General features: G+C 37.8%; 3 protein-coding genes across 3 annotated transcripts in view; all 3 read left to right on the top strand.

Moving 5' to 3' along the window:
- The window catches only part of DPH6 (diphthamine biosynthesis 6), a gene marked incomplete in the record, with an annotated part of 53,771 nt that extends 52,979 nt beyond the window's left edge, over positions 1–792 (top strand). The window contains 1 exon segment of the mRNA XM_072427879.1: positions 1–792. This exon segment is cut by the window's left edge and continues 1,158 nt beyond it.
- Positions 793–5,723: 4,931 nt separating this feature from the next.
- On the top strand, positions 5,724–8,405 carry ZNF770 (zinc finger protein 770). Its single transcript, XM_072428330.1, has one exon. The coding sequence runs from the start codon at positions 5,994–5,996 to the stop codon at positions 7,917–7,919; it is 1,926 nt and encodes a 641-aa protein (XP_072284431.1). The 5' UTR covers positions 5,724–5,993; the 3' UTR covers positions 7,920–8,405.
- A 4,194-nt stretch (positions 8,406–12,599) lies between these two features.
- On the top strand, positions 12,600–68,941 carry AQR (aquarius intron-binding spliceosomal factor). The gene is made up of 35 exons (XM_072427824.1): positions 12,600–12,758; positions 14,494–14,550; positions 16,643–16,683; positions 16,849–16,884; positions 18,162–18,282; positions 19,885–20,028; positions 20,757–20,825; positions 20,990–21,090; positions 21,259–21,335; positions 22,728–22,792; positions 23,990–24,106; positions 24,205–24,318; positions 25,506–25,609; positions 26,160–26,262; positions 28,300–28,420; positions 31,820–31,961; positions 35,904–36,082; positions 38,986–39,153; positions 40,036–40,205; positions 49,478–49,719; positions 49,860–50,003; positions 50,404–50,473; positions 52,858–52,968; positions 54,926–55,035; positions 58,695–58,830; positions 59,417–59,626; positions 60,316–60,453; positions 60,721–60,792; positions 61,112–61,299; positions 61,398–61,569; positions 61,771–61,941; positions 62,090–62,175; positions 64,331–64,505; positions 65,955–66,074; positions 68,028–68,941. The coding sequence occupies exons 1-35, from the start codon at positions 12,672–12,674 to the stop codon at positions 68,529–68,531; spliced, it is 4,665 nt and encodes a 1,554-aa protein (XP_072283925.1). The 5' UTR covers positions 12,600–12,671; the 3' UTR covers positions 68,532–68,941.
- Positions 68,942–72,089: the final 3,148 nt, after the last annotated feature.

The raw sequence follows: 72,089 nt of genomic DNA, 5'->3' as shown, positions 1-72,089 counted from the left end.
TAGCTAAAAGTGGCCAGGGAGAACACTGACAATGCAGGGTACTAGAAAAATTGTATTTTTCAATGTTCAACATATATTAGCAATACAAAAATAACAACTTTACCACTGGTATTTAGATGCTAAAATTGTTTATTGTTCTTTATCTAATTTAAATAAAAATTCACTAATAGTTACTTCTAATTTACTGTTAGGATAAGAATGTCAGTGCCACCTTTTTGTGTGCCACCCTATTCTTTGGTTTACTTTTGCCAGAAGAATGCAGGGTCCAACTTCACCATGTGCTTATGTGTTCAGTGACTTATTGGGTAGTAAAAGCAGAATGAGGAACTTGAAAATTAACTTGAATGAAAAACACATGGCCCTCTTATTTCTGTCCTGAAAAATTCAAGTGTATTACAGTTATAGTTTGTTTTAACGTGACTGCATGTCACCAATTGGCCACAAGAAGGCAGTGGAAAACACTATGTCTTGAAATTGTACCGGAAATACAGCTGGTGAATGCAACTATTATATTTAATGCAGGTTAAAAAAAACCCTGCAGACTTGTAAACTGAGTATCTTGCAAGATAAGGGAGATTAGGTATTTGTTAGTCTGTGTAAATAGAAAGACAGGAGCTGCTACTGTTGGATTGGTTATTTTTTAGGATTGCACTAAAAGGTTGCTATTTTTTATCACTTACTGTCTTATTGATCTAAAATATGTATAGCAGATGTTTTGTTTTTTGTTTGTTCTGGGTTGTTACCATTCTGAAACCTAAAACATGCACCTTTTAAAACAAATCAGCAATGGCAACTCACCACAGTTTGTCCTGACAGCTTTTCTTTTGAAAATGTAGGGGTAATAATAATATAATAGCTGCAATAAAACGATACATGTGGGCAAGTAAAAGGAACACTAACCTCACTTTTCTAATCTATATATATATATATATATATATATATATATATATATATATATATATATATATATATAAAATTGGATGTACAGTGAGGGAAAGAAGTATTTGATCCCTTGCTGATTTTGTAAATTTGCCCTCTGACAAAGAAATAACCACTCTGTAATTGTAATGGTAGGTTTATTGTAGGTGTGAGAGATAGAATAACAACAAAAGAACCCTCAAAAACCCAGTGCTCAAAAGTCAGAGCTTGATGTGCATTGTAATGCGTGAAATAAGTATTTATAAGACCTTCATGTGCTTCTTTTTGAGCCACTCCTTTGTTGCCTTGGCTGTGTGTTTTGGGTCATTGTCATGCTGGAATACCCATCCAGGACCAATTTTCAATGCCCTGGCTGAGGGAAGGAGGTGCTCACCCAAGATTTGACGGTACATGGCCCAGCCCATTGGCCCCTTTGATGCGGTGAAGGTGTTCTGTCCCCTTAGCAGAAAAACACCCCCAAAGCATAATGTGTCCATCTCCATTTGAAGGTGGGATGGTGTTCTTGGGGTCATAGTTGATGCCAAAGAGCTTAATTTTAGTCTCATCTGACCACAACACTTTCAGCCAGTTCTCCTCTGGATCATTCAGATGTTCATTGGCAAACCGCAGATGGGCCTGTACATGTGCGGTCTTGAGCAGGGGGACCTTGCGGGCTCTGCAAGATTTGTGTTACCAATTGTTTTCTTAGTGACTATGGTCCCAGCTGCCCTGAGATCATTGACAAGTTTCCCCCGTGTAGTTCTGGGCTGCTTCATCACCGTTCCCATGATCTTGCATGGAGCCCCAGACCGAGGGAGATTAAAAGTTATTTTGTGTTTCTATTTGCAAAATATCGCGCCAACTGTTCTCATCTTCTCACCAAGCTGCTTGTCTTGTAGCCCAGTCCAGCCTTGTGTAGGTCTACAATCTTGTCCCTGACATCCTTAGACAGCTGTTTGGTCTTGGCCATGGTGGCTAGTTTGGAATCTGATTGATTGATTGCTTCTGTGAACAGGTGTCTTTTATACAGGTACTGTAACAAGCTTGGATTAGGAGAACTCCCTTACAGAGGGTGCTCCTAATCTCAGCTTGTTACCTGCATACAGGGAAGACACCCTTGAAGCCTGAAATCTTGCTGGTTGATGGGGGATCAAATTCTTATTTCACGCATTACAATGCACATCAAGCTCTGACTTTTGAGCACTGGGTTTTTGAGGGTTCTTTTGTTGGTATTCTGTCTCTCACAGCTACAATAAACCTACCATTACAATTAGAGACTGGTAATCTCTTTGTCAGAGGGCAAACGTACAAAATCAGCAGGGATCAAGTACTTCTTTCCCTCACTGTATGTATGTATGTTCCACCATCACTCAAAAACGCATGGAGACATTTCAACTAAACTTGCCATACATATAACAGACTCATGTGATTGCACCATCTTTGTACAGCATTGTGCTATATGTCAGAGCTACAGTATATTTGGATGTATGTGTGTATGTCATCACTAGGAAACGCATGGGGACATTTCAACCAAACTTGCTAGACATTTCACTCATTTGAGTGCACCACTTATTTTTGTACAGCCCTGTGGTATATGTTAGAGGTATATTTGCATGTATGTGTGTATGTATTGCTCAGTAACAGTGTGCATTTTGCTTATATTTTTACTTACTTTTTTTTGGAGTCCTTTACAAATTTCTGGCCTGTAATAATGCCATTAAGAAAATGTAAGGCAGTGGCTGAGGGCAATCAAAGGCAAAAAAAATTAAACAACACCGTAGAGAAAAAAATCACTAGCTTTATTTGATTCCTTTTCCTATATAATATAAGATTGCAATAAATAAATATCTGAGCCGGGTAATCAGCTAGTAATAATAATAAAACACCACTTCCCCTATAGGTTAACCTCCTTGCAGTTAAGCCCGACCTTCGCTCGGGCAAAAAAAATTTGCAAGGATGGTTAACCCCGAGATTTTTCACATCCTTACTTACCTGGTCCCCCTGTGCTCATCCAGCGTCCTTCTCGTTCCAGCGCCGGATGATCTCTGCAGGGAGAAGCCGTCCGGCGGAGAAAAAAAAAAACGGACGGCTTCTCCCTGCGTGCGTGATGACGTTGGCGCGTGTGCGGGAAATTCAAACTGAAACTCATTCAAACATTTTGTATTGGATTCAATACAAACTCCTGTATCCAATCCAATACAAAATAATTCAAATAATTACAAAGTATATGCCTGGTAAATTCAAACTGTCATTTTGTATTGGATTGGATACAAACTTGCGTATCCAATCCAATACAAAAAATAAAAAAAAAATAAAATAAAAGTAAATAACTTGGAAATTCAAATTTATATTTTGTATGTGATTGGATACAAACTTGCATATCCAATCCAATACAAAATAATTCAAATAATTACAAAGTATATACCTGGTAAATTCAAACGCTCATTTTGTATTGGATTGGATACAAACTCCCGTATCCAATCAAATACAAAATAATTCAAAACAAACTCCAATAAATACACAATCAAAGTTTTAAAAATTGCCACACTAGGGAGGTGTTTTAGAATAATATAGTACTTTAAAATATACAGAGTTATTGCTTTTTCAGTATTTTCAGTATTTTTGATTTGTTTACATTGCTGATTTTTGTGTTTTTCCTTTAATTTTATTAAAAGTAATTTTTTTTTTTACATGATTGTGTGTTTCAAACATTTTTTATATTCATATTATCTACTAGAACCCCTGTTCGGACATATTTCTGTAAGTTACAGGTCTACAATTTAAAAAAAAATTTCATGAAAAACAGTGGATCACTTTTGGTACAGAAATCTAGACCTCAGTGTAACGCTCAGGTGGTTAATATATGTAGTTAGTGGGTGACCTCCAGTGGCAGAAAAATATACAACAGCTTGTGTTGTATATTCATAAGCTTTGTATAAAGATGTTTATTTACACATAGGTCTCTATTTTTAAAACAGGGAATCTGACATTCCCTTGTGAGTTGCACATAGGAATGAATGGAAGATAGGGCTCTGTCTTAGACAAATGGTAATTTGATGGCCTCCCTTTCTCCTACTATATTTTATATTTCCTCTTCTCAATCTTTTGTTCACCTCCACTTCTTTTTTTATTTGTTTTTATCATTTCTTTCTTCTACTCCTCTATCGTCTTATTTCTACTTGTCTTTCCTACATCACAAGTTGGTGTTTTTTTATACTCTCTATCCATTATATCTTTATCTTTTTTTCCTCTCTCCTTTTTGAAAAGTTAAAAAAAAGCTTGGAGCAAACGAGTGGATTGTTTGGAATTGTACATGGAGCTAATGACAACCTTTATAGGTCCAGACATTTATTCAGATGTTCATCTTAACTGTGGCTATGGGTGGTGGGGTATGAGCTAAAGTTGCCAGACCTCCCAAGTTACCCCATCTCTGTGTGGCTTGGTCCCCCCACATGCTTTTTTCCCTTATACTTTTTTTTTTTTTTTTTAAGATGTAGTGCATTAGGTATTTTTATTTTTCAACTTAGCTGGCATAGGGCATGTGGTTTCTAGAGGCCGACTGGGCCTTTTTCTTTTCTTTTTTACCTGCTTATGGGGGTTCAGTGTTTTCTGGGGGAGGGAAGACCTGTTTTCCTGAAGTACATTTTTGATTGAGCTATTTTGAGAATCTGCCATTGTTATAGAAATTGTTTTTAATATTTGATATAGGGGGTGTGTGTTATGCCACTATTGTAATACCTTGGTTGTTCTAATGTTAGTGGAAGATGTCCCTGTGCTTCTCTTCTCTTTCATTCTGTACCTCTTGTGCTTTTGTTGACTGTATTTTATCATGGTCCCTATCTTGCCCACTTTTCATATAAATCAAGTAAATAAAAAAAAGGATTTGGCATACCCAGATTGTAGGACAACCAGTCCATTTTTTCAGTACATTCCTGCGTCTTTTAACAAAATTATATTCAATATTAAGACATAAAACAATAATAAAAATAGCCAGAAAACACAAAAGTGAAGAGCTTCCTCATATCGGTGGGCAGTCGAAGTGGCAGATCTAACAACCTCTAGATCAGGGGTCCTCAACTGCAGCCTTTGAGGACAAAATAGAGGCTGGATTTTTAAAAGAAACCATCTAACTCTTTGCAATCCATATTGTATATTACTGATTTACTGCTGTCTGATGGAGAAATACTACAAATGGGTGTGGATCTTGTTCCTTGAGGACTGAAGGGAGCTGTCAAATGACCAAGATGCATAGCTAATATATTGGTTTTACTTATGTGTCATTCCGAGGGCTGCCACTAGATGGTGCTAATAGTTCATACAGTGTTTTCAATACAAGACCCATAGAGACCTCTGCACTCCCCACTTGCTCGTGTATAAGGAGCCCACCATGGATCATCCATCCAAGGATCACTTCACTCTGGAGATAGCATTGATGTTGGGGGATAAACAGATAGATCAACCATGGTGGGTGCATAAACACATTGCTGAGTCCTGAAAAGGTAGCATTAGTTAAAAATAGAATAAATATTTTTATTACATGGTGTGGTGTCCCTATTTGCAGGGGTGTCTTATTCTTTACAGAAATGAGTAAAGGGTACATAGTACTTCTGAACTGATTTCCCAGGGTGGACGATAGACGGAACACATTTCCCCGATGACAGAACAGATTGTCTTCCATCCCTCATGCAGTAACTCTCCGACAGGGGGCGCGTACTAAGAATGGGAATTGCGGCAAATCAAAGATGGTTGCTGGTGCTTCGGGCGCACTTCAATGACGTCAGCTGATTGACATTCTGACTCCTGACATTTCATACAGGCAGAAGGCTTCCGGGTACAGATTGTTGTTGCTGTCCTTACCTTAGCACAAAGCACACGAATACCTGGAATGGTTTCTGGACAGCCTGCAGGGTCCCTCAATAGAGCGGTGTAGCCGGAAGGCAGCAGCTTTGTGACAGAGCCTACAGCTGAGGAGAATTCCAGATTACAAGGAGAGCCGTACAACAAGCCAAGCTTACCCCTCTAGTGTCATGTAAAGCCAAGCAAGCTGCCCTTGTATTACAATTTGTTCCAAGAAAATGCTGAAATCCCAGCAGAGCAGGGCTGTGAAGAAAGCACCAAGGAGGAGACCATACAGCTGTGATGCTTGTCCCAAGCAGTTTGAAACCCCTTCTAAGCTGGCAAGGCATTACCTAACCCACACTGGCCAAAAGCCCTTCCAGTGCCAGGACTGCAGGAAGACATTCCGCCAGTTGGTGCACCTAGAAAGACATATGATGACCCACACTCTACAATTTCAATGTAGTATCTGTCATCGACACTTTAAAAATGCAGATACTTTTTCCAAGCACCAACTGCTTCATATTGAGGGGGCCAGGCTGAAAGTAAAAGTGCCCAAAAAGCCCGTGGGTCCCCGTAGGAGGAGATGCCTATCTTTGCCATTGTATTGTTTTGGGTGCCAGAGAACATTTGAAAGCGAAGAAAAAAGACTACTTCACCAGTGCGACTTTGTCAATGTCACTGCTAATAGGAGAGCAGAGACTCAACAATGCAGCTTGTGCAATAAAGTGTTTCCTTCCCGCTCCAAACTGGAGAGACATATAATGATCCATACTGGGCAGAAACCCTTTGCCTGTGTACTTTGTGGAAAAGCCTTCAGGCAGAAAGCCCACCTCAAAATCCACGAGCTGACCCATACTCAGGAGAAACCCTTTCAATGCACTTGGTGCTTCAAGGCCTTCAAGACGGCAGAACAACTTCTTAAGCATGAAGAAGCTCATAAATCCGTTCCTGCTGTTCATATTGATCAGCCTTCCCAAGTGAAGGAGGAGACTGATGAGGTCTTCTCTGTCTATGTTATTCCTTTCCAATGTTCTGCATGTGACCAGTGCTTTGATAGCCAAGAAATCCTGGACAGTCATGTGTGTGGGGAAATGAACACACAGGTAACAGTCAGTCTCCCCATAAAGAGTTGTGGCAGGGTAGCCGGGAAACAAATTAAAAGACAAGGTATTTATTCGGACCCTACGGTAATTGTCCCTCAGGTAAGATATTTTGATGACTCGGAATCATCTGAGAGACCACTAAAAGCTGAATATCTGGAGGAAACAGAACACAGTGACCCAAATGCACTAGAATACCAGCTATTTCCTCTCCCCAGAGATATTTTGCAACCTCTTCCACAACAAAAAGTGAAACCTAGAAAATACTTTGGACAGTCTCCTTTGCTTTTTGGAAGACACTTAAGGAACCAGTATTTAAATATTAAAGATATTAGAATGGTGGGTAACAGAGATACTAGGAACACCTTTCATCAGTTTTTTCAGCAGACACAAGGTATTATACTGCCAAGGCACAAAGTAAGGCGGTGTGACCAATGTGAGAAAACTTTCCCTTCTATGTCAAAGCTACGTAGACACTACCTCATCCATACTGGACAGAAGCCCTTTTCTTGCACTGAGTGTGGAAGGAATTTTCGTCAATCTGCCCACCTAAAGCGACACCAAGTGACTCACACAGAGAAAGACCACCCATACGGGTCACAAATTGCTTTGGGTGATTATCATTCTTCATTTAATCAGTGGCAAGAAAACTCAAGTTACCAGATACACCAGCACTCTTGTAAGCCCATAGAAAACAGCCAAGACTTTAGTGATATGACTTTTGTTGTCCCTGAAATAAAAGTAGAAATAGAAGCTCCTAATTTGCCTGAGGTGATTAAAAAGCCATTGGTTACTAAAAGGGCCAGGATATCTTTGCCAAGAGTACGTAATGCTAAATCCAGCCAAGAAAGGCAGCTACAGAAAATAAGGACACGAGCAGTTCAGAAGAGGTACAGATGCAGTGTGTGCTCCAAGAACTTTCTCTCACCTTCTAAGCTTGATCGCCACCACCTTACACATTCTGGCCAAAGGCCCTTTGTGTGCCAGGAGTGTGGAAAATCCTTTCGACAGGATCCTCACTTAAAACGACACATGGTTACTCACGTTAAGATGATGGAATAGGTGGTTGATCATGAAGAAAGACTTTGGGCTCCTGTAAATGTACATTTTCTAACCTGTAACAAAGTGAGCTTGTTTTCAGGTTCCCTGAGTCTATGATAATGGTTGACAGGGCAAATGACTGTGAGACTACACAAGGCATCTCAAAACTGCAAATCATCTGCTTCATTTCTTTGAAAAAATCAGTATAAAAGCCTTTTAGGCTGTGAAACACTACAAAGTGAACTTTTGTCCGTGCAAACAGGTCCTAAAACTAAAAAAAAATATCAGATTTGTTTGTTTTACAAATGTAAAAGTAGTAATTGCTTTTATTTTCAGGTCTGGATTATTTCATATTTGTTATAATATTTTATTGAATTGTGAATATTTTTGTGGATGTATTTTTCAGATAAAAATGATTTCTGATTTGAGAAGCGTGATACCAGTAAGCAGGTGTAAGATATATTGTGCAGAAAATCTTGAAAACATTAAATATGTTTTCTCTAGCTATACACTGTGAGGTTGTATTCTGTTTTGCAGGTAAAGCCTAGAATACCCTTGTGAGCAACATCAGATGAGAGCTGACCTGACTTTGTTTACATACTGTTTTGGATGCTGTGAGACAGATAACACCTAAAGAAATTCTCTTTAGTATAAATGGTTAAAAACCTTTTTTTGTTTGTGACCCATTAGAAAAATAACTTTCTGCCCTATGTACACAACAGAATGTGACATGAAAACATGCTGAAAGGTGAAGTTTTGTGTTGCTACTCAAATGGGTGTCTTAACCTGTCGTAAGAGGAATTTCAGACTTTTCTGAAAGTGCTACTTACCTGGCTTTGTGGACTCTGTGATTTCAGTACTTTGAGCCATTGACCTCCAGGTAACTACAAATATGCAGATAAGGCCCGCTCATGTTTCTGATCAAGCCTGTCACTACCAGGGGGAAAAAGAAAGTAAATGCATCTTGTGAAAGAAAAGCCAATAAGCTTCTCTGTCTGATGAACGGTAAACGTTCAGTTTTATGCAGCGTTTTATGCACCTCTGCTATTTGGGGGGCAATAGAGTCAAATTTAAAAGCATTTTCTTATAAAGAGCTAGTGGAAAATTGTGGGGATTCCCTTTAAATTACATGTTTGCTTTGATATGTCCATTTACACATGCTTATCAGCACAGCCTATTTCATTCCTGTGTACACAGGCTTTGATGGTGCCCTTTAACCCCCCTAGTGTTCTAATTCTGTCATTTTTTGATGCAAAAAGTGATCCTATTTTTTTTGCGTAGAAATTTTTGTTTATTTTGTGGGCCTGTAATTCTTAGGATTAACTCCCGGGTATAATTATTATATTTATTTATTATATTAGAATCATAAATTATAAAATAATACATAATTATAAATCATTATTATAAAAAATAATGAAATATTAGCCCAAAACAATGTAATTTATCAAAAAAAAAAAATTTTATCAAAAATTTCCTTCTGAAATTTTCCAAACAAGGGTGCAATATTATTGATAAATAATAATATAAATTATATGCAGATTTTAGAAAAAAAAATTTACTTCAATTCAGGAAGTGATCAAAAAGTCATTAAAAGGTCAGATCAAGGTCAGGGCTAATAGCGTGCAAAATGTAAATCAGGGCACTGGGCAATGATGCTTGGTGCACTACAATGTGTATTTATACCGGTACTTTTATTATATGTTTTGATGTGTTTTTACTTTAAAAAAAAAAATTTAAAAGCAGATTACTTAGTAATGTTATTTGTACACTGTTATTTGTACACTATTTCCCGCCCCCAGAATCCATCACTCCACCGCATCACCCGGAAGATGTCACACATCTTGCCGGGTGATGCGGTGGGGATGTCCCCGCCCTACTTCATTCCCCTGCTTGCATCTCCCGGAGGCTGATCTCCGGGTGATGCGAGCAGGAGAGTGAGCAGCGGGGTCATCATCCCCTACTCCCGGAGGGTGAGATCAGCCTCCGGGAGTAGGGGATGATGTCCCGGCTGCTCACTCTCCTGCTCGCATCACCCGGAGATCAGCCTCCGGGAGATGCGAGCAGGCAGTAGATCCAGGGGCTGCTGCCAGTGGGAAATCTCCGCTGGTATCACCCTCTGGATTTACTATTGGTGATCGCATCTGCAGTTAGATGCGATGCACCAAGCAGAAATCCTGCATGGTGCATCGCATCTAACTGCAGATGCGTGCATCGGGGTGGTGGGGATCTGGGCAGTATTTAAAAGCAGATTACTCCGTAATCTGCTTTTAAATTTCCCGCCCGGCCACGCCCCCCGATGTAGAAGCGCCCCGCCATCACAGCGGGATCGTGAGATCGCCGCTGGAGCGCAGGAATAAGGTAAGAGGGACCCTCAAAGGTACTCGGGATTACCGCTTTTTGCAATTTTTTCCACCCCGAGTCACACTCGGGAATACCGCTAGGGGGGTTAAGCTAATTTTTAATAGCAATTATATGTAAAAGATCATACAGTGTACAAATAACATTTGGTGAAAAGAACAGGGCAGATGTGACACAAAACTCTCAGGTGTCAAAGCACAGTCCAACATAAGTTCTTTACCTGCCTAGGAAAAACTTTATTAATTTAATTATTATTTGCTAATGGCAGTAATGCTTTGGGGGCTCTAAGAAGCATTCATTTCTGAATTCAATGACATCATTGTACTTTATACTGTGGGATCCCAGATAGTGAAATTTTAATTTCAAATTGTCTACAGCAGTTTTTGGCCTGAAGGACAATGACATTTCAGATGGCGGAGTGAGGAATGAAAGCCCTATATGTCCTAAAAAAACTATGCTGTAATTGATTGGGTAGACTAACAAATCAGTGAAATTTTTAAAATCCAACAAACACATCACACAACTGTAATAACAGGTCTTGCGGTATACTTGCCAAAAGAGGTTAAAGATATACAGTGTCATGATTACATACAAAACTGAGAAATATATCAGGTCTGAATAGCAAAAGACATAGTGCTGTACACTGTGCATGTGTAAATGTCAATATTTTAGAAATGACCGAAACAGAAAAATACATATTTCCTGAGTTTCAAACATATGAACATGAATATGAGGGGTGTTTTTCAAAATAGGGGTCATCTGGTAACTATGCACAGAGGGTTTTGTAACTCTACCACAATGATCCAGTGCTGGGTCTTTTCACTAGTGCAAGTCAGCCATGGCTTCCTTGTTTCATCCAGTCAGGGACAACTCTCTGGATTGGTACTGGCATCAATGGAATAGCAATGCATTATTATGTTAGTGTCAAACTGTTCTGCTGCATTTTCCCGAGAGCCTTCTGAGATCTTTGTGTTGGTGTGCAAAGATCTGATCCTGAGACCTCCAATGACCACCTGTGCTGCGGAGAGTTGTCATCCCAGTAGTAGCTTATCTGGGTGACCGATTTACTGCAAGGTTACGGCTTGATTCCTCTGAAGAAGAAAAAAGAATCCTGACCATGATCGTTTCTTATTTGTGTGTTTGTTCGCAATGACAAATCGTTCATCAATGAAAGATTTGTCACATAGGTGCCATTAGTTCCCCTGTGAGATCTGCAGAAACACAATCAGTTCCTATGACACTAACAGAAATGCATCCATTGAAATTCAACCAGATTCTCAATGTGGACAAACACGTCCACAGAAATACATTCTGTCCCTTTGTGACTTTAACAGAAACACAATCACCTCCTTTGTGGCATCAGCTGAAATACAATCCATTCTGCCAAAAACAGTGTCTGCAGAAACACAATCAGCTCTGCTGTGACATCAGAACCGTCCACAGATACAACAAAGTTTCTGCAATGTGACTGCCAGAGACAGGTCCGCAGAAGTCCAATTAGTTCTGTTCACACCCAGACTGGCACTCCAAACTACACAATTCCTAAAGGAATCCTGTTATTGCAGAAACATCTAGACTCATTATGGACCTATTCACATATATACAGGAACACGTGTGATCACATACATAGTATTGTGAGTTACCATCGTAATGGCAGCCCTAAACACCATGGGAGTGAATTGCACTGTGGTGTGGAAATTTGTGATCATTGTGAGGCAATGGCCCATTTAAATGAATGTTCTGCTCCAACACAGCACAGAGTAAAAAGAAAAGGAATCACATGGGCTTAATTGTGTGCTAAAGCATGTGTGAATGGGCCCTGATGAATGCTAGGCACTTGCCTTGGTTCAATACATTATTATTATTAATTTTATTATTAATAATAAACAGGATTTATATAGCGCCAACGTATTACGCAGCACATATTACATTGTCACTCACCCACACATCAGGGATCTGTTTTTAAAAGTTTTCACACAACTTTCACCCGGGCATCATAAAGACACATTTGGTGTGTTTTTCCCTGCACAGGACAAGTTTTCTTTAGAAAGGTGGTATTTATTTCAGTTTGTGGGACAGATATAACCCAGTAGTGGTGCTCCAGTTGTGGAACCGCAAGGCTAAGCATAAAAGCTGGCAGAGATATTGGCTTTTTCAGAATTATCATAATAAACAGCATCATTCCTAATGTACATTCAGAACCGAGCATGTCAATATATCCATACACATGACAGAGCGGCTCCACAAACATGGCGCCATTCCCGAGGACACTTAATACCAATAAAACGCTTCCTCAATGTTTTGTCCATTTGTTAAGACGTCACGTCCGCCTATCACTGAGAGCGGTTCCGGTGTGAGTGTAGCGGGTTCGTTTCATTCTGTAATACACGAGGTTTGGGTTTCTGAGGTGTCACCATGGAAACCAGACCGGGAGGACAGCCACCGGCCCGGAAAATGGCGACCCCTACCGTCACACAGATGAATGCGGAGTTTGTCACTCAGGTGAGAAGTTCTGGAAGTGTTAGCCTCATATCATTTATAGGGAGGCTTCCTGACATCTGTGTGGTGATTGGTACTCCCCTCTATGGGGTGGTCCTTACAGTACTCCAATATGTGATGATTCCTTTAGTGAAGGGCTCCTCATTGAATTAATATTATAAAAAGGGTTTATATAGCGCCAACATATTATACAGCGGTGTACATTAAATAGGGATTGCAACTGACAGATACAGATACAGACACAAGAGTAGAGGACCCTGCCCCGAAGAGCTTACAATCTAAGAGGTGGGGGAGGTATCACACAGTGTGTAGAGATAGGACACATGAACAAGGAAATTGACCAATCAGGATATTCATATGTGGGTATAGGTTCACTCTGCTATTGGTTGACTCCTCACTCAGTGTGTAGTAATTGGTCAGCTTCCCTGGTGATGCGTCCTATCAGGACATTCATGTGTAGGGATTGGTTCTCTCTTCTAGTGATGTTACTTCTCACACACACATCACATATTACATTGGGATTTAGCATTTTAAAACTGTAGTTGTCATGTCTTTATAGTCTTCAATAAATCTGCTTGGAGATTGCTAAGAGTTATGAATGCTTTTGTAATTGCTTGCTGTGTAAAGATCTTATACAATCTGAGCTCACCTGTGCAAAACCCAATATAAGTAACATAGAAATGGATTTGTGGAAAAGGTATGGGTAGTCAGGAGTGACAATTCTGATTGGAGTGGATTCCGGTTTGGATCAGAACTGGAGATTGGATATCCCATATGCACAATATACTGCGAGTGCATATAATTATTATTAATAAACAGGATTTATATGGCGCCAACATATTATGCAGCGCTGTACAATAAATAGGGGTTGCAAATGACAGACAAATACAGACAGTGACACAGGAGAGGACCCTGCCCCCCCTCACACACACACACAAAACAAAAGTGTGTGTGTGTATATATATATATATATATATATATATATATATATATATATATAGACATTTTTTCATTATATAGAAGGTTAGACACTCTTTGAAATATATGTCATCATTATACATGAAACCACTGTCCACTGTCCCTGATGATTTTTTTTACAGGGAATAATCTTTTTAATCCTTTCCTAATCCAACACAGAATATCCCCTCCAAGTTTTTTTTAGGGATTTTGAGTGTGACACTCAACACTTTAATCACATTTTTATATTCAGTGTTGATATTAGGTCTGTAATAATTGTGATTAGTCAGGTTGGTGTATTCAGTAATGCTCCATCCCTACTTTGTTAGCATTCGATCAGCTTAAAAGAAACTTCTAAAGCCAAAAGCATTCTATTGCTAACCTCTCCTCTCTGGAAATGCCCAGTTTCCTGGCATGTTGATCCACTGAGTTCAACACACTGAGTTAATGGCCTAAAACAAAGTAGGCAGGTCAGGAGTTTTGACTTATCTAGATAAATGCTTGTTCCATGTCTGTAACTTTTTGAAATCAAAGACAGCCAGACATCCACCATTTTCAGGAGGATGTGTGGAGAGGTAGATTGGGTATTTCTTTGAGAAAAAAAAATGCAGCCATGGGACTATTCATGTCAGCCCTTTCTGGGTTGCAAAACACTTTTTTTTCATCAGTTCCATCAAATAATGTTTTGTGCATTATGACTGTTGTCTAAAACTGTTGTTTATTATTATTAATATTTATTGTGATTGTTGTTTATTTTTATTTATTGTGTTTTGTTTTTCAGTTGGCAAAATCCCATTGGGCCCCACATTCCAAGAACAAACTTCCATTTGATCCTAAGGTAAAGCTGCATTTTTCATCTGTCTGTGTTTGTAGAAAGTCCAATTACTATTGGTACTAGTAGTAGTAAGATTCTCAGCTAGATTGGAATACAATCCTGTCTTTGTTTGGTTTCTGACATTCACATTCAGCAGGATTTGAGGATGTTAGGAGTAAAATGGGTCGGAGAAACTTGTCTGCCGCCTTGTGATTAGCGGATCCTGGGAATGTCTGCGCTCTGCCTCCATGCAGGGCTGTACACAGAGTACTTCAGTGTTTGTGAAGCTTCACTAATGTCCAAAAAGAGTGTAATACCTGTGGTATTAGTAGATAAAAAGTACACTCATTTACCTTTAGTTTTTTATTCACTATAATTTGATAGATAGCTAATATAAAGAGTACCAGTCAGAAATGGTCATTTTCAAAAAATCTAAATCTTAAAGCGTACAGCTATAACGAGGGATAATAAAAACTGTCATTGCTGAACTTATTCCAAAGAATGCAAATTACATAAATATGAAGCTGATCTGTTGGTTTTAGTAAAGTCAAAGTAACTGTGGATCAAGTTGTGTGGCAATTGTCTGAACACCAGAGCTGAATACAGTGATTCAGAAAGTATGAAAGGCAGGGGATCAGAACACCCACCAAAGAACCTGTATTTTTGGACTCCGTTCAGCAGTGACATCTTAAATAAACTATTGATAAAGAATTACTTAGTTATATGAATGCAGCCCTATCTCTGTGTGCTGTTATTCTCTTGGATTGTCTCCTTGTCAGAACCTCTAGAGATGCTTGTCAGTGTTCTGTCTGATCCACGAGCTGATAAATGAAATTTATTCTGGGTTGCTGGAGGGGGTAAAACATTGGTTTCATTTGTTTTATTTCTTATAAACCTGACAACACCTTTGTAATGATACAGTGTTTAAGTTTCTGTTATCAACGCTTCACAAAGGCAGAAAATAAGATTGCTTTATAACCTGTAATAAGAATGCTGTCTTGACAGACAGAATATAAGTAAATAGCAAAAAAAAGCAGGTAGGAATGGATTACTATACCAGTCTGGGAGTGTATATTCAGATTATCACTGAAAGCAATGGCAGCTCTCTATATTGGCTTCTTGTAATCAAATACAAATTACACTTTAGAGAGGGAGGGTCGGTAGTGTAAGCTAATCAGGCTCTACTGTGCTAGAGACCTGTCAGTCTTTTACAGAGAGCTTCCTGATGTGAGAGCAGATCAGTTGATGACCCCATCATTTGTTGCTGCTCTTTCATTGTTCAGTCAGAAGGTTGGAGACAGATGCTTGGCCAAGCTGTAATGCAGCGCCTGACAAAAGTGTAGCTAGCAAACTGACTATGCTGTTCGACTGGCATTCTAATATTCCAAGGCTGGTTTAACACATTTACAAATCATTTGTCTTGTAAGGCAGTTCACATTCTATCTGTTTTTATATAGGTCTTGCATGTTGGGTCTTAAAGTGTTTTGACATTTTTCTGTTTTGAAAGGATGAGTTGTAAAAACATGTATGCTTTTGTTATGTTGCTCCAAATGTTATTATTTATAAATATCCAGATCAGGTACTTTACCTTTCTTCTGAATTTACTAGCTGCATGCCTGTTCCAGGTCCATGACTAAAGCTATGTACACAGGTCAGATTTTTCTGGCGTGAGTACAGCCCGCATCGTTCATCGTCCGTGGATCCGTCCTGGTGGATCCACGGACGATGAACGACGAGCGATCCTAATGCAAGGGAAGGGAGAGAGCGCGCAGCAGGGTGCTCCTCCATCGCTCTCCCCCTCCCCTTTCCATAGCAGAACAGTACTGTATGTACAACAATCGTTCATGCATCGTGCAGTTCTTATCGTTGGAAAGAATCATAAAAGATCCTTTCCAATGACAAGAATTGCAGGTGTGTACGCAGCTTAAGAATGTATTGACTCCAGCAGAAGCCAGGCAACCAGTATATTCAGATGAATGTCAGTAATGGCAGCCTATGTATTTCTCTTGTTGCAAGCTTTCTTAAAACGCTCCTTAGTGATAATATTGGGTTATTTATTTTTCTTGTTAAATACAATATTCAATTTTCACATTTATATTTTCTGATTGTTTGACAGGTGATAGAAGATATTTACTCCAAGGAAATTGTCAAGTCAAAGTAAGATTTATCTTCCAGTCTTAAAACCGTTATCAATTAGTCATAAATTGATTGTTTAATATGATAATAATAATAATTGTTTAATATAATACATAAAAAAATACACCTGGTTGTATTTAGGTAATTTTTTGTACTTTGTATTTAAATCTGATTTTGTCTTTACAGGTTTGCTATAAGGAAGATAATGTTACTGGAGTTCAGGTAAGTGAACTAGGATTGTTGAGTCTATTACTAGGGTATTGGGCATTACCTGAAGCAATGCAACCTTTCCTGTTTTGCATTTTTCCAAAGCTCTGACATGTCTCTTTCTTTATCCCTGTTTTAAAGACAAAATGTTTTCTGTTGTACTTTTTTTTTTAGAAAACCCATAACACTCTGGACATTACACCGGTGTCAGTTGTGTTCTTTTTATTAAATATTTTTTGTAATTTAAATATTTTATCTTAATAAGGCAAGATTTCAAACACAAATCGTTTTCAAGAAATTGTTTTCCAAGAGAAATAGGAGAAGCTGCTGCTGTTATGGGCCTGCTTCTGAAAATGCTATTGCCTGGTTTTATTCTATTTTTTTGCCTTAAGTACTTTCTATAATATACTACAAGTCCCTGTCATGGGTCAGTGTGAATTCAGAAAGTCTGAGCTACAAACATTTGCAGATTAAAAACTGACCATTGTCAGACTTCCTGTTTCCCTGTCTATCTATCCTTTAAAAATGTCTAAACAATAAACGGGGAGCATGGTTGGCTCAGTGGTTAGCACTCTTTCCTTTGCAGTGCTGAGTCACAGGTTTGATTCTCGGCCAGGATTCTTTCTGCAAGGAGTTTGCATGTTCTCCCTGTGTTTGCAGGGTTTTCCTCTCTCATCCCAAAAACATGCAGTTAGCTTAATAGACTTTCCTTCCAAAATTGTCCTTTGACTGTGGTAATGACATATTATGGTTGGGCCATTAGATTGTGAGCCCCTTTGAGGGATAGTTACTGATATGACTATGGACTTTGTAAAGCGCTGCGTAATATGTTGGTGCTATATAATGACTAGCTAATAATAATACAGATTAAAATCATGAAGTTTCTTTTAAACCAGAGATATTCTGTAGGATAACTACATTCCACAGCCTGAAATGCATTGTATAGTAATTAAAAATGTTCCACTCATGTCCTCTGCGAAATACCTGTTGTGCAAGTTGATGCAATCATGTAGTTATGGTTGAACCTGAGAGGTTTTATCCAGTTCTTGGTTTGAAAAGGTATAATGTATAGTAATTTTCAAGATCATGTAAAAAGAAGTTGATGTAAGATGTGATGATGTGATGATGTAACACCCATTAGCCATCAGCATTATTTGTATGCTCGTTATTTAGGTGTTTTTGTTGCCTCTGTTTGGACCACTTTAAAGACATAGAAACTTGCATCCAGCCATGAATACATGTTTAATGAATACCCTCTAAACATACATTTTTTTAATTTTCTTTTGTTATAGCCAGTACCTTGAGAACTACTTGTGGGTTAATTACTCGGCAGACGTGTCTAGTAAAGCCTATCTTATGTCCATTTGCTGTATGGTGAATGAAAAGTTTCGTGAAAACGTCCCTGCTTGGGAGGTAAGAGATTTATCTGGGTATCTTGTTATATAGTAGTATAGTATCAGCCATCTTGGATACAGTATGGAATTGTAGCATATTTTTCTAGTAGCTGCAACCTTTATATCACAACTCTCATCACTGACACCACAAACCTTTTTTTTTTCCTACCCACAACCTAATGATGAGCTCTGCAGTGCTGGTGCTTCCTGACCTCCACTCCACACTTCCCACAAGTATGGTAGAGACACAGAAAGTAAGGAAGCTGGAGTAACAGCCAGCCATACCATCTGTGGGATTGACTAGCTAGAAAAGTATTTTGTGTGTGTACAGGTACGGAGTGACTCATCTTCAGGTTCCTGGGCTCCATCTGTTTTCCTCCTTTGTGATCCTCCGCGATTCCCCACAGTCCTTGGTCTGCAGACTGTCAGTGAACTTGTCACTGAGAGGTGATGCACACACACAGCACTGCAGATCAGGTCTTTCCTATGTTCCTCGCCTACGACTACATCACTTAACCAGATTGCAGTAACAGAACCTGGTAGTTAAACAAAAAGCATATATATATATATATATATAATGTGTGTGTGTGTGTGTGTAACTGTTATAGAATCCATTGGGAGCCGAGGTTAATGTAGAACAGGGCTTCTGTTGCATTACATTAGCAGACACGTAACCAGCATTGCATTGGGGCAGCAATCTTCTTACAAAAAAGACAACTAGAAATGTGTTAAAACACCTCACACCCCCCTCATTCTCAGTTATGATAAAGTAAACTTCCTTTAGCAGTGCTTGAGGAAAAGAAAGAACACCATTTTCAGTAAGTTTAACCAACATTTTCTCCAATCATCTTCCGAAATAGCAAGAATATACTCTAGGGTGGGACCACTGCCTGCAAAGATATTCCTCCACACTGCTATCCCTAGCAGGAAGAAGGGTCTGTAAGCTAGACCTGTCAAGATACCTTCATAAGACACTGTCAAGGGGAGGTTGTGTCCCAGCAAGTTATGGAGAAGGACCCCGCTGATCATGTCCCCTGTATAGACACAAATTTTGTTGTGTCCACAGCCCTGCACTACCGTCCCTCCAGGATGTCTAGCAAGCAGGTCTGAGCCTGTGATGGGAGAGTGGGTGGGTTCTAGCATCTGGCGACCACTCTGTTCCAAGACACCAGGCCTACTTGCTACCCTTCCTAGTCAATTGGAATAATTTTTAACATACCCAAGAAAAATATGTGCATGCAGCTTTTCCTTTTTTTTTCTTTTCATTATCTGGCCTTTACTGCAATTGTGCAAAAAGTTTCAAATCAATTATTGTCCTTTCTGTGTCAGGGTTTATGTTTTTTACCATTTATAAAAAGTTTGAATAGCTGAAATTACTAGGCTCAGTTCCTAAATTGGTAAAGTCCTGTGCATTTGATTACAAAAGGTTCATGCCCTGTGGCACAGCTGTTTTGGAGTAAAAGATGGACAGTTGTTTTGTGAACATGAACACTCGACTGCTCCTTCTAAACAATTGTAGGCTACAGTTTAACAAGTCTGGCAGTTAAATTTTTCATTGATCGTTGGCTTCCTCAAGAGAAATAAAGTTTGTTAAATTGACTGCAATTTGTTTCTTTTTTAGACTTTCAAGAAGAAGCCAGAACATTTCCCATTTTTCTTCAAGAGTATAATGGAGGCATCAGTAGCAGAAGAATCAGAAAGTGATTACACATTACATGAGCGCACAATTCTCCTCCTTTTCCTGGATCACTGCTTTAACAGTCTGGTGAGTGTCCGTCATTGTATCACACTGTGTATGTTCTATAGTCTGATTTTAAAATATTTTCTCTTTTTATGTGTGTGCATGCATGTCTGTTAGGTTTGGAAGCAGATTATGAGATGAAAAGGTTTCCCTACTGCTATCTAAAGGGAGTACCAATCTAGTTGTCTAGGTTGAAAAAGAAACTCCACATTTTTAGAATATTTTTTATTAGCAATATTTTGGTAATATCCCTAGGTGTGAACCAATACAATGACCTGCTAGGATTTTAGTAGTTGGAATAGGAACAACATTTGGGAAGATCCTTGAGCCTTCTACTGGAATGCCTTCTAGAAAGGAATGCCGTTATAAATGTAGAAAAAAAACAATTTTCTAATTCCTTTTCTAGACCAAAATAAATTTTGTCAAAAATATTTTGTTGCTGATGGAATAGGCAATTTTTAACATAACATACTTAAAGATATCAGTCTTTACCTATAATAGTCCCCTTTCTGATCTTTGAAATGACAGTTAATGCTGAGGGTATGATTGCTGCATGATCTTCATATTACTAACAATTATATTTCCCTAAAAAATGTTCGGAAATCACTTAATATGTTTGATTTGAACTGTAAATTATTCTTGTAAATTATGTTTTTTTTTAATTCTTTACCTATATGAACTCTTAGTTTTCAAAGTTGTAGGGCATAGTGTATTCTGATCTCAACATTTGCTTTGTTTTTTTTCTTTTTTAGGAGGTTGACCTAATTCGTGAACAAATCCAGCAGCTTATATCACTGCCAATGTGGACCTGTCTGCAGCCGGTACGCTGTAATACCTAGATCATTCTTTTGAAAATACATTTGTTTAAGGCAGTAAATAATAATAGAGTTTTTATGTATTTTATCATTGAGTGTTCATATATGGCTTGAAACCTGTACAAGAATTTATAATTGCATGTCGCTGACCACCAACACCTAAATTACAGGCTCGTCTGGCACAGGAACTAAAAAAGACTCAAAAACTGAGGAAGTTCTGGAACCTCATTAAGAAGACTGATGAGAAGATGACCCCAAAGGCACAAGAGCTGTATGTATATTTAAACATTTCCAAAGCCTGAGAATAGTTGTGGTGTTCTGTAATCTTGTCAACTTTAATTTATATTTTGGAAACCTACTTTTAGCATTAAATTTTGAGTATAACAGTGTAATATAATATGTGAATTGATCTTAATGTATTATCTCCTAATCTCTGCAGGGCTTTGCAGGAAAGAATGTTTCTGAGGAAACTTATACAGAAGTTCTTGTCCGTTCTCAAATCAATTCAGGCAACAGGTAATTGTATTTGGTATATAATAAAACAGGTGGTTTCCATCAATGAATTGAATTCTTTCCCACAATCACAAAACAAGTATGTCAAATGTATTCCTTTAAACAACTTGGGACTTTTAAGGCAAACATTTCTGTACAATTCCACAAAAGAAATACAATGTTTTTTATTCTAATAACCTTACAATTCAAAAAATAAAATCAGTTAAAACTAAAATCTCAATCTTCTTGTACTTGCACAATGTGTTTCGTGGAACTCGTCGATTTCTTCTTCTTATGGCTATTGGAATCAAAATATTGTGTTTTTTTTGTGGAATTGTATAGAAATATTTGAGTTGTTTGAAGGAAGAAATCTGACCAACAGATAATTATGTCAAACTTTTAGGGGACTTGAACTGGGTAATCTGGTATGTGTGTGGCTATTTTTAATCAACCTTAAAGAAACATTTTCATCATATTTAGGCAAATATACCCTTTTAAAATCTTGTATCATACCATTTCCACTTCAGCTGCATCCTTGTCTTTGCTGACTTTCAGGACTAAAGGAGTTTACAAGAAATGCTGAAATATCATATTGTAATCTGTGTATTTGATTAACAATAGAAATTCATGTTAATCCCATAAAAATGTTCCTGATGTATTCTTTGTTGACTGAACTGTAAATACTTCTCAACTCCCTATAATGTTAAACTTAATTATACCTTAAGCCAACAAACCCCTTCTATTCTCTTTCTTTCTAAATTATACATATCCCAAGGGGTGGCACTGACTCAACCATCTATTAACGAACATTATTGAGAGACAGAGGGAAACCCCCTTCTAAAACTATCTCTACAATATTTATTTTGTAAACAATAATTTGATTATTCATAATAAATGTTAGCAGTCTCTTTGTGTTCTACATTTTAAAATTTTATTTTGTTGTAATTCATATGTTGGTCACTAAATGGCAAAGTAAACTTTTGAGAACAGTTTACCCAAATGCTCCATTTTTAGAAACATTCTTGACTATATTGTTGCTATTGTACTAAGTATTTGGGCTATTTTGCGCTTAATAAAATATATTGGATCTACAGATAATTTGGTTTACAGGCCAACTCCTATTAGTAATAATTCAGAAAATCTTAAGGTGGTGGAAAAGTAGAAGATTGTAAAGTAGTAAAATTTATGGCTGTAACGAGTGCTTCAGTAAAACTAAATATAGGATATACTAGTAATGGGTTTACAACTACTTTAAGCATTGTTTGTGGCAAACTGTTTTTTTTAATATGTACACTAAGTGGTATCGGTATGTACATTCTTGGTAAATGTTTCTGTCTCTTAGGTAGCCTATAAAATCTGAGTACACAGATATATTTGTCTGATTCTGTGTTGTGTTTTTTTGTGTGTTTTTTGCAGGTCCTCTTTCAATGGAAAAAATCCATTATTGTGAACGTTTCATAGAACTCATGATTGATCTAGAGGTACTTTTTACAATATTGTCTACTTAATACAATGTATTTTTCTAATGACAATATGTTGTTAAAATTTTAATCAAAAACAAAAGTTAAAGTAACCATATTTGTAATAATTGCCATAATGTTTATATGTATATACATACACACAGATCCAGTTTTTTTATTTGTATTTATATAGCGTTAACATATTACACAGTGCTTTACATAGTCATGTCATTAGCTGTCCCTTTAAGGGGCTCACAATCTAATGTCCCTACCATAGTCATATATCAAAAACACAGTCTAAGGCCAATTAGATCTTAACTGCATTTTTTGGCATGTGGGAGGAAACCGCAGGGCCTGGACGAAATCCATGCTAGTGTCCTGAACGAGGTTCAATCCTGGGACCTAGCGCTGCAAAGGCAAGCGTGCTAGCCACGGAGTCAATTGTGCTGCCCAGTTAATATATTATAAATTATATTTATAAATTATATATATATTATTATAAAATATAAAATATATTATAATTTCTCTCTCCATTTCTGCAAGCAGCTGTCTATGTACCTTTAGAACCGCCAAAAAAGAAAACAAATTCGTTTTCTTTCTACAATAAAAATGGTTATCAGTCTGTAGACTAAATGTATTTTCCTTCTGCTTTTGTAATTGTAATTATGCAATTCTATAAAAACTGCATAAAGCTTGAGGCATCTCAGTTGCATGTAAATCTTCAAGTGAGTTAGAACTCACTAGAATTCAGTAAAATTCAGTAGAATTCAGTAAAATATAAGGTTGCAAGGTTTCTGCCATTTCCATTATGTATTTTGCACTTACTAAACAGATATAATAAAGTGTTTTTATAGTATATTTACAAGACCAAAGAGAACAGATTAGATCATTCTTGATGTTTATGTACACTTTAAGCCCTGCCTAATACTATTTCAGCAGAAACCCTTATCTCTGTATTTGATCGAACGCATCATTAAGATTTTTGTAACACCCATAACTATTCTAAAAAGGGTTTTCCTCCTCTACAAAATTAGTTTTACTATAAAAGCAGCGTTTGAGGTCTTTTGAGAATTGTAGGTGACAGTCACATGGTCAATATCTTTTTTTAGTTTGTAAATGCTCAACTATTTAGAGCTGATCTGTAAAGTTATTGCGTCATAAAAATTATTGGAAAACACGCCGTCAATAATTCTGATTGAGCACTTGTTTCTTACTCAGGCTTTACTTCCCACCCGCCGCTGGTTCAATACAGTCCTGGATGATTCCCACCTGGTAGTACATTGCTATTTATCCAGCCTCTGCAAAAGAGAGCAAGAAGGACATTTGTTTTCTCAGGTATGTGGTCTAATGTTTGAAACCGCTAAACATAAAGGATTAAGTTGTGCACGTTCATTTATGATGTACCTTTATGAATTTATGATTTGTCTTTATAGCTTTTAGACATGTTAAAGTTCTACACTGGCTTTGAAATTAATGACCAAACTGGTAACGCACTCACAGAAAATGAGATGACAACCATTCACTATGATCGCATCACTTCCTTACAGGTATGTTTAGATTTTCAAAACAGCTACTGCATGTTAACTGTTTAACTGCAAGGAACATGTTTTATAGCAGTCATTGGGGTAAGCCAAACTCGTGACCACAGTGCCAGTGGTGTGTTGCCAGCACATTCTAGGGATAAATATTTATTGATTGAAAAAGCAAAATTTCAGATCCGCAGATAGGGCCCCCTTATCATGCAACATGTGTTTTATTGCTTAATATTCAGTCTGTTGCTTGTTGAATGGGCCCTTGCAGCCACTCCAAAACATTGCTTTTTTATGTTCAGTAAATATTTAGGAGGTATTTATCATTTTTACACAAGTATGCTGTGTGATACTCAAGTATGTCAGCATGTGTTTCTTAGTTCTGTGATGTGTTTTATAAATTTACCTTAGCCATCTTAAGTGCAAAACATTGACACAATTAACTGTCAATTTACCAATTAAAAATGATAAAACATAAAATATTAAAGCTCTACCCATCATTGTAGGGGTATATAAAATGTAAGAAAACATAGGATATGAACATGATACTTCTGAAAACAGACTCTTGTGATATTAAGCGGCTCATGCTTAAGATCAAGATCCTTTTAGATGCATTGAATGTTGGATCTTGGGCATCTGTGAGGCACTGAAAAGGCTTAGTGAATCAGGAAATTGGGTTAGAGGTAAATATCATTTAAGTATGGCCCTATGTTTGATCACTTCTCTTGCTTGGCGTGTCACGATTGTGAGCAGAGCGAACCAATAGGAACTTTCCTGTCTGGTGTTCTTGAATCTTTTACCAAAAACAGCGGTGAAGGTGAGCAATAGGGATCAAAATTGTTGCTCCCAATTTATTACAATGTGAACACAAGACAGAAAATGATTCTGGCTTAGGAACAGTATAAGGACTTAAGCCATATCAAGCAGTTATTGGGTTACATGTAGACATCTTTTGCTATCTTCTATTGCAGTTTTTTTAAATGATGTTAGGAAAATTGTATGTTGTCCAATTACATGTCATTTACTTGTTTTTTTATTTATTTTTGTAATCTCAAAATTATATCTTTATCTGCATTCTGGGTAATACTGGGAAGACCATGAGCAATGGGGGACTGTTACAATAAGATTTTGTTAAAACTGACTGTAACATATAAATTTATGTTTAAAATTTGGTGGATTTTGGTGACCTTTACTTCTTTCCTCAGAGAGCAGCCTTTGCACACTTTCCGGAACTCTACAACTTTGCACTCTCCAATGTGGCGGCTGTGGACACACGAGAATCTCTTGTGAAATTCTTTGGACCATTGAGGTAAGTGGGCATTTACAGCTCATAAAACACCTTAATCGACTAATTGTGCCACTGACCCTAAAAAAGACATCCTTGTAAAGGCATCCCAAACAATATTACCCATCAGTAGACTGCATGAAATACTAGAAGACCAGTCTTCATACCCTAAGCATAAATATTTGTCCATATTTTATTAGAAAACAACCTTTCAGTACTGAAAATTTTGTAGAAAGCCTTTTTCCAGATCCTAATGTTAGTATCAATTTTCATATAATATTTATACTATAATTTGATCCAATATATTGGGCGAATGATTTTAATGAAATCTGCAAAAGGGATCTTTCTCCTAAGCTCACACTTCCTAGGTTCCTAGGTCCCATTGGGAAATTGACACTTAGTATTTTGTAATGCAAAGATGCTATTGTACTTCCACAACAAAATTGCAAGGGCAATATCATGGGAGGGTATCTGGTTTTCTTTCACTCATCTGTGAAAAAACTTATATGTTTTTATGTGTTTCGGGCATAGCTAATTTGTGTAGATAAATTGTTTTTTTTTTTTCATTTTCCAGCCCCAACACTCTCCACCAGGTGGCATCATATCTGTGCCTATTGCCAGCTCTTTCTGAAGAAGAGGAGACTAAATATAACAAAGAATTTCTCTTAGAGCTTCTGGTAGGTCTACACAAGTTAATATGAATAATATACATTTCTTTCTTGTCCATTGGGAGACACAGCAACATTGGGTCATACTTCTGCCTTCCAAATGATTGGATATTGGCTCAGCTCGGTATGAACTCCTCCTGCTAGCAACATCATCCTTTTTTTTTTCTTTTTTTTTTTTTCTTGCTGGTGTCCTAGGTGTAGGTGTAAAAAGACAAACTATTTATTTTTGACATGACCACCACCTTCTATTAACAGGTTTTCCAGATTAATATGCCTCTATACTTTACCTTTCCCCATGGTTCACATTGTAAAAGGGGTCAACACTGTACAGCTGAGCACTACGGTCATTAGATAGGTGGAGTGTCACGTGTGATCTCCATTCCCTCTTTTCCTGCAATTTAGAGTTCAAGAAGCATCTGGCTGCTGCGGTTCTTTTCAGTCTCCAAACACTGGTTCATTCCTGCTGTCCTCCTACAGTGTCTTGGTCACCTGCAGCCAACAGCCCAGTTCCTTGCTGATTTAGAAAACTGAGGTTCTGAATGTGTTTCGAAAATATTAAAATATGTTTTATTCCTGCAAAATCTATTTTTAATCTGTGCTCAACTGCTAAGCCATTAGCTGCTGTAGTAACTTGATTCTGACCTTGAGACCCTAAATCTTTGCTTTAGGAAAATATTTTAAAAGAATCAATTTTTTGTTGTTAATTGGCCATTTTTGCAGTGCCCAGCATTCTGAAACTAGAGGATGAGCCTGCCGTTCAAGTCGAGTCTCCAAAGACCCTACATTATGGAGAGTGGAAACACTCCGTGGACAAAACCTTGACATTTCTTAACATTAATTTGATTTGTTCCCATTTAGGAAGAAGCTAACTAAACTGTAGTCTAAACCTTTTGTGGATCTGGCCATTGCCTACCTTAGCAATGGAATTATTATTTAGATACAGGAGGTTTCTGGCTTTAAGTACTGAATTCATAAACTGTCAATGTTTGGGTTAAAATTCTTAAGACAAGATTAGCCTACAAAGACCCTTTGTCTCACAGGGGCTGTGGAGAAAACTGCATCTTCACCTGCAGAAAAGTCCAAAGATAAGTAGGGTTCTTTCACTTCAGCCCTCTGATAGACCTACTTCAGCATGAAGATGTCCCCACCTTTTTAGTTGGGGACTGTTGTTAGTCTTTGCAGGCACTTGGATATAGTATCTTGCAAGATGTGATACTCCAGAGCTGAACCTGGCAGTTTTGCTGCTTTCTTCACTTCCTTTCCTCCAACTAACTTGTGTTACACAGATTGGCAGACCCACTTCAATTCCTTTGAAATCTCTTGTATTACTTGTTTCCTCCAGTGACAAACCGATCATAAAAAATTCTTAGCAACTTCTTTACCATTCTCTCCCCCAGGGTGATGATCAGGATTTCTAATATAATGACATTTTTGGCTATTAAAACAGCCTCTTGTTGGAAGAACAATTGGCGGTTATGTTCAGATTGTTTTAAAATTGATGCTAGAATTATCCCTTTGCCTGGATGCAAATCTAGCTAAAGTGTACTTTCCAATTAAAGACCAAAACATCATCAGAAATTGAATTAGTTTGAACTTGGTTGACAAGGACTGATTTGAACGAAATGAAAGACCAGGTAATCCTGAATCTGTTGGTTTAGTCAACTTACTCCAAAGTTGGAAAGGATTTACCTCTCAATTGTGGATTTTGCTCATGTTATATCTGTAACCTGCAGACAGTCCTCTGTACTTTAAAAGGAGGTTAGTCCTCACGATCAATGTTTAGTCCTCCTTTAGGTGGCAGTGTAACCAAACAGTACCAGACTTTCTGTGTCCCTCAATGGACAAAAAAAGATTTTAGAAAATTTCTATTATCCCAGAAAAATCAAGTAATGAGTTATTTGCCACAGCAACATGTCAAAATGGAACCCTTTGGTTTGTTTTAACTTTTATAAGTGTGACTTTTGTTCCATTACAGAGTTTTGTGTCCAGCTTGCTTATGTAAACTTTTTTTTTTTTTTTTTTTTTTTTAACTTTCCTTATTTGCAGGTATCCCGACATGAACGTCGTATTTCTCAGATCCAGCAGCTGAACCAGATGCCCTTGTATCCCACAGAGAAGATCATATGGGATGAGAACATTGTGCCCACAGAGTACTATTCTGGGGAAGGTGAGGCTGTTGTAAACTGATCTGAAATGCTCGTAATGACTGCTCTAATGAGCTCTAATATCAGGAAACCCACCAATATAACTCTAACTTTGAAATGTGATCTCATTTTACCCAGCCATCCTAAAACAGCTAACGCAGACAGTTAACTATTTCACTGTCATGGTAAAAGTTGTCAGATATAGAAAAAATATAGAATATCGAGATAGCATTTCACGTTTCCTGTCTCTTCATTTGGGGAAAAAAAAAAGATCAAAAAAAGTTTTGCTTTTGAGTAAAGATTTGTGATTGAAGGGTTTTTCTATGTACAGTTAGGAAGCTCAGTTTTATATCTTTTTATTATATCATTAAAAATTTGTAATCTCTTAAAATTTTAATATTCATTTAATTTTTGATAAACTGATAAAAGGTATTCAAAGTTCAAGTTTTTCTCCAGTTCTAGCCAAAGTTTTTTTTTTTAATTATTTCTTAAATTTTTTGCATTACTACAACATCTTAATGCTATTTATGTGATGATCTTGTAGTGTAGAGCAGTAGTCCCTAACATTTTGAAACTTGTGGATCAATAAATCTGTGGGGAGCTATGTGTCACTCAAAGGGGAAGAAACTTCCTCCAGAGTGACGTCATGATGCCAGAACCTGCCCACTCCTATCGCAGAGACCCAACCCGCCCACCGCCCTGAGCCTGCGATGGAGACATGGTCTGCAGCTCTGGCCAGTGTGCCCTCCCTCGAGGGGTCCTTCTTCTGACCTCACAAGGGGTGCACCGACCAGAGCCGGGGACCACCGCTGGTCTCGGTGCTCTCGTGGCCCAGCTGTCAGACAGCCGGGGGTTGGGGATCACTGTTATAGAGCATAAATGATCAGACCTTCTAAAACTGGCTTTTTAAGTGGGTTCTTTTGGCCACCGCTACCTTGACTTTCCTAAATCTGTTGGGGACTTGGATACAAAATATATGAAAGAGTTCTTGCTGTTGATGTTGGGTGTTTGTCTCTTCAATTTTCCTGTGTATTCTAACATCTCTTTGACAATCTTACTTTTAGCCATGCTCCTGGAGAATGTATCTGTTTGGCCCTGGCAAAAGCTCTAAACTTATTACATATGCATGATGTTCCAGTTTATGTCAGCGGCTGGGTCCATACTCCTATAAGTGACTGTGTAATCCACTAGTACTGAATGAAGGCTGCAGTGGCCAGGGCTATTTTGAAACAAAGACTAAGATTTTAATATATTTGATTTGTAGTAAGTTGCCCTTTAAAATTTGTACTTTTACTCCAAATATGTCTAGTATGAAGAAAATGTTGGTATGTTTGAATTGTTTTTTCAGCTTTTGTGTAGATGTTTGTGTTAAAACAACAAGCTCTTGTATTTCCTAAAAGAATACTAACATTTTATCTGCCTTTGCTAATTTTGAGACTTCTGCCTCATAATAAGTCTATTTTAAAGCAAAGTGTCTATGCACTCTATTGCCACTCATTCAGTAACCAAATTCTTCATTGTTTGCGAAGTGCAGGTACTTCATGATGAGGGAAAATCGGTATTCTGGCATGACTGTGCCAAAGAATGGATTGGCAATCATTTTATTCTTGGACCAGTACCACTTCTGCATGGGTTTGACCACAACTCCCTGCAGGATCACCAAGCCCAAAAACAGCCAAATGTCATCCTTGGTCACAGGTTCCCACTTTCTGCCTCTTGCAAACCTCAGGTGTGGAGCACCTTGTTGTTGTCCAGCGTACCTTGCGTATGTTCTTTTATAGTGTGAAGTAATATGTTATAGTTGCAAGTAATATGTTAGCATGTTTGCATAAAAAGAAAAATACCAAACAATTTAAAAAGTTTGCTTACATAAAAACATGCTTACATAAAAAAGAAAAAAAAAATGTAAAAAGTTAGCAAACACAGAGCAGCACGTTTACATAAAAAAAAAAATTCCCAAAAAATTTCAAAAAGTTAGCAAACACAAGAGCGGCTTACCTGTTTGTTTGTCTCTGCAACAATTTTTTCGATAACTTCCTTGGTCAAAAACAACTTCAGGTATGCCAGGGGGTCGTCACATTTAGCCTCAATTTTCATCCCAGGTGCGCCGGTGAATGGAAACCTTGGTGGTGCTGCCTGGTTCGCATCAAGGTCAATAGGGCACCATGTGCGCACAGCACTGACCTCCGGTCCAGAATCGTCGCTCAGTTCACTTTCGCTGTCTGATGACAAAATTCCTGGTGAATCACTATCGCTCGATTCCACAAGGGACTCCAAATCGCTATCACTGCTTTCAAAGTCCTCCAAAACGGCGCTTGCGCTGGCGAGATTCCTTTTAGATGCCATGCGGTCTCCAGCAATCAGTCAGGAACAATCAAGGTCAAATACAAAGTGATGAAATGATACATTCGGGAAGTGATTTATAAGCGATCAAAAGGTCAGATCAAGGTCAGGGCTAATAGTGGGCAAAATGTATATTAGGGCATTATGGAAATGATGTGCACTAAAATGTGTTTTTATACTTTTATTTTATATTTTGTAGTGTTTTTACTGTAAAAAAAAAATTTAAAAGCAGATTACATAGTAATCTGCTTTTATATTTCCCTCCCCCAGAATCCATCACTCCACCGCATCACCCGGAAGATGTCACATCTTGCCAGGTGATGCGATAAGGATGTCCTGCCCCGCTCACTCCACTGAAGCAAACGAAGCTGCTTGCATGACATGGAGGCTGATCTCCGGGTGATGACTGCTAGGGGGGTTAAGTAAATAAGATTTTAACACTGTGGCATACTTCTCTAAGATGCTTATTCTTTGGTATTATGGCATCATAGTCTGCACAGGAAACAGAACACTTGTGGCCTCATGAATGTCTTTTTGGTATAGTAGTATAATTTCCTCTGTTGGTGACATAAACATGTTGACAGGAGAAATTGTGCACAGTATCATCATCCACTTACGTGTCACCTCCCAGTTTCTCCCGTTGTCTTTACAAAGCACAGTCAGCGGCATGGCTGGAACTTTGAAGTATACTCACAAAACACAAAGAAACCAGTCTGTGCAGCCACCCTGAGATAATGTTGCTCATAAATGGTATGTGCACATTCCATGCATTATTACATACAATTCTTTGAGTATCATGGGAATTTTAGATATTTACGACAGGAAAGTAATGCAAAAAAAACAAAAAAATGATATAGCTGCCTTATCAGGGCTAACTCTATACCAGAATCATTATAATGATGTCACAAGGTTTTAAAAACGTATTTCTTGAAAAAGTAGCAAGTAAATTGAAATTTTACTGTTTTTATATTTGTGGGGGGGATGTTTCACATGCAATAAATAGATTTTAAGCCTGGAGTTGAGCTTTAAATTTTGTTTACCTGCTCTATTTAAAAATAAAAATGTTTGTTGTCCACTAGGGTGTCTGGCTCTGCCAAAGCTCAACCTGCAGTTCCTCACACTCCATGATTACCTTTTACGAAACTTCAACCTTTTCCGCCTGGAGTCTACATATGAGATCCGTCAGGACATAGAGGATGTTGTGTGCCGTATGAAGCCATGGTAAGTGGCAGGTTGGAGCTTGCTTTGTTTCCCATTTTTTCTAGTAGAACGCATCCATAGTCAGTATGTTTAAACAGTTGGTGATGAATAGCATTACAAGTGCCAGATACACATAAGACCTGCAGATCTTTTCTAATATTGTTTACATGGATACACAAACAGTCCTTGGAGGACAATCACAATCGTGGTGGCACGTTGCCTGTTCAAATAGTCTAGTACAATACACAGCTAGCCATGTCAGGAATTGAATTCTCAATCTTTATGATGAAAAACAAAATTTACATTTATCTTTTTTACTGTTAATTGTCTTGTCAAGCCCAGTTTATTTTTTTAAAAGCTCCATGTATAGTAGAATCAGTTTGATCCAAAAATGACAAGCTGACCCAATGAATTAATTATACTAAAATGGTATCTAAATTCAAGAACAAAAATGTCATATATTGCAACTTCGTAGTCCTTGGTGGCTGCATTCGTTTTTTTTTATTATTTGTTTTTTCTGACAGTAACAAACTTCCTCCCCTGTATAAGAAGAATTCACTAAGTATGTTTTTGTTTGCATGCATACTTTTTAAGCCATTTGATTATGCAGTTATTTGTAAATTGTTATAACTAAACAATGTGATAAGTCACAGTAGTTTTGTTTCATTGCTGTATAGGTAGCTATCCTGTAGCATGACACCCTTCATCCAAATTGAAATTGAAAGACAAACTTTTAACCTTGAAAACCTAAAAAAAGACGGTATTAGGGCATTGGTATGGGTACACAGCAGCTTGCTACACCCTCCAGGTTACCAGTAATGAGATCCGTCAAACACAGATTTAGGCCTCCTTGTCACAGCCATTACAATAGCCTCTGACTTAAAGGAAACCCATTCTGAGGGAAAGCGGTTTCTTTTGCTGTCCTCCTGAGCTAGGTGCTTTTTTGTTTTTTGTGGCTTTAGTATTTTTAGTTACTGGCATACTTCACGTCGATTCTGAACTGATTTGCCTTTAAATACAGTAAAGCCAGAGTATCAGCATACCTGTCAGGCAATTACTGCTTTGGTAAGAAGAGCTCAGTAATAGCTCAGTGTGCATTTTGTTAAAGAGTAAAAATGGCTCAAACCCTTTACCTCTAAATTCAGCATCCTCTTTTATAACGAATGAACACGGTATTTAGTTTAAAGCATGTTCAGTTGATTGTTAAGGTATTCTTACATCCGATCAAGGAGATGTTGTTGCAGGGTGTGGGTAGCATTAGATATCTTTAGGTGCATATTGTATAGCCAATGTGTTAGTTTGCATGTTGTTGCAAACTACAGGCTGACTTTAAAAATACTCATGTCAGATGATGGTCACCCCATCTGACTTTAAAAAAGGGAGATTGGACTTTATTCTCATGTTTTTAGGTTTTGGAAGGTTCTTCATTGGTCCAGCTGGCTCATGTGGATGGGAAAACATTTAAATAGCTATTAGATTGCTGTTTTCTTCTGATGAACTTTTGTTGTCTTTCCACTTTCCAACAAACAACTCTTACACTTATACTGCTCATACAGGAGTTAGCTCTCACAACTTTGCACTAGAAATTGAGTAGATTATTTATGGTTACTCAGTAAATAAAAGCTGCTGCACCCCAAAATGTGGTGATTCATTTTCTGAATAATTGCTGTGGCCTGCACAAAGACCTAGAGAATTTAGCCCTGTTATGAGCTAGAATAATTGTACAAATTTGCCCAAAATATTGTTCTTCTTCTACCCAACATCTTTTCTTTATCTGTTATGAGATTAATAATAAACAACACACTACACAATTGAATACAATGCAAGCCAAGGAATACCTTTGCAACTCTAGGCAAATCTATTTAACATTATTGGTTTGGGTAGAAATGGAGGTACAAAACACAGTTGTTGTGAATATTCCTCCTGGGAGAGCAGCTGGAATACTGACATTAATCGGTTGTACACTCTAAATGGTTAATGACACGTTCTCATTTACTCCCTGGCACGCAGAGCAGTACAAATCCCCCTGGCCAATGCAGAGTAAAAATGATGGAACATGAGCCACCGGTGATGTTTCATATTTCATGGCTATTTCAAGGTGCTGAGCTTGCTTGTCTTTTGATCTGTGGCACTTTTTACGGCTCTGAATGGCTATTCTAAGCTGAGAGGCAAGTGCTCCGCCATACTAGAGCCATTATCAATGTGTTAAACTGTCACACACCTGAATAATCTTATTCTGCTTATTCTGATGGTAATGCTGTCCAGGGAATTATTGCCGTCCCTTCAGTGGATCTAAAAATTATGTACTGCAATATTATTCTTCTATATTGTTGAAAGTATTAGTAGTATCTGTTTGCATATACATTTATACATGGGATAATAAATTACTACTATAAGGAATTAAAATTTGTCATCATATAAATGTATTTTATGAAGGAAACCAAATACCTAATGAATCCCAACCTACTTATACTTAAATCTAGTTACATTGAATAACTTGTATAAAATAAAATATATTTTTACATAGAATCTGCTTTTAGCGCATGCAAAGTACCCTATCCTAGCCTTAGATATTGGTGGAAATAGGTCCAGTCCAGCACACTGAAGCACAGTATACTCACCCCCCCCCCCCAATAAAATGTTATACCTATCCTATCACACCACCCTGTCACACATAGTCATCCCCTTACTCCCTATGAACTCCATTTTTTCTGTAAGAAAAGAGAAATGTCACTGCAAGTGCAGGACTTTTGTGGCTAATTCCCCCTTAGATTTCATCACGGTGCCATCACAAGATACGAAAAACTATACCTATCATCCCATGCTACATTGTCACACATATCTGGCCACTTACTTTCTGTAAACCCTAATTTCTCAGGAACGGGGAGATGTAGTAGGTACCTGAAGATTTAGTAGTAAGAACATGTACCCCTTGGCTATCTGTCACACATGAATTCTATTTCTTTGGAAGTATCCATTGCAAAGAATTTGGGGTACATAGGTTATCAGCCCCTATAACTGACAAGATGCATTGTATAGTATAGTATGACCGGTCAGCACTGTATGATAAATTTAGTTTTGTATCATTCATTAATAAAATCCGTATCAAATGGTGAGTGCAGAAATTCTTGATTTGTCATTGCTTTTATTTGGTGCATGTACGTTACGGTAACTAGAAACATTTTAATTTAGTTTCATTTTAAATTAAAACTGTTCTAGTTTTAAACATACATCTTTAATATTTGTTTGCATCGAGGCCTGCAAGTTTTATCTGAGTGTCAACAGCGGCCTCCAGATGAAAAAAGGTTGGACACTACTGTTTTTAGTGCAGTGCCTGAAATGTGTGATCCTAGCCTTACTTTTTTTACACCTTTCTTTGTAACTTTTCTTTTTATCCCTTTGACATAACTTAAAGAGCAGCCTGATTGTGTGTGAGGTTGTAACCTATGGACCAGATGTCACAAACACAATTTGCAGTAAAGTGTGAATTTCTTAAAGCTAAACTTTAGGCAGATAACCTCATCAATTAATGCAACTCTGTATCTGAATTTGAATTGGTCCACTGTAATCTTCTGAGCAGCACCGCCCAGAATAAATGCAAAGTTAGGAACCAATTAGATGTGCTGATCACCAACGTGACAGAAAATGAAGGTTAAGAGGGTCTGCTAAGCTTAGTGGTATTTTGCTGCTCCAACATTAATCAGTCATAGGCATGGTGTGAAGATATTACCTATGGTGCATTGCAGAACTGCTGTAAATAAAAATCAGATGACCAGGCTGACTGTCCTGCAACATAAAAGGACAAAAATACATCCTTTGGCAGTTAAAATGTCTCTCCTAAAACAGCTATCAAAAAAAGGACATATCTGTTCAAAATTCAGCTTTAAATTGTACAGTTTCATACTTGTGTGTGGATTTCACATAAATATATAAATTAATAATCATGCACAATTTCCCACACAGGCAATCTGAATATGGAGGACTTGTTTTTGGTGGTTGGGCTCGCATGGCCCAACCTATAGTAGCTTTCTCTGTTGTGGAAGTTGCAAAGCCAAACATTGGTGAAAATTGGCCAACACGAGTAAGAGCTGATGTTACCATCAACCTGAATGTCAGAGGCCATATTAAAGAAGAATGGGAAGGTATGAATGACAGGTGCACTTGTGTGTTCTTGTTAAAGGGTTAACTGTATTTTCACCTTTTGGCATAGTATGCACTTAGAAATACATTTATAGTATGATAAATCACCTGATATACTTGCAATTTGACTGCTTTTGTTCTGATTTGAATTACATTTTAGCAATTATCATATTTAGAGTCCCTGTCACCACATTTGTCTGGCCTACATGCTTGCTGTTATTACAGAGTCTATTTACAGTACGTCCTTCTGAGCAGTTATTTGCTATCTTATATTAATCTGTATTGGGCAAACCAGGTGAGAAATATTCTGTAGGTATAGACCAGCTTATCTTGAAGTCATAGAAACAACACAAACAGTAGTACTATGGAGAGTGTGAAACTCACTGACTCTAATCTTTACTGTACTGTTAGTACATAGAATATATTTGTGAGTCTGTTTATTATGCTTGTTCATCATAGCTGACGTTTTAATGTGTAATCTTTAGTCTGTTTTATGTGACAACATAGAAACAAGCAACTGTTCAAATGATCTTTTTTTACATTTTTCTGTACATTGCTTTGTTATTGCAGATAATATGGGCCATACCACTGCTGACATTCTTTTGAAAATTGTTGCATCACATATCTAGGAAATGCATGCAGCACTTGTAATCAGAGTTAAGTCGGAATGTCTGATCCACATGCTTGTTCTGGATCAGTGGTGTATAGTAAGAAAATTAATAATTAGTGTAATATACAGGTAACATTCATTTTCAAGAGAAGTGAGCAGTGGTGACCCCGGTGCCTTTCTTTTAAGATGTTCTTTAAAGCAGAAGTAAACCCCAAACTGACCCAAAACAATAAAACCACAGTTACCTTCAATCCCTCAGATCAGTCTGTCTTCGGGAGGTTTCTTCCATCGTGTCCCGTGTTGTCCCAGTATCTGTCTTCTGCCCAGCACAGAAAGAGCAACAGATGCCGCTATCTTCTCCTCAATTCTTCCTGGTTCTTTTACCTACTTCACCCAATCTCGCACTGCACAGGCTCGAGATCGGGTGGCTTAGATTGGGAAAAAACTTGCCAATCTCAATGCGCATGCAATTTTTTTTTCCCTGTTGATGAAAGAGCTCCTTCTGCGCATGCCTGAATTGATCTGGCATATGCACAAGAAGTAGCCAAGAGCCTCCTTGGATGCGCGATGTAGGTATTCCTGGAGGATCTACACTCGAATAGACTCGAACTCTACACGAAAATTAAGGGGGCGATGCTGCACCCTTTTTTTAAAACGAAAAAAAAAAAAACTAACAAACTAAATGTTTACTTTAAGGGGTTGGGTTAAGGGTTGTCTTCGCTTTTATTCTGAGTTTAGGTACCATTTAAGTGTGCAGAGCTCTTAAAGGATAACAGGAAAAAACAACTAGAAAACTGGGATCTAATTGCTTTTCATTTGATTTTAAATGGACAGTTTTCATTAACATTAGGAATATGTTGCTCTTCCAATCAGTATATCTGAATCATTTTAAAAATTCTGTGTAAGAAATTTTTTGTAAATGTTATATAAGTGTGTGTATAAAAGCCAAGTGTATTTAAGTGATTAACCTCAGCCAGTACAGTGGCAGCAGTATGGCAGCATAGTCTGTATCGAACAGCAATATGTTTACTCAATGAAGATTTTTTTTTTTTTTTTTGCGTAATTGGCCTGATGAGAGATTTATGTGTCAGCTCCAAGAAATTCTGCAAAGGATCTCTCCTCTAAAAATAACATGTTTTAGGTTATAAGGGGCAACATTTCCATGCTGCTAAAACAGCAAAATGTAATTTATATGCTGAAGGTCTCCGTAGTTGCGCACAGATTACTGCCAGCTGGCACAAAACTGAATAACATTTCCCCGTACTCCTCCAGCTGGAGCCATACACTTAAGGTGACCCCTGCTGGCACTGCAAACATATACGGCTTTGACCATTACTGTCTAACCCATGCCAGCACTTAGGCAGCATGTGTGCCCCACTTCATACTCTGTCTGGCAAGAGGGCAGCGCAAAAGTACACTGGTGTATCCAAAGCAATTGTTCAGTTATTTCTGTACAGCCAGATAAATGTGTAGACCAGGTATGTGGAGGTTATTAATCCATTGGACAATGCAAAGATCAAAAGTATTAAGTCTTCTGGTTGCAATAGCTAGTTTACGGTAGAGCTAACCGACAAATTACATTTGCTGTGGATAAGAGTAAGTCGCCTTTTTAGGTGCTGATTTCCTAAAAATATTACAGCTGGAAAAATGTTTATCCTTTTAATTTTTGTAAATGTTTAGTAATATTTATTAAGCATTTGCTGTTGCAAGTGAGAACCAGTGACATGAGTAATCATAGCTTTCCTAGGACTGGAAGTGTGCTATTTGCAGGGATACCAAATAGAAATAAAGGGAAAAGCATAAAAAAAGAAAACATGCAGCTACCACATCTAAGGACTAGTAAACTGGATTATATTACATTTTTTATTTTATTTATATTTTAGGAATTCATGGGAAAGCTGGTGTTGTCGCTGTGTCCACTGACAACCCTCACCATTTCAGCACAGTGCTACCCAGCAGATATCCATTCATGACTGCTAATATCTCACTTCTGTACAACAACCCAAATCTATGCTTCAGTCAACACTTACGCTTACCTATGGCCTAGTAACCTCTGTGGACCCCCTCTTAAGGCTGTACTCTTCCTCCAAACTATTTATACTAGCTGCTTTTGCTTGTTAACCTTATTTTGCATAATATATTTTTCACAAACCTACCCAGTATAGCATCTGCACATTTTTGCTAGCTGACTACATAAAATCTTGTGTGAAGAAACTCTGCAAATGTTATTACAATGTTAGGAAAATAAAATAGGAAATACATCCTTAAAAACTTAACTTTGTCAATTTTGCCTAGGTCTCCGCAAACATGATGTCTGCTTCTTGATTACCTTGCGACCCATGTTACTATATGGAACCAAGATTGATCGGAGACAGTCCATTGTAGAACAGACTGGGCTCATGTATGTACGAGGATGTGAGATTCAAGGCATGCTAGATGAGAAGGGGCGCGTCATTGAGGAAGGTACAATGCTAAAAAAAAAAACTGTACTTTAGAATTTTGTTACAGATTGTAAATGGTTTTTGGAAACAAATAGACCTGGAGATAAAGAAAATGTAGCACATACTACGTTTCTGTGACAGAATTAGACCGGCTATGAAAACTCGCCCCGAGTGTTGTTGCTCAACAATACCGATCTCTGACAGAGAGAGATAATTATACTCCTTTTTGAACAATGGTCATGATATATTTCTAGACTATAGTTACACTTGATGACCCTCCAATACAACTTGATTGTTGGACCTAATTGCTATCATCCCTGAAATTGCTGGAATTTGGGCTGTACTTCTCCCTTCAACTTTGTTGTTTCAATACTGCTTTTAGGTGCTATGTATTATTGTCATGTCATTGTCTTGTCTCTGGGACACCTTCTGTGTTCATAAAATTGGACAATTTCTTAAAATAAAACGTTTTTTTTTTATCCTATCTCTGATCTAATAAAGACAATATACAAGTTGCCAGGAGTGGACTGCCAACTGAACTGCTAATTGCTCCCATGGTGAACTTCAGCTGTAATACACATGCAACACAATTTGTATACAATCCAGTTTTGTTATCCTGTTTTTATTTATAGTTCTGATAAAGATGAATGTCATGAACTCTTGAAACACATCGATTGTGTAGTCCTGTTAAATCTTGATTATGAAATAAGTGTCACACTGAAAGTCCTGAAAAAACACAATATTTCTTTCTTGTTTCTCAGGATTCCACTCCAGGGTACCTTTTGTAGCTCTGGGCACAAGAGAGCTGCCTAACCAGGGCCATTTTTGTATATTGGACTATTTTAGCTTTGTTTCCAATGTTCACATCTCTACTCAACTAATTTTAACATTTTTGTTTATGTAGGTCCTGAACCCAAACCCAAACTCAAAGGGGATACGAGAACCTTCCGAGTATTTCTAGACCCCAATCAGTATCAGCAAGACATGACAAATGCCATTCAGAATGGAGCTGAAGATGTGTATGAAACCTTCAACCTGATCATGAGGAGGAAACCCAAAGAAAATAACTTCAAGGTCAGTTTGAAACCCTTCCCATGTGTTAAAATATTACTAGTTATAAATGGTTGGTTTTGCTGTCCGTTTACAAATCGAGCCTGATTTATATCATGAAAGAACCTAGGTGATCCATTAACCTGGAATGGATTCTTAAAAATCACTTTTTATTAGTTAGCGAATGTTGTTAATCCTAGACCATATACATATACATTACAGGTTTACTGGATCCCCCAAGTTTTTCCATGTTAGGGTGTCTTTTCCAGTCTTGCAGTGCTTTAAAAGATCAGGCCTATTTGTATATTGGATTTGCCTATATTTGTTTATTACATTATTATTATTATATTGTTTTTTATCTGACATTTGTCAGAAAAAGAGAGGCTTATATTATAACCAATACCTACATACTAAGAAACCATCTATTCTACATATATTACTCTATGGGGCTGTTTAAAAGTTAGTGAATTGGACATTCCCTGGTCAAGAATCAATTACTGCCATTAAAACACATGGACCTGGATTATGCCCCACCAGGGAATGTTTCACCCTTAGGTATGTCATTGCTTTTTTTTTTCCTACTTGGGTACAATTACAGTTTTTCAGTTTTATTTAAAACCCACTGAATAAATACAAAGTTAGTTTAAAATTTTCAACGTAGATCATAGACCGCAATATAGGCTTGACAGACATTCCAGCCCGTTCCCACTGGTTGGTATTAGCAGGGGGTCATTTTTGCAAAAAGGGACAGACTATGTGAGCTGTGCAGTGTCAGCTTTAGTTGGCAGGGAAACCCTGCATTTCCGACTTCCCTTTGTGTGTTTCCGGATGACATATGGTTGCTTCATCCTGAAACAGCCAGTCAACAAGGCCGAAGATCATCCAGAAAAGGAAGAATAGAAGGAAGTTGTTAAATATATATATCATCCATCAACTAGTACACTTGCTATACCTCAACCTGTTTCATATAATTTATGTTTTACCAGCAAATGTTCATGCCTATCCTTATAATGTTCAGCTCTGCCAAAGTATGTGTTAGTAAATGTCTCTATTGATTAATCCTGCCAGGAAGGGAAGTTGAATCTCTATTTATTTATTTATTTATTTATTTATTTATCTATATATTACTTCCCTGGATAAATCATCAGTGTGAATCTGTCCAACTTGCAGCACCAGTCCATGTTGGCAGATGGCATCCATAAAAATAAGGATATCACCATTCTAGTCCCTTGTGCACAGCAGACCTTCCATTCCAAGGGGGGGGAACCGCTGTTGTAAAGCATGGAACCGGCCAGGAAGTGCCCCTAGAGCCACCTGTCCTCTTTTTATATTGCACAGGCAGGCAGATCATTAAAAGAGTGCATTTTCTAAAGCTTACTGGATGCAGTATTATTACCATGCATTATTTTCTAATTTTTTTCATAAAATAATGTATTTTTTAATTTACAATTTTGTTTATTGCACAGGCCAGTTGATTGCACCACGTACAATAAAGTAGAATTTTATAGTAGTACTTTGTACGTAAAGGTCAAGTTACAAATATTTTTGAAAGCTTAATAGCTCCTCAGAATACAGCTATCTTCTGGCTAGAGAAATTGTAATCACCCAAGGTTTCTGTGCAAAAAAAAAAAAAGTCAATTGCCATGTAAAAAAAAGCTTTGTAAAATCAAAAATTGGCTTAATGAAAATCAGGACTTTTTATAGTAAAAAGCTTTAAAAATGTTATTGTTTGTGGTATGTTTCTTTATTTCCCCTCGCACACCTTTATTGTACACCCCCTTAAAAAATTAGACAAAAAAAAGGTTAAATAACTCTCTCAACTATGATATATATATATCACAGTGGGGAGTTTTAGGCACTGTATATATCTTTGTATACTGAATACATTTCATACTCTTTTATTACAACTATGCAGAATGGTAAATTACTATATGTATATTTGGGTGTTTGGTATGGCTTGTAGATGCATCCCTATAACGCTATTTGGTCCTTTGCCGTCTCGTGTCAAAAAAAAAATAAACTTTTATTAAATAACAATAAAACCACTGACATTTAAAATCATAAAAACATGCAAATCAAACACAATATATGATATTCCAGTCAGGGTCACCCTAAAAGGATATACCCTGTTGGTTTATATGCGTTTCACAGAATATTTCCGCTTCTTCAGGGAAAACAGAGATATCTACAGTAAATTAATACATAGATTTTTTTATCAATTCCACTGTTCAACAGACTTTGTACATTCAAATTTAGACTTACATTCAAATGTGGATATATCTGGTGTTTGTGGTAAGTGGCACCTCCCCTAAAAGGGATGGTACAAAACCAAGGGACAGCCTTCTGAGGAATATTTCTCACAAATGAATTCAATTGTTCTAAAAATCTGATGGGATAAAACATAGTTCATCAATATTTTCTTATAATCAATTGCTCCTAACATCTGGAATGTTTTGCTGGAATGTTTGAGCACCGTTCTGCTCTATGGAGAGGGGCAGAATGACGGAGCAGCACCCCGCTGCGCGCTATCCCCTTTCATTGCATTAGGATCGTTCGTCGTCCATCGTCCATGGATCTGCCAGAACGGTCGTTCGGACGATGGACGGCACGCCAGATTGTCGTCCGATATCGGCTGAGAACCATTGGACGTGTGTATGAAGATTAAGTGTTCAATTTGATTTTCAGACTGGGAAGGAGGGAGAGGCAATACTAGGAGCCAGTCAGGTGTCCTGCATTGTAAATGAACTGATAAAGAAACCTCTGACAGGAAGAGCGAGAGCAGAGTGAAAAAATTTATATGCTCCTGATAGGCTGCTGAACACAAAAATTTCAACTCAGATCAAATCCAGTCATTTGGTTAAGTTCTTTACTTTATTATTGCAGGTATAGTATGGCTTAGTCAATCCAGCCACAGGACAGTGACATCTGTCATCACCCGGCAACTTTTACTATACCTGTCATTGAAATAGTAATGTGTATTATAGTAATATTGAATCAGAACTCGGATTGTGCAAAGTTGGAGTTTCGATGTAAGGTTTTAATAGCCCTGATCAAAGTCAGAATCATCTTTTTGATGATTAGAACTATTGTGGGTAACCACTATCATAAATCAGTTAGGGGCCGGGGGGAAGAAGGGTAAAGTTAGGTCTTCTCTCAGTCAGGACTTTTTACTTTCTAAAGCTTAATTTGATGCAAATCCCTTTGCAGGTTAATCAGCTCCCATATTTCTTTCATTGGTATTTTTAGCTGTTCGAGGGGAGTTTAGAAATTGTATGTACTGTCATGAATACTTATCTGTATGACACACTTTACTTACAATTTTCTGGACTATCAATCCGTACTCAAAACCCTGAAACAGTATGAAAAATTAAAAAAGTAGTCAGTAGTCACATCATCAGACTTTCTATGTATAGATGTTATGTTTTGTCTTAAGTGTCCTTTATCCTCATTGGCGACACAGCAGTTTTTTAATGCATATTTTGAATTGTGACACAGCAGTTACCACAGCATGTATTGGTATTTTTCTCCATATCATTGTGCTTGCTATTGTTTTATGATGAAGGTATTGAAATTACCTTAATCACTCAGTCTTTCTTTCATCTCCCAATCTTTTGTACATAAAAATATTTTTTTAACAACATGAACTAACATTGATTTTGAGCTTCCCCAAAAAGTTATAAAAAAAGTGTACATGAATATCTAATTTACATTGATTGTGTGTTACTATCTCACACAATTATATGTGTACGTAATATTATTATTATTATCATCATTATTATTATTAGTAGTAGTAGTAGTAGTAGTAATATTAATAAACAGGATTTATCAAGCTCCCGCTTATTACGCAGCACTGTACAATAAATTGGGATTTCAAAGGAGCAGTAATAAACATGCACCTTCATGTACAGCACTTTGTGTGTCATCAGAGTTCTCGATTTATATTTTCCTGCTCATTGTATACTGCTTCATGGATGAGCATAGTGACTGGTGTCTTTTTACACATGAAAAGCACATGAAATGTACACATGGGATTGATGTATTTAACTGGAATCAATAGGAATAAATACAGTTTTGCTGTTTTCTTGGCTGTAGGACATTATTCTGTTGACTGTGCCATCTACACAAACCACAGAATGTGGTCTTTTATTTCCGCTGCCTATTGTAAAAAATGGTATACAGGCCAACTGAAATATTCTTAAGTATATGTTGTAGAGTAGCTCACACAGAGTGGGCTCTGCATTGTATGCTACCAGTAATTGAAAATTGACAGTATGAAATTATATTCTTGTATTATTCGGATTTTAGTTTTTTCACAAACAATATACAGGTTGACATTCAAAACTGCGGCCATCAATAATCTGGTTCCTTCAGATTTCTGGCATGGATTTCGGAGCTCATTTTCAAATTGACACTGTTTTCTGGAGGCACGTTTATTAATATTATTAATAAACAGAATTTATATAGCACCAACATATTACGCAGAGCAGTACATTAAATAGGGATTGCAAATGACAGATTATTACAGAGTTTACAATGTAGTATGTTTTGATGGCGCTGTACTCCAGAATCAGCTGTTGGGTCTTGCTTGCACGTGTTCTCCTGCTCTTTCAGCTACCATTTACCATTTTCTGGTAAACATATACAGCATATCTAGCCGTAAAAAATTCAGAATTTTAAAAAATCCGGCACTCCTCAGGTCTGATGGTTGCCAGATTTTTGAATGTCAAACTGTACCAAGTAAAAGTCTGTTGCAACGAACAGAAGACATAACAGCCATTATGGTGACAAACTTCTTTTCACATAAAAAAGTGTTAGTTTTTGTTGGTATTTTACTTTTTTTTCAATAATAAGATATATAATTAATATGTATAAAATATAATCTACATGTTAACCTTTAGAAGCTTTTGTCTTTTACATTCTCCCTCAGTGAACCTATATACCTTATAGAGGTCTGATAACCCTTTTATTACTGTAGATGACCTGGTAGGAAATAAATATTTTGCCACTAAAGCAAGAGAGTGGCTTAAGCCTTTCAGCCAGGGGCAGTTTTAACTAATATTCTAGTTTTAAAACTTAATAGACTACTTAGAAAATATGTATGCAGAATTCAGGGATCTTGCTTACAATATTTGTGCCAAATCTCCCACACTGGAGAGTACTCTGTTTAAGCGTAACTAAACCGAAAACGAAAAAATTACACTTAACCTTTAATCCTGCAGGTCCCCTGATGGCGCTGGTCCTTTCTGTGATCTGGTCCTGCATAGTCCTGGAATTCCTCTTTATCTCGGCGCTGAGAAGGCGCCGCTATCATCATTCCTCACTTCCGTCTTCTTCCTTTGTCTTCTTGGCACGTCACCAAGAAGACCAAGGTGCGCAGGCGCGAGAGAGAGTGATGTAGCATGTAGCCCACTGTGAAGGGGGAAAAAAGAGCCGATCTCACTGCGCTTTCGTGGGATCAACATCTCTTTCCCCTAATAGAAAAAAATCCCCCTTCTGTGCATGTCTTAGATTAGGACATGCACAGAAGGAGCACCCAGAGCCTCTCATCGCCTAGGCAATCAAGACTGAAAGGGTAGGTTCTGCACCCTTTCTTTAAATTTTTTTTAATAAAAAGGGTGTTGCATTAAAAAAAAAAACACCTTCCCTTTACATATAAGGGTTGTCTGCCTTTTTATGTAAAGTGAAAATGTAGAGTTTAGGTACGCTTTAATGTAAGCATTGATTATTTATGGCAACATTTAACATTTATTTATTACAAACATTGATTATGAAACTTTGGCCTGTGTTTTAAAAATAATTATCTGCTCTTTGCATCTAAACATTTACTTTTACTGGATATTGTTTGAGTCTAGGGTGCCTAAATGTATTTAGAGGCAAAGTAACACTCATTTACAGTGGTAATGTTCCCTCTGACAGTTATCTGTTTAATAGGAGTGATGTGAGAGGAGACAGCTGCTCCTTCTCTCCCACAATTTCTGTCCTCTTGGGCTTGATAATGGTAAGACATGTTGTGCTTTGGATGCAAATCTGACATGACAGTTGGTTGAAGCTGATATGCTGTAATATAAGGGACAAACATCATCAATTCTTCCCACAGGTTACCAAGACCCTGACATTATGTATTCTGTATTTTCTACAATTTTCTAATGGTAAATTGCTCATGGAAACCAGACAGATTATTTATAGTGCAAATAAAAGAAGTCACGCTTATTTGCTGTGAGAGGCAGAATAGGACTTTCAGTTCCCTTCAATCAGGATAAACACTATAGCCCTTCTGGGAGTTCAATATTAGGCTGGTTTTTATGAGGGGTGGAAAGCTGTTTACTTATTTTGTCTTTATACACCAGGAATATGTATGTACAGTAGAAAAAGAAAGTAATCAACATTTGATCTTGTATAAAAAATACAAGATAAGTGGAAAACATTAGTCAGATCTTTCCTTGTTTGCCCTCCACTGCCTTGTTTGACCTCCACTCCGCTATTATAATAGCAGTAATAGAAGAGCATTTTTATATTTATATATTTAATATTTAATTTGCTATAGGCAGGTATGTCCAACTCTAGGCCACGTACAGGCCAGGATTTCTATATAAACATATACAAAGTCATTTTCTGGCCCTTTGCAAGCCACAACTTACTAAATGTACTGTTGTCTAAAAAAAATTGTGTCCACTAAAGTATTATTATTTTACATATTTTTTACCAAGTAAAAAAGCATTGATGCATTTAGGGGAAAAAAAAAAGATTACTGGCATATCTTTAACATCTGTAAAACAGGCAGGATATCTGTCCTCTTTGAGAGTTACTTAGAAGTTTGAGAGTCACTTAGAAGGGGATGTGGGTCACTCCTCCCCATAGATGTGCTTTGTAAACAATACTTGCTATTGAACTATTTAAGGCTGTGGGTCTACACGGACGTTTTTAAAACGCATGTAAACGTTCCTACTGCATTTTATGCACTTTTATTAGCGTTTTAAAGCTTGCCTTTGAAACGCTGGAAAACGTCTGCCGTGTTTTCCCGCTTTTTAATGCGTTTTAACGCATTTACCATTTAAGTGCTTATTAACATGGGAAAACGCCCCATTAAAATCAAAGTAAGAGTTTACCCGTGTTTTTGGGTGTTTTTCAGCGTTAACCCTGCGTTTTCATCTTTTAAACATTGCAAGCAACATAAAAGATAATGCTCATAAAGTGCCTCAAGGAAACGTCCTGGTGTGGATTAGCCCATTGGAATGCATGGGGATTTAAAACATTTAAATTTTACCATTTTAAAGCCTCAGGTAAACGCTGGGGAAAGTGTCCGTGTAGACTAAGCCTAAAAGAGTTCAATGATTTTCATGGTTGTGCAGCTCTCAGGATTGTGTTTTGTTACATTGTTGCCAACAACTTTCTTCAGACTGATCCTGTATCTCATACAGCAGAATAGTGATGGTTTTCTCCATTATTAGGACACAGACCCATCATCTAAAACACATCAAGGTTTACTACTTACAGGGGCTCTATTTTCAGGGGCCCTGAAATTCGCTGACAAATGGTCGTATGTCTCTAAAGGACTCTTTAATTTCAGTTGTGAAAAGTGCACAGCTCTCACAGTAGGAAATGAATAGAAAATAAACTATTATTACGAACGAATTTCAGGGGGATAATTTATAAATAAAGCCCAAAGTATATCTCCAAGGAGAATTTATAATAATGAGACACAACTGCATAATAGGATTTCTCCTGACTTTGGCAGATTTCTACTAATTTCCTGTTATGCCTCTAGAATAAGAAATAAAGGGAATTTTTTTGCCTTTTTATTCAATTTAAAGTAAAATTCTGGTCTACCATTACAAATATGTCCCCTAGTTTTTAAAAGTACAGTTTTCTCTTGGTCTTCATACAAAGTTCCGCAAGTGCATTTTTAGACTTCCCATGAAATCCTCCTAATGCAGCTTTCTGTGATGGGGTGGCAACAAAGCTGTACTGCACCCTAATTCAGAGTTGAATGTAGGCTTGTAGTAAAAAACTTGCAGGGTGTATGGTTATCGGTATTAATACTGCTAATCCATGAGTCGATAACATTTGATCTAGCACCTGACCACACCTACAATGGCCCACTAATTTTCCGATTTACAGCAGTGCCTCTGTTGTTTAATATCTCCCACTATGAGCTGCAGTGTCTGGGAAGGGGAAGCATGCATAATAAATGAAGGAAGATTTAGGTAAATCAGTGAAGTTTTTTTTGTTTTTGTTTACTTAACAAGGTTTGCGCATCACTTAGTAACTAGATTTATTACTAGATTATACTTATAGTTGTACTTTAATTCAGAGTGTTAGTACACTAAACTCTAAGTATTATTTGCCTAATCATTTGTTTTTGTATATATTTGACTTAAATTTCACAATAGTGGACAAGAATTGTGTATGTCAACAAATAGCAAGGCACTAAGGATTTTGGGCCTGTACACTTTTTATTGAGCATATAAAAGTTATAGAAAGTTCTATTACAATCATTAAATAGCATTTCACAGCAGTGGTGTGTTCGGCACTGCCATACTCCTGCATTTCTTTCGTTCAGCCTCTATGGGATGCTGAAGTTTGGTAATAATAAGATGACCTTTACAATTTTTGTCAGGTTAGGTTCATGTAATTTATATTTATTTATTAGATTTATGGTGTGCTATTCTAGAAATGTTGTCAGTACATGGAAAAGTTTGAATTAACTGTTATGTCTACTGTTCTGTGAGTAATGATTGTGCAGCGTCTGGGCCAGCACTTCTATCCTTTTTATTTCTTTCACATGTACAAGTTATAATTTTATCCCTGATCTTATTTAATTCTATAAAATTATTTAAACATTTTAGATTACATTAACGATCCTATTTCAAAATTGCAGATTACTTTGCTTAGCAATGACATAATTGTTAGTAATCTATCTGATGATTGAAGGTATCTGTGAAAAATGGAACTCTTGTTGCATCTGCCAACCAGGGAGAGAAATTAGTAGAAAATGTATTCACCTGCAAGCTAAAAAAAAATAGGCTCCTTTCAAACACATGCAAATACTTCTAGTGGACCTTTACTATGGAGATGATGTAAGCTCCCACTTCTAAAAAAAAATACTGCTTGTCTGGTTGCTGTTCTGATCCTCTTCAAAGAACTTGTTTAGATGCTGTGAAATTAAATGACTATCTGGTCACAAAGGCCTCATTACATTAGTTGAACTAGTTACATTAGCCTGCATTTGACTGATTCTACCCTGTATGCTTGGCATGTTATACTGATCTGTATTGTATTAAAAACTATTTTTCCAGGCAGTACTAGAGACAATTCGGAATCTGATGAATACAGACTGTGTAGTGCCTGACTGGTTGCATGATATTATCTTAGGATATGGAGATCCAGGAAGTGCACATTACTCAAAGATGCCCAATCAGATCCCAACACTGGATTTTAATGACACCTTTTTGAGCCTGGACCATCTGAAGTCTTGTTTCCCTGGATATCACGTCAAGGTGACTGTAGAGGATCCATCTTTACACAAAGCTCCATTCAGGTACCTCTAAACTCTTGGCCGACTGTAGCCGATGTAACAGACACTTAGGATTCAGTCAGATTTACACTTTAGTTCTCCTTTTATCTTTTATTTTTTTCCATTTATTGTTGTTTTTCTTTAAAATCTGGTGTTCTATATAGGATTACATTTCCTGTTTATGGTGGAGAAGGAAAGAAGAGAAAAGAAAGCAGCGATGAAGAAACTGTACAGGAGCCACCCACGTTAATTGTGGAACCTCATGTCATCCCTAATCGTGGACCTTACCCATACAACCAGCCTAAGCGGTAATTATTCAGTTGTGTGTGTATGTATGTATGTGTGTGTATGTATATATATATATATAATTTTTATTGCAGCAGTTACAGGAAGAAGAAACAAACTTAGTTTACTGGAACACAATTCCAATTTAGTGTCCTGATAATATTGCAGTCCTACATCTAACCAAGCAGAACTCCTCCTGCTATTCCGAACCAGACTAAATTGTGTGGCAGTTTTGTTTTCTACCTCTAATTTGTGTAATTACAGACAGATTGGTGAAAAGCTTGAAAAGAACTCATGCACTATACTTTATGATTTTGAACTGTTCAAAATGTCATCAGCATATTACTTTTATTTTTACCTTTATTACTATTACTAGTTATTTTTGATTATTTCAAACATAACTATAACCTGTATTGTTTCTAGGAATACTATTCAGTTCACCTCAACACAAACCGAAGCTATTCGTGCAGGAATGCAACCTGGCCTGACTATGGTAAGAAAAATCATTTAAAACCTAACAAGTTTTACTACATGAATGAACTAACATAAGTAAGTACGAATATGCACAAATAGCAATGTACATGTTTCTACAGAGTAAAAACACATTTAGAACACGAGTAAACAGATGAACACTTCATGTGCTGAAGTGTAAATGACAAAAAATTAAAAAGAAACATACTTGTATTAACTTGGAAATTTTATAGGCTGATCCCAAACTGTTCGATTTGCTTAAGAACTTGAACTCATTTGAAGCATATAAAGACTTGGCACTTGAACCTACAGTGTTCCAGTGTTTCTGTTACAGAAGCATTTAATAATAGGTTTGGGCCACAATTGACATTGCTGGGCTGGAGAGTGGTAGGTTCTCAAACGAAAGAGAAAAGGCGCACATTGGTGGACATTTTTACTGTAAATGAACAATACAAACAATTTTCTAGTACCCAGTCAAGCTAACCAACACAAATCTACTACACACCGATTCTAACTGTCAATTAAAAATAGAGGTGTATATGCCAGTGTACAAGGAAAGTTAAGCCACACAACCAAGTCAAGGTATCTCTGTAAAGCGGGGCTCTGCTGTAATCTATGTAGGCATTTAAAGTGGGACTCACATTAGGTAGCAGTGAGGAGTGTTATGGGGAGTTTGCTTGCAGGAAATAGAAGAAACACTTTTCAATCTTATTACATAAAAAGGATTTTCAATATGCACTTAATGATGCTCCTGATATACCAAGATTTTATGCCTCTTGTCAGCATCACAGCGATAGTTGTGTGTGATAGTAGTATATACTACTACTGTGTAGTCTGTGACACTTCTGGACAGCCTGCTCTTCTACCTTCCTTCTTCTTTTGTCCACTAAGGTGCCTGGCTGCTACTTGTGAAGCCCCTAGTTCCATGTGAGTGACCTGAGAAAAATATTTTTTTTTTGCGTGTGCCAATAATCCGAACTGATTTTTGTCACTTATTATGTGCAGACACTCCCTCAACCACAGCTTCTATGCACTGGGAGTTTCACAGGCAGCAACAGCCACCTTAGTGATGTCAGATTCAGTAGAGGGCTTATTTCAGAGATGTCTGACAAGCATAGGGTGTAGAATACTACAGGGCTATTACAAAAGGCATAATGAATTGCTATAGCATGGGGAGTAAATAGGTGATAATTTTATACACTTCATGTATGCATCAAGGCGAGTGTAAATCCTACTCTGGTTTTTCCTTTAAATTTTAGAAGCTATGTATAGATGCATGCAATAATAATAAACAGTATTTATATATCGACAACATATTACACAGCGTTGTACATTAAGGGGGTTGCAAATGACAGATGCAGACACACAGAAGGAGGAGAGGACCCTGTCCAAAGTTTACAATCTAAGAGATTGTATCATTGATACGTTGAAATCAACAAGTGCACTAACACAAATGGTAGTGTACACCAGCAAAGCAAACAATCCACATCAATCCATTTGTATTATTGACACGTTTACACGACTTCATCTAGAGACTTCATTCACAGGAGAGCCTATTCTAGAGTTCAGTCCTTTGTGATTACTTTTTAAAATGAACAATTCAATGCAAGGGATATACTTAAGCTTTTGTAGAGGTTTTATATAAAACACTAATATGAGCGTTAAGTATAGGCCTTCTCTTTCTTTAGGGTTAGACGTCTGAAAATCTGTTGGCTTTTTGTGTTTACTTCTGTACTTCATTACTGCATGAAGATAGTGAATGGTGTCATAGGATCAGTAGCTGTATGGGGCGCTGCCATGGTCTGTTTTGTTTCACAAAGGGCTGTTACCTCCAGCTGCTGAGTCTGTTTCCTATCACTGTGACTTGTAAACACAGGTGCATGAACAAAATCCTCATCTCTGCTTCCTGCCATAGCAGATTAATATGTTTCTGACAGAATGCAGTTACAGAATTTGTCAGTAGAGGGAGATGAAATGCAGCATCTTCTAGCATACAGTACTCTATATACTATTATGGGTATGTATACATCTATTAACTAGAGATGTAACATGCATCTCCATGGAAATTTATATTGCACCAAACCAGGAAACTTGTGTAGACTAAATGTTCTGTTACAAGTGCACAGTGGTTGTATAAACCAATACAGCAATGTAGAGAACAAACCACTTTTAAAATTGGTGTTAGGATGTTGTGATAATTAGCAGATAGGTATACACTACATGAAGTAAAGTGAAAGAAGTACACTTAGCATTTAAACAGTGTCAACTCTCATGTTCAAATCCACCCTAGAAAAATGACAGCTGGAATATTATTGTAGCAGCAAAGCCGGTGATAAATTATTTTCCTTTTGGTGTATTGTTTTTGTCCTAGCATGTAATGTTTTCATACATTTATTTTCTTTTAAGGTTGTTGGGCCCCCTGGCACAGGTAAAACAGATGTGGCTGTACAAATAATATCCAACCTCTACCACAATTTTCCAGAACAGAGGACTCTTATTGTCACTCATTCTAACCAGGTAACCAAAGCTTTTACAGATAGCGCCTATTTCTTGTTAATTCTCTGATTGATCTGGTAATTTTATAAGGAGAGGAGAGAGATTCAGACACATGTTTGTGAATTCCTGCTCTATCACCACAGCAAATGAACCTATAATGTTGACTCCAATGATTTTTTTTTGGCTGCTCACCAAATACATACTGTACTGAATAAAAATGGCATTTCCTCTTGCATATCCCTTTCTTTTGATCTGTTGTTGTATCCCTAGTAGGCTACAGGCCTAGACAAGGTATAGTCCCTAACATGTTTTTCTGAAATTTAGAATCCCTAAATAAGACTTGGCATTTTTTATCATGTTTGAATGTGCTTTGCATTTTGGAAGCCCGCTAAAAATGGCACCACATAGATGTAGATGAGCCCACAAATATCACTTCAGCAAACTGTTGCTCCTTATTACTTCTCTGCTTATGCTGAATGCATTGGGGACATTGGTCTATTACTATCCAGTGAGGTTATTGTGCAGAATTGTGCAGTCTGATGTGTCAGTGTGCCTCACATTCATGGGAGTGAAGTTGTTTCTAAATGTATGCAGCATTGCCTGTAGAAGCGCTTGAGTCATTTGATCTTGGTGTGCTGTCTGAATACTGCTCTGTGTGTTTAGATCATTTCTTTCTATGGTATGTCTAGCTCTCTGTCTTAGTGTAATATTTGTTTTTACCCCCTGTGATCTCAGATTTCAGCCCCCACAGCTTTGACCATCTTTTCTTGTAACGGTTATGTCCATATGTTCAACTCTGCCCATAACAGGGATAAATAGTTTAATAGCGACTCTCTTATGCTCCCATTTCTGGCTGTTCCCCTACAAATAACCAGGCCTTGTTCTAGCTATGCAGCAGTTCTTGATACTGCAGGTTTATATTAAATATGCAGCATGTGAATTACCTTAAAATTACAAACCATCATTGAAATGCTGTGGAAAAAATGTGCTTTTTAAACTGTCTAATTCTGATTTATATACACCTGCTAACAAGTGAAGTATGTTTTTCATGGGCATCTTTAAAGGAAACTTCCAGAATGTGATGGTTTGTGGTTCAGAACACATCTGAGCACGTGATGTAATAAATGATGCCCTGCCTGCACACAAATTTAGTTTTAGTTTAGTTCCACTTTAAGTAGGTAAAGTTTTAGGCAGGTCTGCAATGACAACCTCCACATTTCCTTCAGTACAAATATTAATGTTAAAATATACTTATTATATATAGTAATAATGATTCTGCTATTGCCAACCTCTGTTTTTAGGATTGCGAGTTGTCTGGCCCTCATGCTGCCTTGAACAGGTTTTAGGAGTTACCGACTCCATACCTGTATCTCGGGAGCTCTGACTTTCCTGGTCCGCATCTGCACTGTATATGTTTGACAACCAGGAAAAGAGAGCCAACAAGGAAGCAGGGGAGCAATGGCAACCTCCATATTTCTTATAACATCTGCATACTCAGATTGTTTACGCTGGTCAGAAGTAAATAGGTAGCAAAGGTGATCAGTCAATTATTTCCCCCAAGTGATGACAGGCAGGGGAGAAATGTGTAAAGACATATATAGCTTTGTTGAATAGGAAATGCATTACATGTACCTGTGTTTTGTGAGCCTACAATACATGGGGCGTTCATACTGGGCTTAAAGCATAGGTTAGAAAGTGTAAATGGGGTCCTAAATCTATGTCTGGTTGAAAAGTTCTCTAATTCCTTTTTATTCACAGATCTTCATGTACGTTTACAAATTTTAGTTTCAGCTTCTTCGTGTATGGGTAACATATTAACGTTTTTAAAGTGCTGCAAAGTGCTGTCTGTTGTGCCTTACTGCCTTAAAGATTAATTCACTTGCTGTTTCAGGCTGTAGCGTCTAACCCCCCTTTTTTCCTAGAACATCAACCAGCAGTTTCTGAATAACTTTTTCCTCCTGTCCCTATCAATCTACAGGCCCTCAACCAGCTGTTTGAGAAGATTATGGCCCTAGATATTGACGAGAGGCACCTCCTACGTCTGGGCCATGGTGAGGAGGAGCTGGAGACTGAGAAGGATTTTAGCAGGTGAGTACAAGTTGCAATCCTGGTTAACTCTCTAACTTCCAAGTTCTTCCTAAATTTTTTTTTTGTTAATTATAGAAAATAGGATCTCACATTGCTTAATAATTGTTTTGAAACAATATTTTACCAGCTTTTAATGGAAATTATATTAATGAATAAGTACAGGTTTTGCGAAGTCAGCTAAGTGTTCTATTTAGACACAGATGAACTAAAATTTTATTGGTTGCTGGGTTTTGCTGCAAATCGTTGCTTTTTATGCATTATCTTTGTAAAGTATATTAGAGGAGACTGTTCTTAGCATATGATTTATCATATGATGCCAAATATATATGCAAAAACTTGTTCCTAGAATATGATATACAAATATTTATCATTTGATGCCATATTTACTTGTGGGCCGGAAAACTCATATTACTTTCTCACTGAAGCCAGAGCAATGTTTGTGACCAAATAAAGGCTGCATAGCACAAGGTCAGAGATGCTTCACAGGACATTCCTGGCTGACATTATCTGCATTAGGTGTGCTATGCCTTGCCATAACTCTTTGGCCTGTCTTGTTAGGCCGGTAAAATATAACAGTCTTGTGACATCAACTTAACATGAAATAGGGCTCTTTGAAAGTCAATAACTAAAAGCAAAATGCAATTTCTTTTTTGTCCGTTGAGGGATACAGAAGGAAGTTTTTTTTAAATATATTCACCTACCCTTGTTCTAATGTGGATGCAACCATCTTCTGCCTTCTTCTGTTCCTCATTCTGATCCTTGGCCATCGTGATTGGCCAGGTCAGATGTTACACCTACGCAGGCATGCAGGAGTTCATTTAGTCCCTATGCCTGCAAGGGAAGCCAGGATGTGCCAGGTATCCTGACTACCAGCACTGAGCTGTGCACCCTGGGCCTTCAAAAACCAACTATTGTTTTAGTGTATCCGTGTCTAATCCTGGACACAGCACAGCAAGCTTTCCAGTACATTAGTGTTCCAACTCTCCATTTTTATGTCATATTCTTTAAACTAGTTACATCCTCCTACACTGAAGGCAATTTAATTTGCACAGTTTTACTCTAGATCTGTACAGCACAGTTGTTTTTGGTGTTTGCCAAGTCAATCAGGTCCCTGGAGTTTTGTCTCCTGATCGGCATCCAATTTAGATTGAATTGCACACATTACCATATGGGAATAACCAAAGGTAGAAGGCATCCTGTCCTGTGCATAACTTTACATTACAGCCTTGTCCATGGTGTACAACCCTGGCACAGGCAATTTGCTTCTATCCCTACAGTGAGAGGTGTTTAAAGGATTGTAGGTTGAAAACCGTGGTTGTAGACATCATTTCTTCCTGTTGAAATTTACAGGGTCAAGATGAAGGGCATGCCAGTGATCCTCATTGCTCCAGACTCTTTATGTAGGATCTACTAGATTATCAGTATATTTTACCTCTACTAATGGTTTATCATCTAGCAGCCCTAAATATCAAGTATGTTGAAATTCAGTTTCTTAAAGTCAGGGCCATACCAGAACCAGTGATTCATCTAATTCTCAAAGCACTATCATTAGATCTGGAAGGCATGCTTCACTTATGACTATCAAGGCTTCCAACCTAGGAGTGTTTCTTTGCAGTACCTAAAATCCAGTACTCTTCTTTTTAGAGGCTGTTGGTGTTGCTTCTTGAATACTTTCTTTGTTTGTGGGGTTTCCCATGAAGCTCCCAATGCCCCAGTAAATCTGTTGGATATAAGTCTGGTTCTCTCTGCGTGTTGGAAACCACCATGTGAACCCATTAGAGACACCTCTCACTATAATTTCACCCATAAGGTAGTACTTTTTGTCTCCATCACCTCTGTCTGAACTAGCAGTTATGTTCTCTAAGGCAGTGGTGCCCAACCTTTTGCAGGTCGCGGACCACTAAATGCACATACTCCAGGCTACACATTCCAGAACCCGCCCACTCTCCCATCGCAGGTCTGAGCTTTCAATGGGAGAGTGGGTGGGTTGGGTCAAGAGACACAACCCGCCCACCTCCCTGAGGTTGCGATGTCTCCGGGAGAGGTGGTCCGCTCTGGCCAGTGTGCCCTCCCAAAGTGGGGTACTTCTCCTGACGCCACTGGTGTGTGCACTGGCCATAGCTGCGGCCCACCTGTCAGAAGGGCGGGGGTTGGGGACCTCTGCTGTAAGGAACTATTTTTGTTTTTTTCTTAGTGAAAAGTAATGTTAAGGCCAATTACTTTCTTTTTACTTAAGGTAAATTCTGTCTTTCACCTCATCCTCAATTCTTCCATCACTTTTTTGGATTCCATTTCACTTAAAGAATTTTCTCTTTATTATCTTGATGTGGTTCAAGATGTGAGGGCCTGTCTCTAAGCTTCAGCTTTACTTTCTGTCATCCAGGATGGCTTCTGAAGGGGTGCATTGGTTTCTTGGTTTACCATCTTTAGGTGTATCCTTTAGACAGACTAACATCCAAATGTATGACTTCAAGTCAAACTCCTCTAGTTTTCATTGTGTTTCTTTGGCTTTTCTGCAACTGTTTTTAGTTATCCAGCCTACAGGGAGAAGCTCATCAATTCTCATGACAAGTGCAATCCGTATGAAAAACAAGACTACTAGATTGTAAGCTCTTCGGGGCAGGGTCCTCTCCTCCTGTATCACTGTCTGTATTAGTCTGTCATTTTCAATCCCTGTTTAATGTACAGTGCTGCGTAATATGTTGGCGCTATATAAATCCTGTTTAATAATAATAATAATAATAATAAAAGACTGCAAGACTTTTTGTCTAAATGCCTGACTCACATCATACTGTTCAGTAAATCCATAAATCCAGAAAGTACCTCTGTATATAATATGAAGGATAGACTATCATGAACACAGTAATAAAATGTACTGAGCATTGTCATATTCAGTCAGGAAAACACTGATCTACAAAAAACACAAATCTTATTTGCAGTGTGGCACCTCAGTTATTTGAACAAGCTTTGTTCTTTATGCTGCTTTATGTAGACTTTGGTTTGCATGTGGCAGTCCATGCACACAAGAATCTGAAACCCACATTTTCTGTGGGTAAGTTAAACATTTTGTCAGCACCACTTTAATTGGTTATGTAATATCTTAAGTGTACCTAAAGCCAACAGTTTTTAATTTTGGATAAAGGAGTATAAAGGAGTTAAAACACCTGATGTGTTTTTTTGTTTTTTTTGTTCTCTGATTACCTTTGAGGTGGTTTGTTTAATGATTCAATTTCCCAGGGATGCAACAGAAAGTCATATAAAATATTTACTAGTAGAACTATTTTTCCTTCTTAGAAGGTTGACACCAAAGCAGGGGTCCATATTGGAAGATATCTAACAACTGTAAAAATGTGGATTTCCCATCAGTTACTGTCTTGGTACTAATGATTAGCAGGACAATTAGAGGGTGTGTAGCTGGAATTCTAATCCTGCTTCTATTCAAAACTAAGCATACACTATAAAGTGCTGACTTATAAAGCTTTACAATTTCTCCTGTCCTACATAGCCATTTTTGCTTTTCTTAATGAAAAAGTAACTGCTGTTTGTTCTGTTGTACTTTTGCTAAATGGCAATTCCAGATGTTTTGATAGATAAAAGTGCAGCTTTTCCTGTGGTCAATCATTATTGGTCTGTTTGTAACAATGTATCCATGTTGCTAGGTATGGACGAGTAAACTATGTGTTAGCAAGGCGTCTTGAACTACTTAAGGAGGTGGGGCGTCTGCAAGAGAGCCTGGGGGTCCCTGGAGATGTATCCTATACCTGTGAAACTGCTGGTCATTTCTTCTTGTACCAGGTAAGTGACCGATCTCTTGATATTTAACTTCTAGGCAAGCTGGCAGTTTCCATTCTACACTTAAGTAAACTGCAGTTGTATATCTTCTCTCTCATAGAAATAAAGGTTTCCTATCTGAGGAAACTGGGGACAGAGGGTAATCCATTGTAGTACCATATCAATATATCACTTTATGTATTACAATATTATGCTATCAATATGTGTTCCCTCCACAAATTTTCCTACACCCCTTGTTACTGTTCCCCCAATGAAAAATGGGAGACCTTACACTCAATATTATAATTCTTGGTTCGGTTCAGGGACTCCAGTGAGGATTAAAATATGATTAAAAAAATAATAAACTATGGTTGGTCAGCTTTTGAATTGACCTCCATCACCACGTATTATTTTTATTTTTTTGAAGTGGTATTTGCTTCCCACTTTTCTACATGAAATCATTTCATTTACATTTGGATGGTTAAAATATGATGGAAGTAAGAGTTGATCCCGGTTTCCCCAATCAGTAATTCAACAATGCTTACCTGATGCTTATGCCATTTTCATCTCAGAGTTTGTACAATAGCATTTCCCCTAAATGTTTTTGCAGATAATGTCACGATGGGAAGCTTACCTGAGCAAGATAAAAACTAAATCTGCTCAAACTCCTGATGTAGGCGATATCGCCAAGCTTTTTCCCTTCCACCAATACTTCTCCAATGCTCCTCAACCTATCTTCAAAGGGAGAAGTTATGAGGAAGACATGGAAATTGCAGAAGGATGTTTCCGGCATGTTAAAAAGATATTTACTCAGCTAGAGGTGAGTGTTGTGAAGTAAAAAAAATTCTTGTTCAGATTGGAAACACTTGTCTGAGATCATTCCGATACCTACCATTTAATGGTAGTTTGGTCCCTAACATTTTTCTGGGACATTGATTTTACAACAAGGCTGGTTACTGCAAATTTACTATGCATAATAATGTGTACTTGTTGCCCTATAAACAGGGGAAAATAGCAAGAAATGTCCTCAGGTAGGGAAATGCACAGACTGAGACATATATATCTATGCTTTGTATTCATAAATGGGTTATGTGGCCTGGATATTTAAGATAAAAGATTTCCTTTAATAATGTTATCCATTTGTGTGGTTTTGAGCCCTGCATGTAAAGGTGTGAGAAAGATATAGACAAGTTCAATCAGATTATGTATGTGTATCCTAATATACCATCTGCACATCTCTCCCATTCAGTTATGCGCATGGAGACATTGGGTCAAAAGTCTGGGCTCTGACTTGCCCTGTAAATCCCATATGCCTCAAAATTGGACAGGGAAACTGGTCTTTAACTCTTTGGCAAAACTTTAGGGACCAATGTTGAGTGGTCTAGCCATAGCTGACACTAAAGTAACAGTGCTACTGACACTTTAGCACATTAATAAAGAATAAAAACAAGCCTAAAGTCTACTTGGGGGTACAAGTCATTCTAAAGCGCAGCACTATTTCTTTTTCAGGAATTCCGGGCCTTTGAATTGTTGCGTAGTGGACTGGATCGATCCAAATACCTTCTTGTCAAGGAAGCGAAGATCATCGCCATGACTTGCACCCATGCAGCTCTGAAACGCCATGATCTAGTAGAACTAGGATTCAAGGTATTTTTACAAAGTGTTATATTGATTTAGCTTTAGAAATTAGAATAGTCTTATGCTTTCTGATTTTCACTCAAAATAGTTCTGTAAAATTGCCTCTTTCAGACATTTTGGCACAGCTGATTGTATTAGCAACAAGACAACTTTTTTATTTTGTTGTTGGCCAAAATTTTTGCAACTCCAGACGGTTTTGTACATAGTCTGCAGACGGTCACCTTGAAGTTGTCTTGCGATTCTTGCTGACTCTTGGTTCCTGTCTTTTCTCTGCAGTACGATAACATCCTGATGGAAGAAGCTGCTCAGATTCTTGAAATTGAGACCTTCATCCCCCTCCTTCTGCAGGTACAGTACAGTACTCTGACCTCTGCTCTTCAATTCTTAAAACAATAATGAGAGTCCTCTAGAGAAACTACTATTTATTTTTAAACAGCCTGCAATGGATTATTCTAAGGGTATCCTTTCTTTTTTTTGCCTATGGTATCACTGACAGGGATCAAGGCAAAGACTTGTTTTTCTTATATTATCGCTATTTTATCATATTTGATGTTGGTATTTAATTTATACCAATTTTTAAATATAGTTATTATATAATCAAGCTCTTTCTTGTTTGTTCTTAATGTTGATATTACTCTTTTGGCTAACTTCTGCATTTAATGCGCAGAATCCAGAGGATGGTTTCAGTCGGTTGAAACGTTGGATCATGATAGGAGATCACCACCAGCTGCCACCTGTTATCAAGAATATGGCCTTTCAAAAATACTCCAACATGGAGCAGTCACTTTTCACTAGGTTTGTGCGGCTAGGGGTGCCAACTGTTGACCTCGATGCACAAGGAAGAGCCAGAGCCAGGTGAGGTGATTTTGCATGTTTGTACAGAAGTGCTTTATGTAGAGCTCACCTGCATTGTATGCAGATGTGTAATATCTTTTTCTTTTTAATTGTTGCAGCTTGTGCAATCTGTACAATTGGCGCTATAAGAGTCTCGGAAACCTGCCTCATGTGCAGTTGTTGCCAGAGTTTAGAGCTGCCAATGCAGGCTTGCTCTACGACTTCCAGCTTATAAATGTAGAGGACTTCAATGGAGTCGGGGAGTCTGAACCTAACCCATACTTCTATCAGGTAATGTCACTGCAATTTTCTAAAGCATAAAATGTAATAACTGCTTCTTTTTAGTAAAGATGTAGTGACCCTATGACCATAAGGGCACAATGAATAGCTTGTGTTTGCAGAAATAATTATTACACCGCAAAATGTATTTCTATGTAGACCATAATAATATCTTAAATTTTGTTTGTAAACCATTGTTCTCTAAATTTATAGAATCTGGCTGAAGCAGAGTATGCAGTAGCTCTGTTTATGTATATGCGGCTGCTTGGATATTCTGCAAATCGGATTAGTATCTTAACGACATACAATGGACAGAAACATTTGATCCGTGATATCCTCAACCAGCGCTGTGGTAACAATCCTGTTATAGGACAGCCAAGTAAGGTAAGCTGTAAATTTATTTATTTTTCGTTCTTCATTTAAAAAAAAACAAAAAACTTCTGTCTGTATAACTTGCTGAGGCTGTGGTTCTCTACATTAAGTTAAAGCTTTGCCCTCTAAACACTAGATTTTGCTATTTGCTTATTTTCAGGTCACAACCGTGGATCGGTTCCAGGGACAACAGAATGACTATATCATCCTGTCACTTGTCAGAACCAAAGCTGTGGGTCACCTGAGGTAAGAGGTCTGCAGCAGCAGATGTAATATAGATGAGAAACCCAATCCATTTCTTTCTTCCCTCTTTCCAGACGCACAGCATATTGCTGGTATAAAACAGATAATTACAATGGTCCCTGAATTATGGTAATTTCATTCAGAATAGCTACAATATGCTATCATTTGCTTGCTTTGCAACTTTTGTTTGCATGTTAAGTTACAAGCATAATTGGCAATGCCACATATTACAACACAATGTCTTTCAATTTACTGGCCAGATTATAAAGCTGAATTCTCAGTCTTTTACTCTGACATTTAAATTCCTTTAAAGCTTTGTTGAGCATATTAACATCATTTTATTTTAGCAAAAAGGGGGAAAGTTTGTAAGGGTTTGTAAGGGGTACATACATTTTCCTAACAAGGAAACACATGTTTTTTAAATTTTTTGTTGGACTGCATTAGTAGTAGTTCCAGAGAAGTAGTTCTATCAGGCACAGTATGAGTTGAACAGATGGCAAGGACAGTACTGTGAAATAGAGGAGACATTGTGTGGACATTTAGGTTGCCTGTGGTGTGAAGTGTGTATAATACTGAGTGATTTTGAAGTGCTGAAACATGATTGTTTAACAGAAGCTTTGAGCAGAGCTTTGTAATATGCAAGATCCCTGTTATAGCACTGTGTGCATTCTCCATTCCCGTCTGTTTACATGAAGTCAGTCTGGGAGAATTTAATGCGTGTCACAGGCTGAATGGATTGCCTGAATTTGTCATGGTGTAGCAGCAGTCATAGAGAGATAGCTTGTGTGGAATGGAGAGTGCTAATAAGTGACATACATGGAGCAATGAACCACTGTCAACCAGCTCTCAGTTGGAAAAAATGTGAACTGGTCAATGCAACTTGCCACTTTCCAAACCAGAAAAATATGTAATCTGTGTTACCTTGATCCATTAGATTGAAGGCTTGTTAAAAGTGGTTTTAATTGCTATGTATGACCAGCAGAATAATTCATACCACTTACCATTAATACTACTATAATCACCAACATATTGTCTTCTTTATGTCTTTGGTGGGCCAGGTAGTCTGGTATTTTGTAAGAGTCTCAAGTACAATTGACAAAGTACAAAGGTCCAAATGGTATAACAAATAGAATAGTCTTTTTGTGGACACTGCTGCATGGTGGTTTGGTATTGAACAGAAACAAAATTACAGGGACTTATCCATACAGATGCTTACAGATCATGTGAGTCTCATCTGCTGCATGTTTCATGCAGGTAGAATATATCTGTGTGACCCATCTATCGACCTTTCTGTAGTGTGCTGGCATATTCTGGTGAAGAGCCTACCAGCTTGAACTGAGCCGCAGCTACAAAATAGTCATGCAGGGTCACAATCATGTTTTTGCTTTTTACATTTATCCTGGAGCAATCTGTATGGACTCCTGTATCCAGTTCATTGACAGATAAAACTTTATATTGTATTTTTAAAAGGGAACTAATAAAGAGGGCTTAAGGTTATATTTAATATACTCATTGAAGGGTTTTGTTAAACCTGTTGGATAAATGTATAAAAAATACAGATGACTTGCCAGAAATTAAGTAAGCTCAAAATTTTCTACACCCTTTGTTACTTGCTTTTTAGTTGTCAGTGTCTTCAATTCTCTCAGTTGACAACACAACACCTTTGCCTATGTTATAGATGCTTTGCAGTACTAGCACACTTGTTATCCCAGTGTGACAGCGTGGCACCTCTATAGGGAATTAGAAGTGGTTACATATACAGTCAGTAAAGTTTCAAAAATATGAACTCCCATTTATGTGTGATAATTCTAGTAATTTAAAAAGAATTTAAACCTCCATTGTTTGTGTCCTCAAAGATACTCATAAATTTTCATATTCAGGTTGGAAATATGCACCTTGCAAATCAGCACACATTATGCAAATGTTTAAAGTTACTATATTAAAAGTGCAAAGGAGCATGTCATTGTTTATTTCAATTATACATGTATTGCTTTGTGTTAAAACACAAGAAAAGTTTGCATTTTAATACTAAATTATTTGTCAAAAGCAAATAATGCAAATAAAACATTTTAGCTTGCTTATGTTAGGGAATGCGTATGTAACAGAGTAATGAACTCTCAGAGATCAGTCTGTAACTTGTGGTGTCTTTACGTTCTAGGGATGTCAGACGATTAGTGGTAGCAATGTCAAGAGCCCGGCTTGGTTTGTACATATTTGCTCGAGTCTCCCTCTTCCAAAATTGCTTTGAATTGACCCCTGCATTCAGTCAACTTACTGCTCGGCCTATGCAACTGCACATATTACCCAGTGAATCCTTCCCAACACAGAGGATGGTAAGTCTTTTCTTCCACTCACTCAGTAATAGTTAAATTGTATAGTAAAAGCTAGACACTTAAAAAATTAATAAATGGGGGAAAAGAAAAGTTTGCTTAACCCCCCTAGCGGTATTCCCGAGTGTGACTTGGGGTGGAAAAAATTGCAAAAAGCGGTAATCCCGAGTCACACTCGGGGTACCTTTGAGGGTCCCTCTTACCTTATCCCCGCGCTCCAGCGGCGATCTCAGGATCCCGCTAATTTCTACGCAAAAAAAATAGGATCACTTTTTGCATCAAAAAATGACAGAATTAGAACGCTAGGGGGGTTAAACAATTGATGGTAAAAGAGCAGATTCATTGGAACAGGTTAAGGTTAACTGAGGATTTATACATATTTGGATGCTACAGGAATCATCCATAAGAGGGTTTGGGGGAGCAAAATCATTCACCCTGCGTATTTGATTAAAGATCTGAGGGTTGCATCTAGGTAAAAACATTTTCTCTGTTGTGTTTAACTGTGTATTGGGACAGCCATATTTGATCTTTACTTTTTCTAGTGCATAAAGAAATAACAAAATATAGAATGGTAAAGAAGTACAAAATAAAGAGCTAGCCATACAGTTACTCCATAAGGATAGCCATATATTTGTTATTATGGGTGTTCAGCCTCCTCATCCCAGTTTTAGCTTCTACTATTAATCTGAGATCAGCAGATGCTTTGTCTGTGGGGTGCATTGGATCATTTATCCTCTCCACAGAGCCAACAGGCTTTTGTTGTGGTGTCCATGCTTTGACTTTTCATCTAGACCCTGATGAAGAAGCTGTTACCTGATAGGCAAGATTCATGTTTGCAATAAGATGGCTTTTGAATTAGATGTAAAGAAAAGGCCACTCGTGCATGTTGCTATTGGGTAAATGAGTTGACTGCAGATATAAGTTCTGTAGTATTATTATTAATAATAGACACTATGAGATAAAGATGGTGGGGGTGCTGTTTGCCCCAATAATTAACATTTTTATTCTTTAAGGTACCTTTAGGACAGTAACAGAACAGTACAGTAACGCAATCAGAATATATACTTCGTGTAGTACACTATACTTTCCCTTTGAGGGTTTCACCAGCAGAGGGAAATTTCACCCCTGCTGGCAGAATGATTGTAGTTTTCCTATGTGATCATCTCTAACACCAAAAATTGTTTTAGAAACCCATTAGGAAACATTTTCATATAATCTCCAGACTTTTGTTTAATGGTCCTCCATTGACGCCAGGAAAAAAAGACGACAAGAAAAATATTTCTAAAGCAAGCAATATACTAAACTTGTACTATTTTGAGTTGTTTTATTTTTCCATGAAAGCTACTGTAATAGAAATATTTTATTTTAGTGATAGACTGATATGCAGCAGAATGCACAATGTTCATGATATGAAGGCCAGGCTAATGCGTTTGTGTGTGTGTTGCTTTGCAGAATGGTGAGATGCCACCTTACCCAGCCCAGGTTATTAAGAACATGCCAGAAATGGCCATGTTTGTATACAATATGTATATGCACATGATGCGCACCAGCCAGCAGTACCACCACCGCCAGGTAAGTTGGTATGCAATATGTCTATGTACACCTCAATTACATTAAAACAAAACCTCCTTCATAATGACTCCTATTCCATTCTACTAGGTGAATAGAGCTAGTAATAGGCATATATACACACATGTGAAAGGTATGGTAAAACAACTGCCTATAAAATTGGTTTATTGAGTTCCTGCAAAACGCTAGAGAACCCAAACAACAAGGTTTTCATTGCAGATCAGTGACTGATCACCATAATCTAAATAGGTGATCCAGTCTTTTGAATGGAGTAACCATTTGCTACATTTTCTCGGTGAAATAGGAAGCCTTAGGCTACGTACACAAGTCCAGTGGTTCTTGTCCAATATTTGACTCGGAGCCGATATCGGACGAGAATCTGACGTGTGCACAGGGCCCATGGTCCGAACGTTCATCCTGGCAGATCCACAGACGACAGAAGACGAAGGATCCTAATGGAAGCACAGGGGGAGAGCACACAGCAGGGTGCCAGCACGACGTTCTCCCCCTCTCCATAGAGCAGAAGCATGTTGTATGTACAGCACTCATTCATGCATCGTGCAGTCCTTAGGCGCTGAAACAGATCATGAAAGATCCTTTCCAACGACAATTATTGCACGTGTGTACCCAGCCTTAGACTTGCATTTAGTTTTAGTACAAATACATAACGTGCAAATCTAGATAAAATTGTGTGCTGTTCCACTAGAAAATGAAGTATTCAGTTGCTTCTTAGAAGGCTACCTTCATTTTTACACCTCTAACTAAAGCTTTGTACACATGTCCAATGGTTCTCGCACTAAAATTATTATTATTATTGTTATTATAATCGGCTCAGGGCCGATATAGGAGGAGAATCTGGCGTGTGTATTGCGTCCATCGTCCAAACGACCGTCCTGGCGGATCCATGGATGACAAACAATTCTAATGCAAGCGAAGGGGGAGAGAGCGCATCGGGGTGCTGCTCCATCGTTCTCCCCCTCCCCTCTGCATAGAGCAGAACGGTGCTGTATGTACAGCACTCGTTCATGCATTGTGCAGTCCTTAGTCGTTGGGAAGGATTGTGAAAGATCCTTTCCAAAAACAATAATTGCACGTGTGTATGCAGCTTATGTCTTCATTTTTAATCCATATTTATGCAGAGAGTGAGGAAGTGCTAGGTAGAAATATTTCCACTGCAGGAAGTCACTTGTGTAACCCTGTTTTCTTGACTGGGGTCAAGAGGTGAGAAACTTGTCTCTGCAGTTTTTACCATGATGCTGTCTCATTTTATTGAAGTTCCAGACTTTATATGACTGCACCAGTATGCTGTTTGATGCAGTAAGGATTATATGTGTGTAAAGGAAGACAGATAGAAAGCAGCGGGAGTTCCCCTCCTGTTCTTGGCTGTCTACCAACAGTTCAGCACTAAATCTTTCCGCAGAGTCTTGGAAGTCGTTACACAGCAGTCTGAATGTGCTGTGGGTGCACTAATCCTAATGATTGTGTGCAGCTGAGAATGGAAAATGTTTGTGTCTTCCCAGGGAAATCCAACTTTACTGTTTCAAATCAGTATTAGAGGATATATTCCAATGCTTCTTAACCCTTTTACTGACCGTCCCTTGTGCTGTAGTCAGGCGTTATACACACTTGGTATCAAGCTGTTATGTCACACCAATAGGTGCTAGAATAAGCAACACAATTAAACCAGCACCATTGAGTGTGTCAAGCAAGGAGAACAACACATAAAGCCAAAACTATACAGGCACCCCAACACTTCAGGTTCCATTACATACACTTTAATCTATTCCAGCCCATGATGAAGTTGTTTCAAGCGTACTGCTCAACAGCTTTCCATCTAGGTTCAGTGCTGCAGTGTTCACTACTTGTGATGGGCACAAATCAAAGTTAAAAATACAAATATTGCAAAATGTAGAAAAGTGATTTTCCTGAATTTTCCTTCACATTTTTTATTTACAGGGTCTTTTGCCACCACCCACTGCCACAAGAGACAAGAACTTCGCAGCATCTCATGATGAGGAGATGGAAGTGGAAGAACAGATGTCCAAAGTGACCCATGGAGGGCAGATGGACAGACAAGCAAAACAAACTGAGTTGCCCACAGATACTGTTAACAAAGTATGGGCCGGATCAGACACAATATCTGCTGAAGCTGGCAAGGGTGTAAAAGAAGCCACAGACAATGCATTAGCTGAAAATACCAATAAAGCTTCCCAAGACAAGCACAACACGGTAGAGAACAAGTCACATTTGGAGGACAAAGTACCTGAGACAGGATCTGAGGTGAAGGAACCAATGCCCCAAACAGAGATGGATTCAATGGAAACTGAAGAATCCACTGGCCAAGTGGACAGTGATAATGGTCAGACCCCAGAGGACAATGTGGAACATCAGAAAATGCCAGATCATCCTGGACGTGACAGTGATAGTGAATACAGTGACAATGAGGGTCCGGAAGACTAGTTAAGCATTATACAAAGTCTGCCAACACACACTGAATGTATCAGTGCTCACAGTCTGTATACATTTTCTAAAAAAAAAAAAAATTACCATGAGGACTGATTTGGTGGAGAAATTTGGGGTTTATACTACATAAACTGCTCTGTTTGCTGTCCCCATTTATAGTCAAGAAAAACTGATGAATTTTCAGTGTATAATTAGCAGTGGAAGACAATGGTTGATTGTCAGACAGCTGCAGCAATGAGCTCTGGGATTTCTTGGTATGTGAGTCATACTTTCATCTCCTTAGAGCAGTGGGCATGCTCCCAGAATGTGTTCAGGAGGAACACAGCTTAAAAATGAGCAGTACAACACATGGGATACAGATGTAAACATTTTTGTAAACTTTATTTTTTATTAAAAAGAAAACAAGTTGTTTGTTTCAAGTAGTGATTAACTAGAGTTTACTGAAGTACTGAAGTAGGTGGGCACACACCTACTTATGATATAAAGAAATCTGTCATGAAAAACACAGAAGCTTTTTTTTCTGACCTCTCCTTCTAAAAATGCTTTGTATCTGGCTATCATGCCGAGTGCTCCAGATAGGAGAATCTGACTTCCATGACCTGTATCCTTGGACTGGGTAAGTGACTTTAAGTATGAAGGACAGTGTGTAAGCACAACAGTCATGCAAGTGTCATTTTAAGGGAGAGGTCAAGAATGGCAGGCATCATATTTCTCAGTTTTACATTAAATCTGTACCTAGATAATGAGACCAACCGTGTGCTCTGCTGAGAATGCAGGTTGCCTGGCTGCTATACTGAATTTGTTGTCGAAGGATGTTTTGGTAAAGATAGGAGTTCTACCTTTTTTTCTGGTCAGCATGCTTCTGCAATAATTACAGCCACAGAATTATTCTGAAAAGATAGTTTCAAAGGGGCCTCGGTTTTCAGAATAGTAGTGGCAGCCTCTGTATTTCTCTTATTTCAAGTTTTTTTTTTTTTGGGGGGGGGGGGGGGGGGGGTATTATTGTTTAAATGCAGTTGTCACACTCCTCTGCAATGTGCCAGATTAAGAGCTGGGGTTATACCAGGCTCTAGATCACATTGTATTTTATGTTCAGTCATAATTGCATATGTACAAATTAAGTGATTTTCTTCATCCTTTGTGGTCAGGAAGTATGGTGATCCAAAAATAGCCCTGGCCGCACTAGGCAGTGTTCATTCCTGAAGATGTATTTGAAATATTTAGCTCTAATATTTAAATTGAATCTAAAGTTTTATAAAAAAAAAAAAAGTCAATCTCAAGACTATATATACATTACAAAATCTTTATGGAGGCTCCTATATTCTTTTGTGCTTCCTTTCTGATAATTTAGACCCTACAACACTTTATGCTATGTTTTAGGGACTTTCCTCATTTTATTTGCACCTTTTCCTCAATCTGCACTGTCATAATCATAAAAAGATTGTTGCTGTGTACATACCTATAGCTGGGGAAGCTATATTTACCCTCAAGCGTTTAAAGCCTTTTGTGAAACCAGTAACTTGGACTTCTATTGCCTTGGTTGCAAAAACAAAGTTAAGATTTGATATGTATGAGGCTAAAACAGAATATAGCCTCAATATAGCTTTGCAATACATGCACATTTCCCCTAATTTATCCCATTAAAATTACTGCAAGTAAAGAACCTGCAAGAAATTTAGTGTACTCTTACATTTGTTTGGGCGTGCTTAGCATTGTCAGTCCTGCCTACAGGAGAACATGGGTAGTTTGGTGTCAGTAAGGAGTCGACTCCCAGCAGCTGCCCCTACAAACATGCCTGGTGATGTCGCAGGGACTAATAAAAGCTATTGGAACAAGGAAAAAAATATGCCAAGACTGAGTTGAAAGTAAAGGCTTGGGAGTAAATTTGGGGTCATGCCTGGACGTACCCTTAAACAACATTACATCACTTGCATAGAAAATCCCTATTTTCTTGTAAATACTTTATTAAAATGAGATAGCCCCTAGGCACATAAAAATATAATTATCAGGTAAGTTCATATTATATCAATATCTCTTACCAAGGAATTGTTCTTTGTATAAAAGCACAGGACTTGTCAGGTTGACATTTTACTGATGTGTGCAAGTCCTTAGTGGGAGTTGGAGTCACTGCCTTCTCCATGATCCCAGCTCTGGGAGTGCTCTTCATGATGCCATGACACTGAAACACAATATATTAATCATAACAACATGTTATACAAGGGCGGCACTGAAAATGATATCACTTAGTAACAGCTTATCACACCACAGCTACTGTAGCACATTGCATCACAAATGTATTCTTGTATATACTGTAATATCACAACTGTAAGTTTTGTAATCCAGCATATTTGTCCATCTAAGGCCCTTTATCTACAATCAGTAGCCCCAACCCACTTACATTTCCAATTAATAGCCTTCTATTCCAAGAAATAATATACCATAAATCTATAAAACAAATTGTGTCACTTTCAGAAATGCTTGTGGTGTTCAGTGAAGGTCTAGCTAAGTGGAAGTGTAATGTGCATTTCCAAGGGCTTTTCTATAAACCTGTCAGCAGCGCCTACATCTATTTACACACAATAGATTATTATTTCCCAAAACAAATAAGGATGATATCTGTACTGGGCTTCAGTGCAGATTATGTGTTAGGAGTTTGTCTAGGGTTTAAATAAGGTTAGAATTAAAGTAACTATGGTTTTTAAACAAAAGCAATCCCAATGAGTGGACTTTTAGCAAACATTTTTTTAGTGTGATACTTTCCTCTGTTTTTAAGAAAGTTCCATTTGATTTTCACGTGTGCATCATCTTCCTCTCTTTAGTAGTGGATGAATGTTTTAAATTTGGGATAGTTTACCTAATGTAATTGAGAATGTCTATTCAGTAAATTGTTTAATTACATTTTTAGTGAAAAGCACCTGCACATGATTTGGTATTTAAAGAGAACAGGACTTTGCTTTTCACATAATTGGATCACTGAGGTAAATATGCACACAATTTCTGAGTGCAGGTTCTCAATTCCTATAGTAAACCAGCCTTTATATTGATGATTATTATTACACAGTGTTTATATACGCCAACATGTTACGCAGCACTGTACAGAGTCCATAATCCTGTTACTAACTGTACCTCAAAGGGGCTCACAATCTAATGTCCCTACCTCAGTCATATATCATTAATACAGTCTAAGGACAATTTTGGGGGGAAGCCAGTTAACCAATCGGCATGTTTTTGGAATGTTGGAGGAAACTGGAGTACCCAGAGGAAACACACGCAAACACGGGGAGAACCTGCAAACTCCATGCAGATAGGTTAAAATCTCAGCCAGGACACTATCGCTGCAAAGGCCAGAGTGCTAACCTCTAAGCTACTGTGCTTCTTCACAATAAAGAGATCATGCTTACAAGTGATGCCTGGAATATGACTTTAATTTCAAAACTTTTAGGCTGATGTCACGCCTCTTAGTTGTGGTAACGTGTCGAGGTGCATTGTGATGTTGCTCCTACACACTCAACACCTTTATTACTGCAACACACTATTAAATGATGTGCTGTGCTG

This window comes from Pyxicephalus adspersus, chromosome 12 (genome assembly GCF_032062135.1).
Source record: "Pyxicephalus adspersus chromosome 12, UCB_Pads_2.0, whole genome shotgun sequence".
NCBI lineage: Eukaryota > Metazoa > Chordata > Amphibia > Anura > Pyxicephalidae > Pyxicephalus > Pyxicephalus adspersus.
The sequence above is the reverse complement of the archived record's forward strand: the minus strand, read 5'-3'. Positions and strand labels throughout refer to the sequence as shown.

Excerpts from the sequence above, each read along its gene's own strand:
- ZNF770 (XM_072428330.1), top strand. The coding sequence starts at position 5,994 with ATGCTGAAATCCCAGCAGAGCAGGGCTGTGAAGAAAGCACCAAGGAGG.
- AQR (XM_072427824.1), top strand. The coding sequence starts at position 12,672 with ATGGAAACCAGACCGGGAGGACAGCCACCGGCCCGGAAAATGGCGACC. Across the intron at positions 25,610-26,159 it reads AAATTCTTTGGACCATTGAG|CCCCAACACTCTCCACCAGG; the intron begins GTAAGTGGGCAT and ends TTCATTTTCCAG. Across the intron at positions 62,176-64,330 it reads AAAGCTGTGGGTCACCTGAG|GGATGTCAGACGATTAGTGG; the intron begins GTAAGAGGTCTG and ends TTTACGTTCTAG.